Source organism: Pezoporus flaviventris, unplaced genomic scaffold, assembly GCF_033815535.1.
Source record: "Pezoporus flaviventris isolate CSIRO_AGI_PZ_B2104156 unplaced genomic scaffold, CSIRO_AGI_Pfla_v1 ptg000007l, whole genome shotgun sequence".
Classification (NCBI taxonomy): domain Eukaryota; kingdom Metazoa; phylum Chordata; class Aves; order Psittaciformes; family Psittacidae; genus Pezoporus; species Pezoporus flaviventris.
Window position 1 is genome coordinate 93,221,567 of NW_026892555.1, and position 68,854 is coordinate 93,290,420.

The following is a 68,854-nucleotide window of genomic DNA, read 5'->3' on the forward strand; positions in this document are numbered from 1 at the left end:
GCAGCTGTGGCTGGAACCACAAGGAGAACACATGCATGAGGATAAACAAGGACTGGCCAAGTTAAGGATAAAGCTGCCATGAAAACTAAATCACAAAACCAGGGGTCATCTTGTCTCCATTTCAGCAATAGCAGGATGTAAAGCTCAGCTGCTCTGTAGAATCCAGCAGACCTGAACATTTTCCCTCACAAGCGTGGAGGACCCATTCACCCAGTTTCGCATTAGACTCTGTAAGTTTGTGATGAATAATGCCAGGCAGTGACACACAGCAATTTGTTTATTCAGATCAACCTTTTAATCCCACATTGCCCTCAAAATATATTACCAAATATACCCTTCCATGAACTGTGCTCTAAGTTCTGAGGTGGTCACAGGACAAAAAATTCCCCCCAGAAAAAAAAAAAAAAAAAAAAAAAAAAAATCAACCTTTTTTTTGAAACTTGTTTTGGTTTCACTGATTTGTTTCTTCCCAAAACACTAGGATTCTGCAAAATTTTAATCTGACACAAAAATCAGGATGCAGTAAACGGCAGATTCTTTGTGCAATCACACATCAATTAAATGACCATAAAGCAATGGTCACACCAATACTTTAACAAGAGAATTGCTTCTACAAAATCCTAATAAACACATTCCTGAAAAACAGTCATTTTAAAAAATGTCTTAGTTGGTTCTGATGTGTCACAACAGCTTGTTCTATTGGGGTAAGTGTGTCTTAAAAAAATTAAGAAAACCTGCAGAATGCTGTGTCAGGGCTTATCTCGACACACAAATAAGCTCTTAGAAATTAAAGCCTCAAAACATCTCTGTAAGCCAAGGATTTACAAGCAGGGCAGCTTGCATAAACAGGCCAAGCCACATGTCGAGATCATATAAGGACTTGGTCTTGACTCTTGTGATGTTCATATGACAACACATATTTTGTAGAGAATGACTTATTATGGTTATGATAATTACTGTTCAGGTTTCAGATTAGTATTATCCTGCTGGAAAGTAACCACTCCATAAGACTGGATATTTCTGAGTAGAACAGGCTGATCCATTACAAACCTTCTCCAGAATTAACCCATAACTGCAAGCTTTAAAACACTAAACCTGCATGGCTCCCCAGTTATTTTGATACTAAAATGGAAGTGCTGCATCATGCTGAAACTGCAAAGTAAAGCTGATGTAGCAACGAGCATCAGCTGTGTCGTTAGAGAAGTACAACTCTACAGATCACAGGGCAAATGTCACTTCTTTCATTCTAGGATGGGTTTCCCCATGCCTTTTGTTTTGCTTTTATTTGGTTTTAGATTTTGGCATCAGTTGCAAGTGTTTCCCAGCACCTATTCCCCAAGGGACTTGTCTCACCTTCATTGCCAGCAGGTGTCACACTGAAGGATGTGAAATACCCCTGCTACCAAGCTCAGGCTGCAGTCCCTGCTCTGGAGATTTCCCAGGAAAGCCCTGTTCCCCCTTCTCCCTGCCAGGGCCAAAGTCAGTGCCAGCACCTTGAGCAACCCCATGTCTGTAGTTTTCTACTTGCATTATCTCTTTCCACAGCCAAGAGATGAAAAGCTTCCCCTGCTAGCTGCCCACAGCACCAGGCCATCAGGCAGCTGGTCTAACTCTTTACAAGCTGCTTCCTGTCCTCTAATCACAGGATTATTTATTGATTAATAGTTGCATATTTCTGTAAAAGAGCAAAAATGCCTCTCTGAAAAAGCTTAAATATATAAAAACACTTCATAAAAATATTTATTAAAAAAGTCAAAATGCCCAAGGAGCCTGTAAACATTGCCTGTAAAATCTCTGTTAACTGGAATAATTTGAAATGTAGTCATTCAGGCTCTTTTCTGCCCTGTCCAGTAAGATTTTAAGATAAGCAATAGAAATGCCACTTGTCTCGTAGTTTGACCCTTATCCCACCCAGTTTCCTTCTTTTTTGTTTCCAATATGACAGCTTGATTTCCCAGTGTTGGCAATTTTCCTTGTAGTCATCATTTGTCTTTTCTTTTAACAGAGTTCAGCATGGCCTGATTCTGAGCCTTTCTTATGGAGTGAGCTTGAGGTCTGATTGGCAGCAAGAGCAACACCAAGATGCTCAGAATGTGCATGTGAAAATACATAGACCTGGGAACAAAAGCAGAAAAAGAATATTACATTTTTTGCGGGTCAGAACATGAACTGTGAAACCTCAGTAAACCCATGCAGAATTTAGTGCTAAGAGAGGTGTGTGCAGAAAGTATGAACCTGACCTAGAAAGCACAAAAATACACACTTGAATTTCACACAGCTTATGTATGTAATATCTGCTGGTATCAATGAAAATGTTGCCAGGGATGTTAATGAGGTAAAGAAACAATCAGTGAACTGCAGAATCCAAAGTCTGACAGCTCAGATTAAGCCATGTAATTCAACCCCAGAACTATTCAGCCCATCTTTCTTTAAATGTTAAAGTATACAAGGCTACATTCTGAAGAAACATCCTTCATGCTTAGGACATAAAATTTCTGCAAGTTAATAAAATAAAAAAAAAAGTGTCAGAAAAAAAAAAACAAAAACTTAATACCAATTGTTGAGATTCAAAATAAATCAAAACACTCAACGTTTAACTGGGGAATGTCAGGTTCACAGAAGGGCTGTCAGAAACAGGTTTCTACTCACAGATATCTTTATCTCTGAGTAGAGATATCTGGCATCTTATTAAACATCAGGGGTTTTTATTTCAAATAATTTGGTATACACGAGATGGAATAGAAATAAAAAATATTTAAACAAATTACATGGGGCTCTGGCAGCTTGGAGAGGATGATGTTTAGGAGCAGTATGGTCCACCCCTTAAAAACAGATGCACCTTTTTATGGTCTTGTTTATGTTTCTTACCATAATTCTTAGTATCTTTGTAAAGTGCTTAAGACCACCGCTAGGTGCGCAGTTTTCCAAAAACTCATGCTGTGGGTCAAAGGCCTACAATTTCCTTGCTTAGCAGTCTTGAAGTTTAAATGTTAACTAGGAAAAAAAAAAATCTAGGAAAAAAAAATCTAGGAAAAAAAAAAATCTAGGAAAAAAAAACATTAAGGAATGAAACTAAGAAAGATCTGGAGTAATTTTTATATGGTAAGTTTTCTGTGTTGAAATCAAATGTTTTAAGAAACAGGAACAGGAAATGTCAAAATCCAACCCCCTTCAAACAGACTTACTGACATCAGCTTCTTGACTACCAGTTTTATGCCTTTTATGTTAGAGGACCAAAACCTTCTTAACCGAAACCTGTCACTCTATTTTGACAGTTCACTGTAGAATGAAAGAAAAGTAAAGCAATGTAGTCTATTCTCCCTTTGCAAATTATTTTTTCAATTTCTCTATTTCAAGTTATTTTAATCAGAGTATATTTGATATACTCTGCAACACCAGTGTTCTACTATTTTTAAGGAACCTAAGGAAGTAATCACTTCCTATGAAGTACACAAAATGAAAAGCATAATCATTTCAAGAAGTAATGCTCTGTCTGGCACCTTCTTTATCTCCTCCTGATCGATCATATCTCCTGTTCTACGCATTCAGCAGCTGGAAACCTGGTCTTTTCTCATCAAGTCCTTCCTACTGCCAACTCACATGTTTCTTAACATCTCCAACCTTGGCCACTGTTAATGGCTGAGACTCAACTGTTTTGAAAAAGGAAACTGAGATGTGAAAAGACACATAAGGACACAGAAAGGCTTAGAAGTACAGGGGAAGTGTTCTGCATTGGCATTATTATCATCTTGTTAAGTTACAGGAGTGCAAAAATCACCAAATTATTAAGCACCCTTTTTGAACTCTTTTCAAATTTGATGGACTGTCAAGTGCCTTTAAGCGTCGTTTTGGGTTATTTAATAAGAGCCTGTACCAGTCTGGAGAGTATGAGTCAAAAGAAGAAGACTTACTTGTAAAACTTAATAGTGGGCTCAACAGCCAGCATAACAAATGGTGCAACAGTATAGCACACTGCCAGTTGAGTGACAACCCAGGTGACAACATCGTAGGCTATCTTGAGAGGCACTGAAGATAAGAAGTAATGTCTAAAATTGTTTCTTATCTGCAGGTCAGGAAAAAGTAAACAGAAAAATTCATAAATTAATTTCTCAGGCAAAGTCACACAGACACATTGCAGTATATGACTCTTCATGTATCATCAGCATTAGTATTACAGAAAAGTTTATACACCAGATAGAAAGCACTGCATGTAGCAAGACAGACATGTATTGACCGGTCATCCAGAGAAGCAAACAGAGAAGTGCCCCCCAGTTTCCTCTATAGCAATCAGAGGAGCAGACTCTCATGCTGGGTATCTGGCATATCTTTGGGGAAGGGAGTTGTGATCTGATGTTTCTCCCTCCTGATTTTATTACTGGTTATCTATGGTGAAACAAAATTACTTTAAATGAACAAATACGTGTTTACCCTTGTGTGCATGTGTTGTTCCCTGAAGGTTTTAGTTTATCTTCATATCTATGAAATCCTCATAAATGAGAGTCAAAGCACATTAAGAACACATGTTCAGCAACCTGTTCTAGCCATAGCAGTTAGTATGATCACTAGTTTAATTCACCTTTAAATTGACCTGGCTGTTTATCCAGTAGTCAAACTCTCATAACAGTGGTGCTTTCCAGCCCTGTGCAACTGGCTGGTTCAGCCTGAAAGATCAGCAGTGGTAAATTGAACAACAGGGAGTCATATCTTCAACATTTTGTCTTTGGTGACTCTACCCAAGATGAGGCACATAAACACCATAAACCAGTTTACTGCACCAATCGCATCCCCATGAAAGAGTTTATGTTTGAGCTAATCCTCAACTCATAACAGCTTCTTATGAAAGACTGGGCCCAGAGCGGATTACACACAGCATATAGGTAACATGACCTAGCAGAAGTCTGGACTGTAGCATATCCTTGAATCTCAAGCTAATTTGACTATATGGACATACAGGACTGCCAACTGTAGACCCACAAGCAACATTTCCTCTGACAGCCAGGGACAGCAATATAGCATGTTCAGAACTGGTGCTAGTTATAAATGCTCAGGGTACTTTGAAATCAATACATCAATACAGAATAAAGTTTCAGTGAACTTCAAGCCTGCAAAGGCACGAGAGAGAACTCACAGCAGGGACAAGCTGCTTCACCATGTCAGGGTGGTCCCTGCAGTTGACAACTGGATAGTATCTAGCATAGCCTTAGAAGAGAACAATGAAAGGTACATACTGCTCTGGCTGCAAGCGTGATAAGGATTCCAGTGAGAAACGTAAAATAATATCCAGGATAGATACCATGCCACAGGGCAGACAGGATAAATGTTAAAGCTGTAGGGTACCAGGGAGCTCTGTCATAGCAGACACTGCAAAACAAAAACAAAACAAGAAAAGGCTGAATACAATTGAACAATTGACACTGCAGTTCAAAACCTTCTCTGTTTTTAAGGTCTTCTGTTTTCTTAATGGTCTTATCTTGCCTCTTTTGCAGACCAGGCCATGAGGCACTCTCTCTTCATTTAGGTGGAGGTTTTATCATAGAATCACAGAATCATTAGGGTTGGAAAGGACCTTAAGATCATCTAGTTCCAGTCCCCTGCAGTGGGCAGGGACACCTTACGCTAAATCATATCACCCAAGGTCTCATCCAACCTGGTCTTGAACACTGCAAGGGATGGAGCATTCACAGCCTCCCTGGGCAACCCATTCCAGTGCCTCACCACCCTAACAGGAAAGAATTTCTTTCTTATGTATTTATGCACTGAGTATAAAAAGCGTGCTTGTACAGATATTCCTGGTGCTCACAGCATTTAAATAAATAATGGGGCAAAGGGCAGGTAAAACTTCATTCACCTTTAAAACTCTATCTGGAATCATACTTTACCCTACAAGATCAAGAGTGGCTCAAAAGGCAGAGATGTGACCCCACCCTTCACTCAGGAATGAAGGTATTTTTAGGCACTGTTACCTGGCAAATGCAGGAACAACTAGGAGTGCCACAAGCTATTGCAAAGTGGGGGATTTCTGCTAACTTTAGCAGCCCAAAATCTTACTCCAAAGACGCAAGCGAATGATACCATTTCAAGAGCACACCAACTGGTCTATTTGGCTATCTGAAGTTTAACTGAAACGCTGTGTTCCAAAGAAACAAGTCAAGATAATGAAGATAATGCACTTCTTACCATGAACATCATTTGAATCATGAAAAATAGTAGACATTGAATTTTAAGATACATATATAACACCAAAAAAGTTATAACTGCAATAAATCTGTGCCTGCTTTTCAGATACCACATTGAATATATGCTGAGCTTTAATCATGCCAAAAAGTGTAACGAGTAATAAGAGACAGTTCAGTCTACAAAATTAGGACTTATGCTAGTATTTATATGTGCCTTATCGGTCACTGGTTAAAATCAGATCCTCTCAGTGCTATAAGAAGTCTGTTCTCCATATACTGGAGAAGACCAGGGACCTCCTGGCAAGCATTTTCTGGTAACTCCAAACCAGACTACATGGGGGCTCTGAACATTTTGATTTCTCTCCAGTTCTAGCTGAACTGAATCCCAGTGACACAGCAAGGCTCACCTCTGGTAGTAATACACATGGGAAATACAACATAGCAAAATGAAACAGTACAGAAAGAACAACAGAGGCAAACAGAAGCCTAAAAGATGCCATCAAAACTCTACTGCTTTTTATTATGGAAGACCTGAATAGTTCATTTATGCCTTTGCTGCTCATATATAAAATGCAGGCATTTTACATTTGCAACAGTAAAACTTTACAGCACCAAATACCCTTGTGTTCCACCAACCGTTACACACAGAGGAAACAAAGAAACAGCAAGAGGCTATACATTTGTGAGATTCACCGGTCAGGGGCTTTCCAGGCCATCTATAATTTTGGGGTCTCACAAGCCTGTCACTGATTCATTACTCTTACCGTTTTAGCCAGGCAGCTGTCTGAATGTTCCAGTTTTCAATGTACATTTTAAAACTCGTTGCAGTCTAAGAAAGAAATTCACACGGTAAGTTAGCACTGACACCTGTAAACTAATACTTGCATTTTAAATTAGAGAGGAGATAGACAGAAAATATTGATTCTAGTAGCTATGCTGCTGTGCAATAGTCCATCCTTACACTAACATGTTTTGGGAGGAACATTAATTAGGCTGATTGCTCACCACTAGCACTTGGCACTTGCTATCAAATCTCACTTTCTTTTGTAAAATTAAATGCAATGTTTGGTTATTTTTCAAATCATCGGAAATCTGAAAAGCTTTCTTGTTTTAAATGCTTGTCCTTTCCTTCAGTTCCTAAACAACATCATTTTTGGAAGAGATATCTTGCCACCCATTATGCAGTCTGGGCTTCCCTAGAGTGCTATTAAAACAAAGTGTTATAAAACCTAAAAGAAATTGATTGTTATTTGGAGAAGGCAGAAGGAAGACTGAAAAACATGCACAAAAATGTTGGGACTAAATTTAGAAGCAAATTCTCAGCCCATTGCCCAGCTTAACAAACCAGTTTGGACTCCAGGGTCCTGGGAGAACATCCTGCACCTCTTCACAGCAGCAATTCCCCCAGCTTTAGAGGGCTGCTGGACTCCATTCAGCATCAGTTCCCCTAATCCTGGTCAGTTCACCTCTGACAGTTCCACATCCCCACTCCCCCTTGTTCCTTGCCTGCTGACAGAAGCCTCTGAGGACATCACCAAGCAGGGACATGAGTCACTGACACCACATTATTTTGCCATATTAGCTGAAGGGAAAGGCACGCTGAAAAGATGGATTAACGACAAAGGCTTGCAAGGGGAATATGCAGATATTTTTGCACTCCATGCAGAATCCTGAAGGCGAGCACTTCATCCTCTGTGTTTAAGGAGTTAAAACAATTAGCAATTCCCAATGTAGTACTACCACATTTTAATTGCATTGCTGCACCAAGTGAAGCCAAGAAAAATATCACTTCTCTGCCAACTAATATTGTCATTCTCTTTTGGCCTCCTTTAAGTTCCCCTGTTACATTACCAAGAGAGAAAGTAGCCATTGGTTGTCAAAATCTGCATGCTGCCTAGGCTTTCAAGTCCTCATCACATTTTAACGCCCCCACAACTCCTACCATGTGCTTATCTTTACTACAGATCAGGTCATTTCTTAGCCACATTTGGCACTCAATTTCCCAACTTTTAAGCAATTTTACATATGCAGGTGGCTATACCTGCTGAAAACACGTTGTACAATCACACTTAAACTTCAAGTCCTGGAATTAGTATTGGCACATGAAATGATAATTCAAGGTTGACCCTAAATAATGTTTTTTGTAGCTTCTTTTTCTCATTTTGCACATGATCACATCAATCGAGAGCACTCTGTTTTATGCTCCTGGAAATAATTTCTCCATCCTGATCTCTATTGCCCTTGTGAGCAGTAAAGGAAGTTTTGAGGGGCCTACAGTTCAGTGAGTAGAGAGAATCAAAGGCTCCCATTTCCTTAATTTAGCTTGACTGAAAAGCACTGCTTGCACTTCCCTCCTTCAACCAGTAACCGCCTTGACTCATCAAGGTAGGAATCACCTTCTGCCCCAAAACTGAATCAGACAGTGATTTAAGATCTCAGAGTTGTATCTAGGGTGCTGCTGCTGTTGAGGAGTGTAAAGTATTTCTGGCTGTGTATTCTGAACCACTTAAGGAGATATGTACACTGAGGATTAATTAAGGTAAAAAAGGAGGACAGAGAAAGGATGTTGAGAAAGACAGACTGTATAATGATACTTCCAGTTTTGGCATCTTTCAATGATGAACTACAGGAACTCATTTTTGAGAAGAGCTATTACAGCACATCTGCTTAGTCACAGATCATTCAGCAGTAAAGCAGTCAACTTATTTTCGTCTGCTTTTCCTTTTAAAATCATAACTACAGAATTACAGGGGGGAAGCTCCTCTTATTTTGAAAGAAAAGAAGCCTTTAGAAAGCAGTCTCAGACACACACATTTTCACATCTCACTGGCATTCACAAAATACTTTTAGGGGCAAACAAATTACATTGTTTCTCTAATGCAAAAGACGGCCAATCATAAATAGCTCGCAAAAGATGGCCAATCATAAGTAGCTTACAAAAGACTAATGCAGTCACAAGAAACATGTGCAAGACACGTTCTAAGAAATAGCGTGGTTTGCTGAACAGAACTCTAGATCAGCGGCCATCTGAAGTTCTATATGGCCCTGCCAGTACCCATCCAGGTTCCTCAGTTTGTACCCATTATCTCTTCAACCCTTGCTCTTCACCATTTACAACAGACACTCCAAGCTTGTGCAGGGACTCAGACTTTGCAAATGTTTGTGCAATGCCTTCTCGTGGCGGCCTCTTTCACTATCACCACCCATCTCAACTGGGCTAAAAAAGTGGGAAGACTGTTAGAAGTAAACAGCATACACCACAGATGGTGGAGAATCATAGCTGTGAGCAATTTACTGACCTGCTGAACTCAGCCACAATCCACAGTAATTGACTGCTCATTTATAAAACATCTGATATAATCACTTATTAGCCCTCTATAAACTACTAAAAAACACAACCTGAATACAGAGCATGATGAAGCCTGTGTGACAGATGCTTTTTATCTGCCCAGCAGGTAAAATGCAAAACCTCTTCATGTTAAAGAGGGGTAGCCCAGTGGCACGGACTTGCTTTCCTTCTGGCAAAGCTTCTCCCCATTAGCATGGTTATTTCTCTATGATTATGCCAATGCAGCCACAGCTTTATCTCACCTCAATGTTCCAGATATTCAAATTGGACAACAGGTCCCAGCAGAAAGTGCCTCTGTCATCAACTCCACTGAATCCATAACCAGCTGCATTGTTGACTGCATCTGCTGCAATGTCAAAGCAAAACAGATCAAATCAGACTGCTGGCAGTCACGTTTTCTTACAAGTCAGTATGACACTAAACACACGTTCAAGCCAGCTTTGTAGCAATTAGCATGCTCTCTTTCAAAGAGAAGCTTCTTCCTGGCAAAGGGCACTGTTATAAGGCAACAGAAGAGTCATTTCCTCCAGAGGAAAGATTAGCTACTCCTTGGGCAGAAGAATAAATAATGAAAGAACAACAGATAGTAATCACTTTAATTTGCTTTTATTATTCAAGATAGATAGAGTTGCCATAACATGACTAAGCACTTTCCTTAAAAGGGTACCTGGATGTCACAGCGTTTTCCAGAATTAAGAACTGTAGTGTCTCAAAGACATGCTTACCATTTCTATTAAGAGCTCCAATGTGGTTGTTTAATTAAGACTTTCATTCAGACTTCCACAGAGAAAGACTTTTGCTAATCCCATTGCTCAGTGCCTCACTAAAGTATCTCACCACCTCCATATATCAAATATTGAGTAGCTTTGATTACAGACTTAACTACTTTAAGTGCAAATAAAGGCTTGGGTGTTCGTAAGCATTTCACATGCTGAACTCTTTGCCAAGGTGCCGGTCAACTACCTCCCCTTTCACCTTTGCCTGGGAACCACCTCATCACTGGGTTTCAAGATTATGCTTTCAACATGTTCCTGCCAGAAATCCTCTCTCTGGGTACTAAGAAAACAGGAGGTATCCATTATCTCTGGGTCTCCAGGTGCAGCCAACACTGGTGATTATTGGAACAAAAAGGAAAAACACAATACAGGTAAGGCTTTCCATTCTAGATCGTTTACAAAATACAAGCCTGGTTATGTTTTAGAAAAGTCAGCTTTGTAAATGCAGGCACAAAAAAAATCCTGGATTTCCTCCTCCTTGCTCCAAGGGTGGCAGGGACCACTTAATGTTTCTTTGCCAAAACCAGGAAACAAGAAGTCTTGGGACGTAATAATACAGCAGACCCATCAACCTCTTGCTTCCTGAGCTGCTGTCTGCAGAGCAAGGTGCAAAGCACAGGACCACCACAATTGCCTGCCTTTAAATTCCTCACAAGACCCCAAGCTCCACAAAGCCCAGCTGAGATTTTCCCAACTTGAACAGCTCTGGCTTATCACTTTCACAGCTCGTTGGATGCAGGAGCTCAGACCCAAATTGATTTCATCAGCAGCTGTGTTAGATTTACAGCCATGTTCCCATGACCATCCCTAATGCAGCAAGAAGCTGAATTCTCCGTCTTTACATGGATCTGGAGGAATTCAGCGGCGAGGCTTTTGAACAATAGCGTGCCTGTCCTTTTCTGAGGACAGGAAGCGCTTATCAGCCTTTTCAGCAGGCACTTTTGTGATGCCCTGGGCCATGCCACCAGGAGCTAAACTGCAAAAGGATAAAGTGTCTGCTGTTGTGCTGCCTAGATTTGAAAAGTGAATAATAGAAGCCTCGCCCTCCAGTATGCAATGCATGCTTTTGTGAACTGCCTCATTTGTAAAGAGATTTCTACAGCCTCTATGGCTTAGTCATATCACAAATCCAAGTTCAGTTTATCTCTTTGATAATGGACTTCTAGTTAATTATAATGCTAGAAAAAAATGAGGCAACATTTTAACACTGGGTTGAACAAAAATAAGATTCTGAGCAAGCAATTCTTTATCCCAAAGCCTTTCCTATCCCACACATGCCAGTCCTGGCCGCTTTCTCTCGATCTGTCAGTTTTAGTCACAGCCTTGTAATCAATTTCCCTGGCTCTTTCCTTCCCATCTCAATGACACTCTGCTCGGTTTCAGGTGTATATATTGCTGGCTGGGCTTTCAGGACCTCCTCTACACACAAAGTCTTTGTAATAACAGCAAAACAAATCCAGTCTCTCAATTTTCAGCCAGGCCTAGAAGGACTCGACTCCTCACACTTAGATGGGAAAGGTGACTTCTAAAAGAAAGAAGGTAAAATACAAAAACATTATTTTGGCCACCAGTCTACCTGGCTCCCAATAAAAGAAATTTCTTTTTTTTTTTTCTATGATGAGTTCCTCTTTCTTCTCTTCTCCTTCTCCTTCCAGAGGTTCTTTGGTCCTTTTCAACATCTCCTCTGTTCCCCACCTTCCCCACGGTCTCAAATCCTTTCTCTTTAGCTCTCAAAGCTAACATGAGCAGAGAACTGCACTGTGCCTAAATGCAAAGCCTAACTTCAGCCCCCCAGTAAGCACCACAGCTTTCTGATACATATGCATGTACTAAAGATGTCCCTAAAGGAAGAGAGAGATCTGTTTGCACTGTAACATACTGGTAAAGCGTGAGCCAGCATGACACGTTTTAACCTCCTAACCCTACTGATATATGTAAATTATAAATAAAGTATAAAAATCAAAGTTTAGAGTGGACAAACTTTCTTCCCCTCAGTAAAATTAATTTGGTACAGTTACAAAGTTTTAAGTAAGATGGAATTGACTTTACTGGCAATCACCTGAAAAGCAGATTGGATGTCAGTGGGAATTTGGCCTAGGGAATGTCACACAAGGTAGGTTTGATACATATTTTTCAAAACTTTTGGCATCTCCCCAATTAAGCAGGGTCCACTGCCTACAAGAATGCATGTACAAGAACACAAGAACCCACTTCCACAAGGACTACAGGTCTAGGAACTAATTTGGTCCCCCGCATCCCTCATGTTTCAGACCACTTCCCCCATTTATGAACTTGTTACCCACAGAAATAAGTAATGTAGCCAGACTTACCTAATGTCCATGCAAAGTAATACTTTGGTTTTGCTGCCTGTGCTACAACATACAGGTAACCAAGTCTTGACAAGAAGGGTGTTTTATCAAGAAATTCGTTATCAATAATATATGCCATAGGAAAGCTCTTGGTAAGTGTCAAGAATAAAATGAGAGATACTAGTGTGATACACAGCTTGTACATCACTGCTCCCTAAAAAACACAAACAACAATGAAGCATTCATTAGAAACATTTGCTTAAGGGGAAAGAAAAGGCAGTGCTCATGGCATACAAAACCAATGCATTTCAAGAACCAATAAAGTTAGGAGTGACAAAGCTGATAATAATTAATTTAAAGAGGTGGTAAAGAAAAGGTCACAGTCAAAGCTTTAGCTTAATTTGGTTTATTGAGCTACCTATAGATAGGTACAAAGGACAATTAGGAATCAAAATTGGTGATGAACTTCACGAGAGACTCCTAAAAATCAGTCAGTGGAGGTCCTCAAATGAGAAATTAAATAAGCAAACAAAACCCTACAATGGAAACCAGAAATCCTCCCTATAGGTATTGTCGTCTCCTCTAACTAAAGACTAGATTCCTCCTGAAAGCCAAAAGCATTCAGTACAACAGTAGGTCCTACTGTTCAGCTACCATCCAGAGGTCCAGCTGAAAATCACTTGTCCTAAAAGCATCCATCTTACCCCATGTTGTGGCAAGGTATGCATGCTGTGTATCTGCTATGCCACAGTATTTTCTATTACAGCTCTCTAGCTTTCTATATATTACTATTGACAATCATGTCAGTAGTTTGAAGCTCAGTTTCTAATACACATCAGGAGTAAACTCTTCTTAATACAGTCATAATCAAAAAGGTAAATCTAGTACTTGGGTGCCATGTAAAAATTGACTCACATTCTCAAAAGACCAATAGCAGTGCAATATGCTGTCGAAACAACAGTGTGTTTTTTGATCCCAAGTAGTCTTTATATATTCTCCATATTCTGGAATAAACCGATGTGCGGTTACCTTTAATGCTAATTTTAATGTTTTCTGCTAACTCGCATCTAAAACCATATAGGTCTTATTCTGACTAATGTAAATCAGAATTAGCACCACTAAAGTCAGTAGAAATAGAAGAGTGTGCAACAGGCATCAGATATGCATAGGCACATACTCAACTTCTGAGGAGGCGTTCTGCACACACTCACAAAACTATACATTCAGTGTCACCTTAAGATAAGGGAGAGGAATTTGGTTCTTGTGCTACATTACCCTGCCTTACAAGGTCACTTTCTAAGAAGGTTTTAGTATTATTTTAAATATATAGAATAAAATTTGTGTTAATAGTATGTGAAAAATGACCTCTACGTCATCTTACAGCTTGAGAGTCTCTTACAAAGAAGAAACTAGCTGGAGAAGCTCGTTTCTGATTAGACGTGATTCATGTACTTCTAACATCTCTTGCACTGTGGGTGAGATTTGACTTGCATTCCTCTTCTGTCTGAAGCTGAACAGCAACTTGTCATTGTCAGATTCTGCAGACCATTCCCATTGCTACACAAAGGACATGCATTAACCAATGACCCGTTTTGTAAGCCAAATGCATTTGGGAATTCAAGAGAAAGACACTAGCCCATTCACCCCTGACCCTAAGATAAAAACAGGGGCCACTTCACAGGAAAAAAATCACTAATGTTTACTGGGAAGATATTCCAAAAATAGATTTTCTTCTTAATTTTTAATTACGAGATTCATCCTCAAAGTTGTACTCTCCCGGCCTTTGCAATACGTCTTTGCCATTTTAAAACTTACAGTTGGAGAAGGATCAGGAAGTCTGTCATAACCCTTCTGCTTCCAGTTCACTTCTAAGAGTTTCATGTGCACATGCCTCCCTTCAATGAAGGCTATATAATCCTTGTAATTGCTGCAAGGCCCAGCTATGATGCTCATAAAATTGAGGAGATAGCTTAAATACTCCAGTAAAGAAGGTCTTGACCTGTGAAAATCATCCACATACAACAAAACAAAACAAGGTAAAACACAGCAAGGGCTTTTACCAATGCTTTTTGTTGTACTGTTTGCCTCAGCCTCCAGCTCTCTCCTACCACCCTCCCCTCAGCTGAAAGCTCACTAAATCTGTTTTGGAGAATATGAAGCACAGCCTCTCTTATATCCCAGTGATGTCTGGCAGATGGCAGTCACAACAAGGGTATCGTGGAAGTGCTTAAGCTACAGGTGAGCAAATGCTACTGATTTGAGTAGTTGTCATCTTATTGCTTAGAAACATACCCACTCTCAAACAAATCGACTTGCACATTTTGAACAGGCCAGCAGTATCAGGAGTGAGAAGCTGGTAATTGTCTTTGAACATCTGTCCAGTATGTCAGGGACCAGTAACAGCTGGTAAACTGCAAGCTGAGCTACACTGGTCTCACCAAGCTGTGCCATGCAGTACCTTGCCTTCTCATGAAGACCACAGGGCATGGAGCATTTAAGACCAGGACTCCCAGGCCTGAAAGGAGCTCTCATGCACCCTTCAGTTCAGCCTTTTGAAGAATGGGAAGTGTGATGTGAGACATAGAGGAAGAGGATGAAGAGGCACTCTGTTCTACTGTGCAAATGAAGGAAGTAATTGACTGTATTGTACCACAAACAGGAAAAGGAACTGATTGGGAAAAAAAACCACCATAAATTAAAAGACACTTGAAGCTGAAAGTCAAAGAAAATTCATCATGTTCATTATTTCCATTTTGCAAATTCCCACAAGTTCCTTTGGGGTTTTATATTAGATGTAAAATGAAGAAGATCCATTGCCCTTACTATGGATCAGTGGCATGGAAAAGAAAGATGCACAGGCCTCTCACCACTAGTGCAATTTGTAAATTGTTGGGCTTGTTTTATTGATGTGGCGGAAAACACCAACATCCAAATTCTACAGAAATACGCAGTGCTCTCCACTAACATCCTAATAGCCGCTCTCCAAATAAACAAGGATGAGTATAGAAACTAGAGCACAGTGGTTCAGGGCTCTCCTATCCAAGAAACAGATGAACACTCATAGACCAAAACCCACTTAAAATTCCTTCAGAACAAACCAATTTTCTAGCAGGAAAACTAAGCAACAGTTAAACATTTGCTGTTGCCTACTTTTATTCTGATGCGGAATTAGCTTGAAAAAACAGTTAGCTTAGCCAGGATTTTCTGCATTCATGCTGCTGGTTATTGTAGATGTTAGTGCCTAAATGGTATGTTCTCTGGTGAAAGCATTTCACAGAATGATGCAGCAAACAACTGGGGTAAGGCTCATCTTTCTGTTCTGCAAAATCAGGTCGATAATTTGGGCTTCTGAGCTCTACAGTAAGATTAAAAATAAAGTCATTAGTTTCAGCTTAGATTCTGCACATGGTTGGGTGGGGAGACATGAGCAATGCATGAAGGAATGTACAGAGGATGAGTGAGAAACAAAAACAGACCAAGAACAGGAGGGAAGACAAAAGGCTGTATTACCAAAGGGGATTTAAAACTCTTCAGTTGTGACTTGTCTGCCACCAGCACTTGAGTTACTGGCATGTACTTTTCTGTTATGAGCTCATCTACTGTACAAGAAAGAAAAAAAAAGGCCTGTTTGGTGAGAATTTGACTAGAATTAGTCATATTGTAACAAGGGCCCAGTACAGCTAAAATTATGCTGTGAGCTATAAAAATAGACACAAAGCTATTGGTCTTACAAAAAGTTAAACAAGTCTCCCTACAGGATTTCTGCTTTTCAAGAAATTACTCCCTCCTTACTTTTAGAGGCTCATCAGCAGATTTTCTGATGGCTGAATCTTCTGCCTTGGAAATGAAGGAAATCATTTCCTCAGCCTTGAACGTTTCATGGTGAATAGTAGCTATGGTTCTAAGACTAATTCAGTAACACTAATTCTTCAAGAAAAAAAGAAGAAATAAATAAAAAAAAAAAAAAATCACCTGTATCCTGCACGTGTATTGAGAGATAAATTAGGGAAAAAAAGGTGCTCAAAGATACGACAAACATGCAGTTTCTCTCCAAAACCTGAGAGGACAAGTCACACAACACGATGGACTAGGAGTGTTAACATTACAGAGGGAGCTAGGAAAAATAAAATTTCAGAATCCAAGAAGTATAGCAAAGAAAAGCAGTACTTGAAGTGGCAGAGTCAAACCAAAACAGATTTTTACTACCACAGTGGTTTGCTGACAGAGGAGAAGTATGCTGCTTGGAAAAACAACATATCAAAAGTAAGACGAAGACAACACCCAAAAGTCTATACAGTACAGTCTTGGCTTGAATATAAACGAGTTGATTCAGCAAAGACTAATTTTGTTGCATGTGGAGTCTATATTTAAGTCAACGAGATGTTGCCAAGTACTTCACTGCTTTACTGACCAGCACAGGGTGATAAAGACAGGAGGCTTAGACTAAAGAAATAAGAAATAAAGCAGAGAGTATATATTTGTGTAAGGAGAGTACTGACAGCAGCATTACAAACTAAAACTGCTCAAGATGACAGAAAAAAAAAACAGGTAGGACTTTTGTCTTATCATGGGCTGGAAAGAAAAAGGGAACATTTTAATGACCATGTCATTAAGCAACCTAAACCCTAAACTTCTTTGGATGAAATTAAACACAAATCACTAGAAACATTACATTCTTACTTTACAGCAAGCCGATTCTGCTCAGCAGTGAGTTCCTCAGCTTGTCGCCCTATTCCTAGAGAGAAACAAAAGCCACATTAGATCTTTCCAAAAGCCAGACAGTGAAAGCTATCCCTAAAGCCTTATATTTGTATCCCACAGATAACTTTCTTTAGCCATAAACTTTAAGATTTTGTCACAGCAGTTGTAATACAGCTCAATTCCTAACTTTCAGATCAAGTATACTCATGTTCTACTCCACCTCTTCACTCAGTTCCTTACCTCTTTCCCCGTTTTGCACCCGTGCTGCTCTTTCAGAGAAAGCAGCCATAGTATTTCCCACACATAATGCAACTCTCAGTGCCATTAGCTGGCATCAACCAGCCTCTACTAACAGTCCTGGCCTGGAAAAACCTCTGCTGCCAGAAGGCAGTGGCTCATTTAAGCACAAGGCTCCCACTGGCTTCCTGGTGAGAAATGGAGCATTTCACAGCAGGAGGAGTGGACAATGGAAGAGAAACGGACTCTTTAGTGAGCAGGAGCTCCTCTGGTGTGAACGAGCAGCCAGGCTGCCAGCTGCTGGAGCAAGCCTAAACACACATATCAGTAACAATCTGGAATTGTCCAGACTGGAAGGGCGACCTCCTGTTGAGTCCACAAGACCTTTGGGGCCAGAGCACAGACTCGCTGCCCAGGAAAACTACAGAAAGGTCTTTTATAATGGCCTTCATCATACTTTTCACAGCTCATAGCAAATATCTCAAAACCTTCACTCTGAAGCTGAAGTTGCACATACTGTGAGGAACCCCGCTGGCTTCAGCAGAACAACTCACCAGGGTATGAGTCACAGCACTGGAAGCTGAGCATGCACATACACGGCTTCACAAGATCGGGGGCTTGGCATCAATTAACACAACTGTTCTAAACGTTGTGGCCATAATTACCAATACACACAAATACAAGACCCATTTCCTAAAAAGACTGCGGATAAACTGCTCATTTCCATTCTCTCTCCATTCTTTCAGTTTGCAAATACTGGGAGGGTCTGAGTTCCAGGGAAACAATTAAGCACTTAATTACTGAAGGGGCTGCCTATTTTGTTTGTCTGTTTCCATTTATGGACAGCTGCGTTCCATTTTTACAAATAGATATTTGTCACTGATGTTTGAACCACAAGCTGCCTCAACTGCGCTATGTATGGAGGTCCACAATGTAATGAGCCTCTTCCACCGTCATTAATCTGGAGGATTTCTGGTTTTCTTAAAAGGCTCCTGTATCTGCTGTTATCTTTTCATTCTGTTCATTTACCTGAAATATTTCAGGTGTGCATCTAGGTGCATCTCCTAAATTTTACATCATAGCAACTCTATAGCACAGCTTATAATGCAATGGGTCTCAGACCATCAGAAATTCACATCACAATGATGATGATTGACGTTTCTAGCCTTACAGCTGTACTAGACACAGACATTTTACTGGGAAATAATAGTGCTCTTTGTCACAGCGCAGCACAAGACTGAAGACAATGTTATTTTGCTTGCAACTGTGATTCTCCCTGCACTGGGAGAAAAGCTGTTGAATTCCATCTCATAACCCATGGAGTACATTAACACTGTATATATCAATGATAGCATATTTTTGCTGCATTAATGTTATTGACTGAACCTACGTATCAAACACAGCTCTTGATTTTTGAGAATCAGGAACACCTTCAGAGAGCTTAATGGAGGTGCACAGTAGCATCTAAATAGCACATACCAATACTAGCTAAAATCCAAATAAGACCCCCCCAGGGAGCACCTAAGGGGGAAACCGGTTGTCTTTGTTACTGCAAAGACAGTTCAATCCTAGAGAAGCGATCAAAACCTGAAGTTTCTAATTTTCAACCGCAAAAACATTTTTCTTCTTTATTTGGAGCAGCTCGCTGAACTATTTCATCCACTCTGTAACTCAACCACAGAATGCACTGGAATAAAAAGACTGTCTTCAAAACATGGGAAGAAATTGCTTTTCTTACCATCGTGTAACTGGCATGCAAGTGTTGTGATCTTCTGTGTAATTATCATCAGAGGACTATAACAAAGAAAAACAATAGTCACATGCCTTGTAATACGGATTATTCCCAACTTTCTTACTGAATAACTTTATCCCTTTAAAAGGCATAACTGTACTTGCAACAAGTGGAAAACATCCAATTAAAACTGAAGGAGGCACTCAGGCATAAGACAATTGCCTGGGTTCAAAACAACCTCACAGTAGCTTGCACTGGAATTCTTAATTGCTAAATGTGCACAAAGGCTTATTTTATTTCTCCCCATCCCGCAGCAGTGCAAACTGTAATTCAGGAGGAATTGCACCACTAGGAAATACCAGCTTCTGCAATCAACTAGCTTGCTTTTCAAGCGAAGACCAAATTTAAGCCCCATATGACACAACACTAGAATACAGCAATACTGCTGTAACATAATTCTATCTCTTCTTACTGTCTTCTTCCTATTGTCTGTCTCCTCAGTGTCCTAAAAAGTTGTCGAGCTTATTTCCCCTCATAAATAGTCCTATCAATTAATTAGGACTGCGTGCAAATAACAGAATAGCTGTCAGCACAGCAGTTTCCCCACTCTCTCCTTGGACAAGCAACTTGTGGATAGCCTGTCCAAGATGTACCACCCAACTGGGAATGTCTGGGCATGTGTGGTCTGGTGCCTCCCAAAAACATGAGCTAGTTGTAGCTGAGCCGCGCTTTCAGGCTACAACCACCCAGCAGTTTTGGTGTCAACCAGACAAGCAGTGTAGGAATAGCCACTACGTTCAATAGGACCGTGTATACTTCCTATATGCAGTCTTATAGAGCTTCTTAGCGTTGTGGGAAATGTGAGCTGCTGCAGGGGAAAAAAAAAAAAAAATATGGAGAAAAAAAAGAGCAAAACTCAGCTTGGTGCATCAGTAGCTGGTCCCCATGAGGGTAAAGGATGCAGCCAGGAGTATTCAAAAGAATAAGAAGAAAGACGAGTGGAAAACATTGGGGACAGCTAACTAGTCCCTCATAGGCAGAGGTTCCAAGGCTAATTGTGAATCACATACAGCTTCTGAGGGCTGTGGAGCCCTAAACACAAAACCCGATCTGGAAGGACACTGCCTTTGAGACGTTCACAACCACGGGCATCAGGAGGTTGTAATGGGTGACAAGGATACGTCATTATTTAGAAGCGTTAATTGTGATATGTAAAACCAGTTCCACAGAAGAGATTTGTCTGTGCTGAGGATTAATGCAATGGATTGTGATAAATTTTCAACAGAAACCATACAGAGGTTTCTTCTTGAACACAAATGACATCTTCAACATGGAAATTAAACCCCAAGTTTGTGTACATGATGTTTACAGAGTTTGACCATTATATGGAACTTTTTAAAGAGAAAGAGACATAGATGATTACTCCAAATATTATGGCTATCCAGTTCAAATATTGTAGTAGAGTGAAAATTACCATCAATGATAAATCTATCTAAAAAAAACAAATTTTCATGTTCTGCAGAGATTTTTGAGATTCCGTATCATCCTTGACTAGATCAATCTACTGGTTACAAACAAATGTAAACTCAGTGTCTAAGATAAACAGTTTGCAAACCAATTATCCCACTATGATAAACCAAACTGATTATCAAGGTAATTCATATGCTAAGCATGGCAAACGCAATAATATTGGAAAAAAGACATTGTTTCTTCATAAGTGGGTTTGGTTTTGTTTTGGTTTTTTTTAGTACTAATTATGGCTGACCTTTTTCAGGAGTCCACATGTAATTTGCATTTCCTACCCAAAACCAGAGAACATGCAGTATCAGCCAATTTCTCAATCAGAAACTATTTTTATCACTTCAGAAGTCCCTACTTGAAATGTCAGTTAAAAAAGTTTGCTCATAAAACCCAAAACATCCTTAAATATACACAGATCTGGAATACAACTCTAACACAAGGGTTTATACACCAGCTGTCTTTGGGTTATCTAGACTGCTATGGCAGCTAAGGAATGGAAGAATATAGCAATGACTTTCACCTAAGCAACTCCAATATTATGAAAAAGTCATTCTAATTTTTATTCCAACTCATCTTTCAAGAAAAAATATTTATAAGCTGTTTTCACCATTATCTTCAACATCCTATTTCTCAAAGTAGATTTTCCCATTCAGACAAAATTTAGCTTTCCTTTCAAAGATAAATAAATCCAGATTCTTTAAGCATATGAAAAAGCAGATTTTTTTTTAATCCTTAAGAGAGAGAGAGGCTGTCAGCGATGCAGCAGTTCTACTGCAGTAAACACAGATTTTTATTTCATCAGTGCCTGACCTATTAGCTTTGTGGGTCAACACTAACACTTGCTCCAAATTGGTTAAATTTGTTGCGTATGTTTCTTACAGTAAGCACTTTATGCCAATATTGAAGTGGGTAACATTCAACCTCAGGCTTGGAGCCAAAACTGTATGCCTTTAAGTGCCTAAATTTAGACACTTGTCTTAGAAAAATTGGGCCCCCCACTGTAAGCCAGAGAACCAAAATGCAAACAATCTTGATATGCTGATTAACTGAGGGGAGCAAAGCGCAGCCTGCACTAAAGTCACACAACGTATAAACAGAGAAGAGAGAGGTTCTCTTCGTCTATATTAGGAATTCATCGCCTAATTGACAGCACATTGAAACCTAGCAGAACAAGTCAGCCTTTCCTGCACTTTAATCAGAGAAGACAAAGTCTGCCTGCCTCAAGTCCCCACTCCAGAGGAGGCATGCAAGCACAAAAGTGGTGCTGCTGCCACTGTGGGTGAGAGGGAGATCCACAAAGAACATCTGAGATACCTTCAGCTCTCTCTCCTGCCATCACTGTATTATACATCTGTGTATCTTTTCTATAATCCAATCGGGAAGGTGGAAACCAGCTGTACAGTGGCAATAGGATGACACCCTCTAAATCTTCATTTAAAGGTATCAGGTACCTTTAAATGCTTCACACAAAGGGTAAGCAAGGTTTCAAGTAAACAGGGAGCATCTTCCTTCTCCCTCACCCATATACCATTCCCCCACTGACTTGATTCCAATGGGGAACCAAGCCTTCACTGCAGGTAAGGTCAGAGCACAACAAAACAATGGCAGTACTGGAACTCGCCCCTCTTCTGGCACTCCTTTGAGTTGTGGATGCCCCCCTTCTGCACACTTACACCCATCCCACTTCTCCCTGGGGATTCACCAATCTATCCTCATCTCACACATGCACAGAGCAAGTCTAGGACTGTTTATTTTTCCAGAAGGAAGTGCACAGCAATGCATGAGAATGCAAGTCTTGAAGCAGTATTAAAAATTAGATAAGAAAAATACATTTAGTATAGGGTGGAATTAGTACCATCATTTCCTAAATAGACATGTGGGGTTTGATTTAAAACTTGGCCATAGCATTGAATTATCATTTTTATTCAGCCTTTTAAGCAAGCTCTAATTTTAAAAAGCAATAAAATGTTGCATAAGTCAATAGATAAAATATTGCATTATATCACATATAGTCACCTGTTTCCTACATGATAATATTTTAAACCTTAGACTCTACTGGAAAAAGACTGCAGTGTTGCAAACAAGAAGAGGAGCTCACATACCTATAAAACTTCCAACCACCTTGAAAAATTGTCCCAGGGAATCAGTATGAAATAGTAAACTTCAACAAATAATAATAAAGTAGTAAACCAACCAACCAACCAAAACTGTCTTTACCTTATGTTAAATACTAAAAAATAACCTTAAAAAGGAAGACAAAATTCTAACAGTTTACAGAGAGCACTCCACAGTGGGTTTTACCCCCCCAATTAAACCTTCCAACTGAAAACATACCAGCTAATGTAATTTTTAAACATGGCTTCCCTCAATGTAATAAATGCACCCAGAAGCACAGACCAGTGGAAACAAAGGGTCAGCATCAGTTGTGGACTGTTGTGGGGACCCTCCCCATATCACAGGCTGGCTTCTACACTGAGCAAGCTTCAATGCTTATGAGAGAAAAGACGTTTACCAAGCAGTCTGCCTGACCTTAGGTAATCCCGTTGAGGAGTCTGGCACATGCTTGCTAGAAATAGTTTCCACTGACCTGATTTCACTAAGAGAGGAGGTGGAGTCAAAAGGCTCATTGCAGACAGGACTCTAAACCAGCAAACATGTATTTCACTTTTATCTCTTTAGCCCTGAAGCCACAATGAGATGTTCACACAGTCACACTCTGCTACAACACAAACTGTGCTGCCGGAGGGATAGCCAAGCCAGAGATGCCACAACAGCTTTACCAGCAGTGGGCTCTTACTTCTGCTTTCGAAAGCAAAATGAAGAAGTGCTGAAGGAAAAATACTTTACTAAACACACTCATGCGTCCAGAGCAACTTACAGTTTGGTTCATGTGGGTTTTTTGGTGAAAGCTCGCATAGAAGCATTTTACTTGAAAGAGCATTTACTTCTGGGGAAGCGTCCTGGAATACACTAGCTGTGCAGAGCTCTCTAGTAGTGACTGCCTGCTTGAATTTTGGCTAATTCCCACATTGCAGCTCTTGCAGGGCTTCTGTGTAATCACTGGTAAGTGATAAATCATAGAATCATAGAATGGTTTGGGTTGGAAAGCACTTTAAGATCATCTAGTTCCAGCCCCACTGCCATGGGCAGGGACACCTCTCACTAAACCATGCTCTCAGTGCAGTTTCAAGTGGACAAATGCCCAGAGGAGCAACCAAGCAGTGAGCAGGCATGGAAAACAGATTGACACCCCCCACCCCCCCCCTTATTCGCCCTGTACCTGTGCTGCTGTACTCCCCCTAGGGACTTGCTGCGACCAGAGTTACTGAGAGCTGTCAAATATGCCCTGCAACAACACACTGCACTTCACACATTTAAAAGACAAAATAAAAAGAACAAACTAAAATCGCAGGACCAGTCGGTATTTCTGCACTGTGTTCTGACATGGTAACAGAAAATATCTGTGTTTGTTTCCTTCTGCAAATGTATTTCCTTCATAGAAAACAGGCTGTTGTATTTTTGTTTCTTTCTTTTGTGGCTGATACTAAGCCACTGAGAGGGAAAAAAAAACCAGCAAGAAAGCACTAACCACCCAACAAAAATTCACTGCCTGAAGTGATGTTTGTTGGTGAAGTATCTGCTTACAAGACTTTTTGAGAGGGCTTTTTCAATGACTATCCCTTTCTAAGCAGTTTGCTGAGAATGCTGCTGCTGTTCTGTATTTGGGATATAGCGAGCACAAAGAGATGTCCACTCCTTCTGGAAAGTGATGTCCACCAAATTGTTCACGTAAGAGCAAGAGTTGACATCTGCAGGGAAGTCTCCCTGATGGTTCTCTCTAAGACCAACAGAATATTGAAAGCAATGCCAGTGTGTGGCGATTTTCACAAACTGATATTTTCTGTAAGGAATGGCAAGAAACTCGCATATGCACAATCATTCCCTCATGGTCACCAGATGAGCTGCAGTATTAGGAAATTTTGCTTAGACACTGGAAGAATTCAAAGAGGAAACAAAAAAAAATTCATGGTCTTAATCAAGCAAAGGATTAAAGCAGATACAACTTCCACATGGATGAGGAGCTCCTCTGAATTCTGTCCAGATGATCACATGCATATTCTATTTGTTCATGTAGCTTGCTAGATTGAAACCATGTTTACTACTAGTTTCCAAAAATCCCAATCAAGATCCCTTGATTTATTTTAAACTAATTTACCTCTAAAGCCATAATATTACTGTACTCAGTCTGAGCCTGTGATACAAAGAAAAATCCCACCAAACTGTGTGCTAGTATTATCATTTTTATAAAGTTGTATAGAAACCAGGCAACTTACCAGCATAATCCTCTTAGCATAAAGAAGAAGAAATAAGAGAGAGAAAGAGAGAGAGTTAGGATTTAGTTTTCCTAGGTACAACGTATAAATGCCACAGCAAACCAAGCAAAATAAATTATGCATGTTTCAAAGATTGATTTGAATTAAAGGAGAAGCACAGCATTCAGTTATTCTACAATTAGTGTTCAAAAATTAAGTTTTCTTTAAGAAAGTAGTCAAGAGAAAATTGCTACACTATGTCACTGAAACAAAAATTTGGTAAAATAGAATCATAGAACAGTTAGGGTTGGAAAGGACCTTAAGATCATCTCGTTCCAACCCCCCTGCCATGGGCAAGGACACCTCACACTAAACCATGTCACCCAAGGTTCTGCCCAACCTGGCCTTGAACACTGTCAGGGATGGAGCATTCAGAACTTCCCTGGGCAACCCATTCCAGTGCCTCACCACCCTTACAGGAAAGAATTTCTTCCTTATATCCAATCTAAACTTCCCCTGTTTATGTTTTAACCCATTACCCCTTGTCCCTAATGAAGAGTCCCTCCCCAGCATCCCTATAGGCCCCCTTCAGATACTGGAAGGCTGCTATGAGGTCTCCACGCAGCCTTCTCTTCTCCAGGCGGAACAGCCCCAACTTTCTCAGCCTGTCTTCATATGGGAGGTGCTCCAGTCCCCTGATCATTCTCTTGGCCGTCCTCTGGATTTGTTCCAACATATACAATTTTTAAAAACTAATTGAAATTCAGGTGTAGCAAACTGGAACTGGTTTCCATTGAAACCTGGCACATAGTTAAAAAAATAAAAGAATGGAGTTTTCATGAAAGTACTACCAGATACATGAAAACCTCTTAAATCAAAAAATTGCTGCAAGCAGCTCGAGTACAGTTTTGACTGTGGGAATCAGTGACCAGGCCTACCCTTTGTGTGGGCTGCAAGAATTAACGAGTCATTAGAAGTGAACAAGTTTCCTTCTTAACTTTGAAGTGATGAGTCACAGTTTGATACTCCATTTTCCAGTTTACTTAAAACATGACTCAAAAGTTACACTGTTCTACCAAACTTTACCTGCATTTTACAAGCTGTGTTCCCAAAATGGGGGACTCCAAACAAACAGCACAACCAGCTGTTACTAAAGAACCTCCCCTTCCACCCCCACCCCCCCCCCAGTAATCCATCTGCAAGCACACATCAAAAGGATTATACATGCAAGCTGTTAAGTGCACAAAGCAGGTCAAGAGAACAAACGAGGTATGACAGCTTTCAGCACCAACACCGTGAAACACTCCTTTAGCATCTAGCTCATCACTTTTGGGAACTGACATTGCAAAGCTGATAGCACTAGAACTGGTCACATGCCTATTTGATGTGGATTAAAACTTCCCCCCTTGCAATTAGGTATCGGACTTACAGGATACTGAGGACTCAAACACAAGTCAGTAGGTAAGAGGCCCTTTGTTCCCTTTTAAAGATTCCCTTAAATAGAGTGCTTTGCCCTCTCAAAGTATGTCCCCAGCTACTTCACCCAAAAGGGTGTGAGGCTGTATGGAAATAGGCATTGCTCCATGGATCCTGTCTCAGTTTCTTCTGAAGTCCTAAGGGAGAGCTTGAAAGCCATCCTTTCAGCCAGGAGTCTGTTTGAATGCTCCCCTATTACCACATGCAACAGATGTGGAACCATAAAACATGGGAGAATGAGCAAGAAGGGGTTAAGTTGTTGCTCATACATGGTAAAACTGTGGTCAGGGAGTATATTTTGTTTGTCTGGGTCATCACATCTGTTTAGGTATGTGCATAAAGTTTCAGTGAGCACATAAAATTTACAGCTCAAGAAAACCAGTTGTAAGACAGATTTATGAGATTGACCTTTGTTTCAGCACTTTGGATTGCAAGTTTTTACTGATACCACTGCAGTATTTTTATTTTGTCTTAGTTTTCAAAATACACCATGAATATGTAGCCCATATCCATACTACATTTTCCAGTTGTTTACTACTTGGCAGCTTTATATTTGACTGAAGTTTAGGAATTGGTTTATATCTTGAAGCATCAGGACAAAATCAAATAACAGAGTAAGTTCAGTACCCTTACTATCCTCAAGCTCATCACTAAAGAAGAGTAGCTCTATTTTCATCAAGAAAGCAGAAACTGCTATAAACAGGCACCATTCCCGTTCTTCCACCCCCAGTCTCAGCTGGATCTTTATTAAATGTTTTCAGCAGCAGGCAATTAATACATCTCACAGTGCATTTCTGAACACACTGCTCAGAAAAGCATGCTTTCTTGCATTTCTCTGTCTCATACACACACACAGCTACAGCATTCCAATCTCATTTGTAGGCTTCTTGGTATGTCATGCTCTTTCAGGACATGCCTTTGTACAGTAAAAGAACTGCAGAAAAATATAGAACTAAATTTCTCTAAATGCACGAGTTACCATTTCTGCCCCCTCCTCTAATTAAAAAAACAAAACCAAAACCCAAATTAAACCTCAAAAGTTTTAGAGAAACTTTGCCCCTACTCCCTGAAATGCAATTAAAACCTTAAATCCACCACCCACACAGACAGCGAAAACCTTTGGTTTCCTTCTCTATGCCTATAAGAAGACAGAGGCTTGGAAAAGGCATCAACCTACTTGTGCCAGCTTACAGAAGCTTTTCATAGTATGTTACTAATTACTCTGTATTCAGACATTCAATTAAACAAGTGGAATACAGATTAGCGCATTGTTTTCAAATCATGCAAGAGCATACTTTCCTCTTGTAAACAATGTACAGGGTTAGCTGTGTTTTTGCAAAGCATCCTCTACTGCTTCAGCTAAATCAGAGACCACACCATACATGAAGAACACTGTTCCACAGAAATGCATGCCATATAAAAAGCTGTACTATTCAAACATCAGCCACAATCCACCTCTGTGAGATAACCCGCAAACCCAGCACCAGCAGCGAAAGATGATTCTGTTTGTCTGTCTGCTTGGGTTACCCAGCCACCGAACCTCCCAGCTCCTCCGTTGCTCACCCCCTGCTCAAGTCTTGTCCTCCCACCCACTGGAGTGCCTGGGGTGGGAAACACCTTCCCAGTGGGGGCATCAAGATAAATCAGAACACAGCAAAGAATGACCCAGAGTGATGGCAGTGCCTAGGAAGGTGGAGGAGAGCAGCTCACCCCACCTCTCAGGGCAGACTATCAGGGACCAGAGAACCAGCTGTGCCGCTCATCTCCAGCAAGCCACTGTGCAGATTTATTCCACCTAGAGCAGTTTAGGAGAAGTCTAGCTAATCAAGGTCTACTTTCCTAACTAGAGAGTGCTTAGCATGAAAACAGCAGAAACAATGAATCAGTGCAAAAAATCACAGTGTTTATTCCTTCCTTCCTAAAAACAAATAAACGGAAAAACAATCCAAAAACCACAAAACCAAAACGCAACAACAAAAAAAACACCAAATAACCAACAAGAAAAAGCCTTTAAAAAAGCTTAATAGAAACTAAATTGCAGGCGCTCCACAGATAACATAAAAATTATTCTTGAAACACACTGAATTCAACTAATGCTAATTGACACAGGACCCAGCTCGCAGACTCACTCACCCGGAAAAATCTGTAGTGAGAATACCGTAATGAAATATGTATATTCGGCTTATGTGGCACAACGTGAGGTATCCCATAGCTACAACAAAGGAGTACCTAAAAACATAACATACAGAATACACAGTTACCAACACAAGTACCAACATGAGCTAGAATCACTCAAATAGATCTGGGGCTTGTTTAGAAGCAGAGTTTGACTTTTGCAAATTAGGTTTTTAAGAAGTCTGAAGCCATGTTACAAGGTCTGGCAGAAACTGTCAAAGAGGACTGATAGTTTTGTGTACCCAACTCAAACATTACAGAGGTGTTTCCTCACACTGGGGGTGGGAAATGGAAGAAATAAGAACACTTCGAGTCAGGCATTTAAATTTTAGAGTTCCAGCCTCACGTATTATTTTGAAATGTCTGACCCAAGTATTTGAAACCAGGCGCTACCATACACGTATCACTGAAGTTATCTCCTGCCTTTTTTGTCTGTAAATGTTCTTTATTCACAGGTACAACTCTTCCTCAGATGTACCAGAAACTAATATTTCAAGTTCAAGATATTTTCTCTTTCCCGATTTTGTATCAAGGCAAATAATGACACAGCCTAATCTTTTCAGCTCTGCATGCTGAAATATGCCATCTTCCAGAAGAATCGTAGAATCATTTAGGTTGGAAAGGACCATTAAGATCGTTGTGGCCAACTGAAGAAGCATTCCTTAAGTGGAGTGTGGCAAATTCACTCTGGTTTTTGAGATGATCCTAAAATTATGTCAGGCAGGACAGTAGCACCACTGTCTCTTATTTAAGAGTTGAATGGACTGAGAGCTGGAAGTGTTGCAGTATCTAGCGGGGGCAGATACAGCCATTCATACAGCTAACTTCTCCCTGTATTTAACCGAGCAAGAAAGAGGATAGTGGAAAGGTAAGAAGTGAATGGATACTTGGAAATAGACTGATACATGAAGCAAACTAGACAGTTCAATGGAGAGCTGGGACACCAGAACTGCGTCACATGGACAGGCATCAGATCCTCAGACAGCCCAGGACCTGAAGACAAGTGAAGAAAGGGTTTCCATTCCCCAGCTTAAACTGATGTGGATGTGAGCATTCAGCAGCAGTTACAGAAACAGCCACACAGCATAGAGACAGAAATCACCTGTAAAACACCCAAACCACAGTATTAACTGCATGCTGTTAGGGGGGCCAGTGCAAAAGTAAAGACATTGGATGAACTGCCAGCTCATCCTTCTAGCCTGCTATAAAGTAGCAGTTTTACAAATAGAAGTCTTTATTTGTGCAGATGAATGGGAAGCAAATGACTCCACCTGCACAATTTTAAAAATTCTCATGTGCTGAACTCTTAACAGAGAGTATGGTACCCACATGAGAAGGCTCAATGATGAGCAGAGTTCTTCCACATGGACTTCCTCTTAGTAAGTGAAAGAAGCAGGTATGACTAAGATGTAGTTTTTATTTCCATATGAAAGCACTTTTTGCCTTCGGGCCAGGAAGACAGTCATTTCATAAAGCACTTCAGGAGTCTTAAAGTGTCTTTCTTCCTCTCAGACTTTCGTATAGGGAAAAGAAAGATCCCATGGTGGTGAACTCCTCATGATGATGCTGTAAGGCTCTGCTTCAAAGCAATGACATTTCTGTACTTTCTACTTCTCAAACTCAAAGCCCAGTATCAAATGCAAGACTTAATTTCATAGATCACTAACTTAAGCTGCCACAGTGACCTTATTTGAACTACCTAACTCAAGAATAAGTGGAAAATACCTAAAGGCCAAACAGCAAGGGGAAAACACATTAAAAAGGATTATCAAAAGCAATCCTCAAGACACAAGACCAAGGAGAATATGACTTCATTATGTTTAAGAAACCAGAGGTTTGGGCATAAATTATTAAGCCTGCAAAAGCCAACTTTTGAGGCCAGCAGTTTCGTAGGGAGATGCAATATATCAATGCAAAAACCACAAATTGAAATTACAGCTGCTTCTGTAGCAGAATGAGCAAAGCTCCTGCAAGTAACTGGGAAATAAAGTCTCTAGACTTATAGCCACATTAGCTCACCTGTGGATGTTGGGAATACTTGCCATATTCATAATGCCATAGTTCATCATCACCAGGACAAAAAGATGAATGGAATACCTTGAAGACAACAAAGTGAGTATTTAGATAATTTCTACGTGACCTGGAAGGGCTGGCAGTTCAGAGTGAGGAAATATTTTTCCATGCAAATGACATAAATGGAATTTCATATCAGGGTATCAGTAAACATGGATTATCACAATGACATCTTTATAGCCTGGCTATCTATCAGAAGTTAATATTTATGCCAAGATGTATTGTCAGTATATTTCATTGAAAGAAAGACCAGCCTGACTCAAAGTGCATATTCAAACTTAATACATCTTTTCCAAAAGAGGCATCTTTGCAGCGGACTGGTGTGGCTTTAACTTCCAGAATAAACACCACAGATTAAACACTTCACTCAAATACTTCCACAGCTCATTTTACTTTGAGGGTTTGGGAATTGTTTAGAATAACACAGAAAGTGCCTTAAGACTAAAACGATGTAATCCAGAAAAGCCTACATGAAGTTTAAAAATACTTTTAACCCAAGCCTTCTCTACATGGTGACTAAATACTCACCACCCAAAGCAGAAGACAGCAAAGTATATCCCAAAGAGGGTGGCAAATGCATGGCGAACAGCAGAGCTGGCATGACTGGGACCCAAGTAAATACGAAACCAAAATGCAGCCAGAAGTGCAAAGAGTTGACAGGCTACAAAATTGATCTGTGAAAGACAAACAGACAAAAAATGGTTGTGATTCTTGCAGGATGAGGGGCAGGAGTTTCTCCATCCACAGAACAATAGAAAGTAGAGCCAGGAAAAGGAGGGCGAAAAGGGAGAGCAACAACTCTTGTTTCTTAGCATTCCGACTTGTGAGCCCAAGTGATAACTTTGCTAGGCCAACGACAAAAGGGATTAAACAAGCACATAGAAACCCAAAAACTCAGACAAGGGGGCAAGCAGGTTCCAGTTACCCAAGGTACGGGCAGGCTCCAGGCTGTTCTCACTCTCCCCAGGGCAGGGCTCTGCTCTGCTGCCAGCAGCACTGGCGTGCCAGCACAAGCCACGTTCAGGTGACATCAACCCCTCTCTGTCATGTTAGGAAGCAGAGGCCAGGAAGCAGACCAGGACTCTGAAGCGTTGTCCCAGTGCCCAGCCTTCTGCACAAACCCCAAAACAAGGGCAAAACCAACAATCCTGGTGTGATGCTGTTTCACAAACAATAACTGGAAAGCCTTCTTAGCAGAAATCCTCCACTCCACAGCATCCTCCAAGCTGGCCTTTCAACTTACCATTTTTTTGAGGTTCAAGAGTGCAAAGAAAACAACTTTTCTCTACTATCACACAGACAGCTAAGGAAAAATGCTTCTCAATCATTCTTTGGCTACTGTATGTCTCTATAGAGCACAGGAAAGCAGCCTGGCCCCATTATAAGGGGGTGCCAATTGCAATGGGAACACAAGACAGGTATATTCGGAGAGCAGGCAGTCCTTGACTAGAGGCTACTCTTATCAGACAAAAGGACAAGCCACAGCTTCAGTATCCGCAGAAGAAAACCAATACCAAACTGCCTTCTTGAAGTCACCTTCTCTCTGACAGCCTCAGCAAATATCTCACAAGTCAAAGGAACAACAGAGCTCAGGAGCTGTCTCTAACAGTGGAATATAGCATCAGGATACATCCCGAAGTCCAGCCTGGACCCCAGATAGTGGGAGTTAAATCTATTTATGTGGCTGCCATCTTTTTTTTTTTTTAAAAAAAAGAAAAGACTGCAACCAATAAATTAATTTTAAGGAAAAAACAAACAAGCAAACAAACCAAACCAAAAAACCACCCTTGAGGATTCCCCAACAGCAAGTCATCCTGGAATGAGCAAAACTAAATAGGTTGCAACATTTAAGCAATCACTTGGATTAGAGGATTATCCAAAGCTGTCAGCCCAGGACAACATGATATATCTCACTTGGAAATGCTCTGACATGTTGGCTGTCCAGAGGTGGTTGGATTTGGGCAGGCTTCTTGTCAAAAACGTTTACAATGTGTTTAACAAGATACTACAGCCCCAACTGCTTTCATTCTCATGGACTATATCCAGCACAGCACTGTACAAGCAAATGTTTTTATTGAAGGTTTGCTGGGTATGTTGCTGCAGTTCTTTTATTTCAGTGGTGCAGACAGCCATGCAACAGAATAATGCAGCGATTTAAATACTTGGATATGCTGAATTTTAGTTCTCCAGAGCAAAGACAATATCAATTTATTTCTTGGTCATGTAACTAACCAGCATTTATTATGGATGGTATCATAGAGCTAGACTTAAATGCAAGCAATTCTTATTTTCCATGCAAGATTTAAAAAGTAAGAGAACAAAATTATACTGGTCTCACAAAGCCCAAATGCTGCAATACAAACCCCAAACTCTCATCTGGTCTATTACCATACAGCTCCACTCAGAACACTAACTCCTCTCCCCCCTCCTTCCACAGCCATAGGTGCCACAGAAATGACTGAAGAGAGTACATGCCTTACAGGGCTGCTCTGATTACATCCTTTCTAAGCAAGCTGCTAACACTGATGGATGCCAGTTCACCAATGACAACTCAGTGAATCTTAATACCACTTTAGCCTAATGCATACTCTTACATCCAATGCAGCAGCTCAATTTTGTGCCATGCAGAGCTCCTTTGATTCACTATAAAGAAGGAAAGTGCAGAGACTCCAAGAAAATTGATCATATCAGAATACTAGTGTACATTTTTTGTAATGAATTAAGCTAGAAAGTTCCTTACAGAAGAATGATTGCAACACACCTTTAGAAGTTACAGATATGATTCAAAACCCCCGTTTTCTTCAGGATCCATAAATGACAGAGGCAGTGTCAGAGGTACCAACACAAACCAGGATTCCTCAGTGTCATATGAGCATTACGTGACTTATCACAATAACATCGAGAAAGCTGCACCCAATGCATTGCTTGGGCGATAGACTTTCAGATACAAAAAAAAATGCAGTCTGAAATGCAGAAAGATAAGACTTTTGCTCACTGGCTGAGAACATTCATGCCTTTGCCCTTCCTTCTGAACCGCAGCCACCTTAACTCTTCGGCAGCTTGCCAGGTTCCTCTCCTCCATGACCTTGTTCTCCTGACAGGCAGCACTGCTGCACTGAGGTTTTCAGGTTCAGGGTTTTTTTGTGTATATCTACATATACACATTACAAACAACATAATCAGTTTCAAAGATTCATCAGCAGAAGGACTGGGAGAAAGATACCAATGAACAAGGAAACCAAGTAAATACAAAAGTTACTGATAAAACCTTCCTGTCATCCATGACATATTTGGTACCTGTTGGACAAGAACATTGGGAAATAGTGTTGGAGAATACTTCTTTTACCTGTCCACCTATAAACCTGCGCTTAGAATCTGAATGCACCAAGATGACCTCTGCTTTCCGTGAGGGTCAGTATGAAGAGCAAACTTATCTGAGCAGAGCTCACTGCAAGGTCTAGCATGCAGTTTGCTACAAGATTGACTTTTAGAGGTGTTGAGTAATTGGAGAATACTTCTTCAGATCACAGAATTACAAAATCATTGGGGTTGGAAGGGACCTCTGGAGATCATCCATTCCAATCCCCTTGTCCAAGGCAGTACTACCTAAAGCAGGTTACACAGGAAAGTGTGCAGGCAGGTTTTGAACATCTCCAGAGAGGGAGACTCCACAACCTGTCTGAGCAGCCCATTCTAGAGCTCTGCCACTCTCAATGTAAAGTTGTTCTTTTGCATGTTGAGGTGAAACTTCTCGCGTCTTAGTTTATGGCCATTGTTCCTTATCCTGTTGCTGGGCACCACTGAAAGGAGTCTGGCACCAACCTCCTGGCACCCATCTTTGAGATATTTATATGCATTAATAAAGTCTTCTCTCAGTCTTCTGTTCTCTAGACTTAAACAGCCCAGCAATCTCTCCTCATAAGAAAGATGTTCCAGGACCCCTGATCATCTTTATGGCCCTTCACTGGATCCTTTCCAGTAGCTCCTTGTCTTTCTTGTACTGATAAGTCCAGAACGGGACACAATACTCCAGATGTGGCCTCACTAGGGTCGAGTAGAGGGGGAGGATCATTCCCTCTGAGTTTACCCGAGCCAAGCTGAAATCTTGGATAAAAAGGCCAAATCTTTTTTTAACTATAACCCATCACAAAGAGGGGGGGGGGAAAGTTGGTTGCTTCTTGGGTATGAGGAATATAGCACAAATGTCCGGTAGAACTGGGGTGCTCCTTTCCATATGCTAGGAAAAATTCAGTCTGCCTGGCAGGCTGAACTCCGTATTTAAAACTGAACACCAGCTCTGGTAGCAGGCCAATCAAGGGATGTGGTAGCTTTTTGTATGACTACTGCCTTTTATTTAATTAGTTACATGTAACTTTTTAAACACACCCAGCATTCACATATGTACAAAGACTGCCAGTTCATCTGATAGTGATTTTACTGCATTCCATTTACCATGGAATTAATTTTATTTAACATGCATTAATTTTATGCTCTACTCCAAGTATTTAAGGTACATAAGTAAATAGATCCCAGGGATTTCAAGTAATGTTGTACCGCATAACAAGTGAAGTAAGTCACACTTTTCTCCCCCTTTCCCTTCCCAAAGAGAAAAGGCTTCATATTATTCCTTTTTGGTTATTTCCACTGTTGCTAAAAAGATTTTGTAAACAGTAAATTGTGGGCTTCTGAACATTGATAGATTGTGTCCACAGAAAAACAACATGGAAATAGAAAAGAAATTATGAGAACTAACCCTTCTCCTTGCAACTCACCCTTATAAACTATTTAACTCCTGGTTTTAGCTAGGCATATTTATTCAGTGTTGCCATCAAATTTTTGTACATGTGGTTTCAACTTTACCAGCAGAAAAGAAACACTTTAGTTTTTTATCGTCATTTTCTTCTATGCTCTAGTAAGCAAGATGTAATAGAAGTAGGAATAGGAGCATATGATATGTTGCCAAAACAAGATACTATATTCCTTTCATTTTCCATGATTAAATATCGGAAAGCAGAAAGGCAGTCTCATCACAGTATCCTGGAACACCATCTGGAAGACTTGTATCTGAGTCACAGCCAGCTGAAGACAGCCTTGCAATGCAGGAACAAGATATCTGCACTTTTGGAGACAGGGAAAATTTGGAACAGCTCCAGCCAACTGGGTTGATCATTATTGTTGTCTGGTTAAGAAGTTCTTTAATAGCTAATAGTCTCGACTTTAAAAGACCAGATGGGTCCAGAACATGTAAAAACCAGGTACAAACAATGAGAAAAAAACCCAAAAATGTAGTTCGTCCCTTTATCTGTTCAAATTCTATAGCTGCAATCTCTCAAAGTGGCATTTAGACTGCAAATCTGAGTTTTATACAAAACTAGCAATCAGGTCAAACCAACCAAGCAAGCACCTATGATGTTGACACTAGAACAATCAAACACAACAGTTTCAAGATCCCCCTATGTTAAAATATCAATATCCCCCTTATGTTAAAATCAAAGCCCTCAAAGTACATAAAAGGTTAGTTCCATCTGTCTCAAGCCTTTGCATCTTCTCCATTTCTAATGGGGTGAAACCAACTTGGCAAATGTTGGACTGGTACTGTAGGAAGGGGAAACACTAACTCCTAGGGACCTGGAGCCACCTTTTCACTTATCTGCATCAACAGGCAGGGCATATTACATGGAGAAGTCATCTCTTCTACCTCCTAACCATTCTCAGAGGAAAACCATAAGACTTTCTACTCTATCTTTCATTAGGTCTCATGAACCATCTGCAGGTGGGCATTGTCAAAGGCAAAAGCCAGTTGACAAGTCACAGAAGTCCCAAATACCTAGCATTAAATACCTGTGTCTTGAAATCTCAGTATTTGGAGGACATGGAGCCATAGAACATTTCCAAAGGAGACTGGCAAATATGTTGTTTGGTACACCAAAAAGTGACTGAAAAAAAAACCATGAAACTCTTACAAGGAGAAACTGAAAAGTTATTTTCCCTGTTAAAAATTCTTGAGATGGGGAACAGAAAATACTATAGGAGGCAAAGCCTGGCTTTATACTTTTCCACCAAACCATCACAAATAGCCTTGGTCACTGCTTACCATAGCTCAGGGTAAGCTGCTAATCACCCACTTCAGGAAGCTTCAATTCCCCTGAGCCATGCATCCTCAAATATTCCTATTATAAAAAGTGGTAACAGACATTTGAAGGTAACTAGATCACTCTCTAGGAAGAAATAAGTAAGTTTAAGCACATTATTAAATAACAGACATATGTCTGTTATTTTAGTGCTTTTAACATTTTCCTTGTAGTTTAGTATCAGGAAGAAAATTCCTGCATTCTATCTTGACCACAAAAATACTTTGCTTTTCCTTTACTAGTTTATTCCTCCCTTACACTAGCAGAAAAACTGATCTCATTTTCCAAAAATCTAGGAGGATATAAAAATTGACCACACAGTTCTCTCCAAACTCCAAATGGCAATTAAGCCCATTACCCAAATGGGACAGCCCTCTGCAAGCAAAATTCCTGTTAATGCTATAATTCATTAACTATGAAAATCACTATAAGAAATCACACTGCTAACTTGCTATTTGTTGGATGACAAGGTGCTTATGTGTCCCCCACAGCACTCAAATTCTGGACACAAAAAAGGCATGCTGTACATTCACACATGTTCACAGAGGCACAAGTGTGTTACAGCACAGTCAGGATGCCAGAATATTCCCGGCCAGCATTCAGGTCCGTGCTCACTTCAGTGTGCAGCAGATGATGCAAACTGTCCTCACATTATAGGTATCACAGAAGATAACTACCAGGTCTTGTGCTTACCAGCTAAACAAGAGAATAAGGCATTAAATCTGCATTTCATCTGCTGAACAATATAAAGTGTATGAGTAGAGGCCTCCTGTGGTGACTGACTATAAAGATGGAGTTGTATCCCATGGTTAAGATAACTGTATTTGCTGCTATATGCTAACAACCTACTGTGCATTAGTTTAGAGGCTGCTACAAGGTTTTTATCTGGTAAATTAGAAAGTCTCTTCTATTCACAAACTTACAATAGATCACCAAACAGCTGTTTTCAGTATTTGGAAAAGCATAAGTAACCATGTTAATAGAGACTACTGACAGCAACATCAATTTCTTCTCAAGTCAAACCACTGCCTGTGGAGTCCAGCAGCGCTTGGGTAGTATTTTGGGAAGGGGACGCCATAAAGCATTCCACTTCGCCAGATATCAGCCCCATCTTCCAGGATGATGTCTTTCTTCCAAAGAATAAAACAAGAAGTACGGAAGTGTGATAACTTGTTTTCTCTGTTTAAAAGACTATTTTGCACATACAACAAAAGACATTCAGCAAAAAACATGTTTAACTTCACTTTGCTGGAGAGATTTCTACTTCGATGTTGAAAAACAGACCTGCCCTTATGATAGCGTTTCATAACATCCAAATTGTGATATTTTAAATGGGTGTGTTAAGAATGAGAGGTGGAATATTCTTTAATCAGATCATCTCATAGATATCTGATACTTACCGAAATTTTTCAAAATATTTTGATCTTCCAGACTGTTTTTATGAACCATAAGGACAAACATTCTCTGCAGAGATCATTTAGCTCTATGCAGGGAGGGCACAAACACCCCAAAATAGTAAAATGCCATCACAGAAGCAGCATCAGATTTCCCACTGCTAGAATTTTGACTTAAGCTTCCATGAAGGAAAAGGATTCATGTAACATCATCTGCGCAGCTCCCCTTATTGTCCACAATAGCATTGCTCTGCATAGAACTCAGTGCGCCAAGAGCCAGCACAAACAGGCATTTGTGAAAAAATCAGAATTGACTACCACTTGCAAGATGTTGTATTTTCTGTCTAAAGCCAGGCACTGTGAATTGCAAACAGCATGGATCAGAGGAGACAAATTAATTTACACTGGGGAAATACTGATACAACCACTGAAAAGTCACATCTCTGATATTATACTGAAACAACTCATTTCTCTGACTTCGTGTCGGTAGGCATCCTGTAGAAGGCTCTGTGGGGGGGCAGAAGCAAAGGTTTGAAAATAGAATTTCTCTCAGGGGAGGGAACAGAGAGAGAGAGAATGTAATGCATGACTAATTAAAGATTATTGTTCCTCTTGAAAAGCAGCAGTAAATTCTCATAGCCCTGGCTTTTCTGTTTCTATCACATATGGAATATGGAGTTGTTAAAGCAGAATATTGCTTTAATTGACAGTATTTTGGCCTGTTGCGCTGTTTTCCTGGGTAAATTCTGCTGCTTTCCTACTTATGGGTCAAATATCCTTCCATGATTTAGACTATAAACTTGAAACAGATGTTCTTTCTGGATTACCTCTATGAAGCCACTAGCACAATAATCACTACCAGGACATACAAACACAGCTATAGAACAGATTAAACCCTGAGTCATCAGAAATTTTAAAGGAAAAACATTTAAATCAAAAGTGAGCTTGAGAAGTCAAATCTACATCATAATGCTGTCACACCCCTGTACATTTACCTTTGATGACTGATACATTTAACGTGTGGACATGATCCAAAGACAGCTTTAGCTTGCTGTCAGCAGCTCATACACTGAACTGTAATGATCCTATATGTTGGACAGAACTCTAAGTAGTGATCATTTATGCACAGCGGTTCTGCCACTACTCAGTAATTACTGCTCTCTCAGTGAGTAATACCAAAATAGAGCATGATGAAATTTTGTGGTACCCAAGATATCCAGCAACAATTCCCATTCGTACCTGTGATAGCCAGCACCAATTCCTACTTGTAATAGAAGCATCGATACAATTAAACCAGCTGGAGCCCTTTTTTAAACCAGAATGCCTTTAGATTGTTAGGAGAGCTGCCTCATTTCTTCAGACTACTCAGCAGTGAGGTAGAACACTAATTACAGTACCTTTAACTCCAAAAGAGTTCTTTTAAGAGAATAGTTTGACATACCTCTGTGCAAAGATAGTATCACATGGTATAATATTGCAGACATGTCTAAAAGCAGAACTACAGCCAGCAGGTCAGAGCATGAAGGATATTTGAATGAGAAAAGGAAAAAGAGGAGGTAAATGTCGTTATCTAAAAGGGAATTCTGACAGGAGCAAAAAGCCCAAATAAACAAAAAACCCACCACCAAAAGCAAAAACACCAAGCCAAGACTACCAGCCTTGATTTTCCAAAAGCTTTCACAGGAAGTAGGAAGTCACTGAGATCTTGAAATTCTCCTAGGAAATATGTGCTGCCTACCCTTCTTTCTTATGCATAGATTCATACTGATGCAGCAGGAACAGCCTGATCTTATCCCATTACTCTATCACTCAAGCTCTTCTCACAGGGTCCATTTGGAAGACCTGCTTTAAGCATATGCAAAGTTAGGAGAAAGATGCTGAAGTGAAAATGAACAAGAAAACAACAACTCCAGGGAGTAAAATACAGCAAAGCAGAGACCTGAGTGTTTGCAAAGCCTCCTCTGAAAGTCCCTAGAGCTCTAGGAACCTCCTGTGGTGGGAACATCACAGCACTGCTTCCACCCTTTCTCTGCCACCTGTAGGGCTCTGGCAGCTGAATGAGCTTGGACCCTTAGTTTTCATGATCATTAGTTAAATACATCAGTTACCCATCTTTTTTCTCAGAAATGAAATCTTGAATAATAGATACTGTTGCCAACTGGTCTTTTCAGGCCTGATGATTACCCCCAAACCACAAACAATTATTTTCACACAACCTCTCAGGAGCCTTGCCTAGCCCCTGGTCTACATCACCATCACCCTCATCCACCACAGACAGGGGTTTCTTTTCCTGCAACAAAGAAAGAAACAGGACTGACACAGGTATCAGAAGACATGATTCAGCTCAACTTCATCAGCCTCAAGCTCTAACAGCTCCGATTTTAGTCCAGTTTCTTTCTTTCTAGTCTTAGGCACATAAGTAGCAGTGCTAAGAGTAGCATCAACACAGATCTACTTTTTTCCCCCTGATTTAAAGGTTTAGTTTTGTAAAACTTAAAATACAGCACAGCAAGTCAAACACCTTTTCACGTTGTCTATGTAACCAACAGAACTATATAGCTGACTTATTCAAAATGCAAGGAAGGAAGATAATACAGACATATATGTGTATACCCAGTTACCCTACTAGCACGTATTTTAGGGGCTTCAATGTAAATTATTTTCTCCAAATACCAATAGGAGTTGCATGAATGTAGGGATGGCAGGATCTCTATAGCAATGTTTCTAAAGTCCCAGTTCATAAATACGCTGAAATTTCAGGCCTTGCACCTGCACATATTCACCAATTTAAGAATAAAACAGGAGACTTAAAGTGCAATCCTTCACTAGAATGGGAACTGGCACTCTAAAATAACTTGCCCCATTATTGCTGTTGCAATGTCTGTGCAATTCTATTTTCAGTTCCTTTTCTATAGAAAAATATGTCAGTGGTCTTTAAAAATAGACACCAATACAAACAGAGCAGTTTTGTTCATGTTATCCCAATCATATCCCAGTAAGTGCACACAACAGAAAGAAACAAACATTAGTGAGGCAAAAAAGTACCAACTTTACAAGAAATTCTAAACCAAAAGGAAGTTGGACTTCTTTTTACCCGCTGTAGACATTGTCAGCACTGTGTTAAATTTAGGCACATTATCTTTGGAATTAAGAGGCTTGATCAAAGACTGGACCTTTCAGACATAGCAATGGTATTATATAAAAATTTAATAGGACCTTACACATCGAAAATCTGGAACATCCTGTACTTAAACACTCAATCATGCTCATACCAACTTTAAAAAAAGGCACGGTAAAACTTAGCATATTAGGACATACTTTAAAAATTTATGCAAGGACTTCGATAGAGGAAGGGGTAGAATTTATCTGTTCTAACACTGATGTCGATACCTGAGCTAGTCCACCTAAATTTCTTTTCTTTTCAGTGGGGAAAGAAGGCAATTCTAGGTTGCAATTCACCTAATCCGAAAACACGAGTCTAAAACAGGTACTTCTACTATAAAAGTGATCTAGATGAGTAAGTTTAGATGTAGAAATATACAATGCAGACTTCCAAAGGCAAACGGTAGCCATATTACATACATTAACTTTACAGAAGCAAAAAGAAATATCTGGACTGCAAAATGGGACTTCCATTTGTAAGAAATCGAGTTTTCAAAACTGACCCACTGTCCCTGGTGCTTTATTTTTTGGTTTGCCACTTAATGACACCATAAAATGGTAGGGTATTCCAGAACCTGGTACTCCGCAGTAAACGAAGCCTACTTCAAGTGCCTGAAAAAGAGCTGGGGAAAAGGGGGGAAGGAGGGGAGGAGTGCCAATCAGAAGGCACTACTCAGAAAAAAAATAATTGCTTTAAGATATATCTACTGCCAGACAGGCATGGAAGAGTTTGAGAGTAACAATGCTCCTACATGATGTGTGAAGTCAAATGCACCCAGTTTCCTGCTTCTGTAAGCAGGTGCTGCAAACCTCAGTTCTTCCTGTCCTATACTTTGTCTAAGCAGTTTTGTATCTCTGAAACACCCAGCAACAGCACTTGAAGGAAGGAGGGAGAACCTTTGTGAACAACAAAGAAAATGCTTCCAGTTGAGCTTAAAAACATCACTCCAGAGTACATCAAAACGGAGAGGTGAAGAGCTGTGTTTTTCTGCCCATGCTCCAACCTCTCAAAATAAGGGGCACAGATCTCAGGGTGCTACCATGCCCTTTGCAACACTGCAGAGCCACATAATTTGGTAAAAGAGGTACGGAAAATATTCCCCGCTGCCTTTCAACATGGAACTCCCTTGCAGATAGAAAAGAATATGCAAAGATTTTGGGAAGCCATCGTTAAGGGACAGGGAAAATCTGCAGTAATCTGCTCAGGCTTTTTTAGTTTGTAGAGATAATAACAGTCAACTCAACATGTGCAGATGCCCAATTAGGAGTTTTTTCACAAGAGAAAAAAAAGCAGCAAGCCACAAGGGGCGGGAATATGCACAGAATCACCTATTCTTAGTAGTAAACTTTAGTCAGAGCCATTTATTTGGCTGGGAAAATCAGTTCATATTTTGGCAATCATCTTTGCAAACATAACAGTCAGTAACTCACTTTCTTTGTTTCCATAAGCAATGAAAACCTCATATTCTGCAGTCGCTTGCAGAGTCCCCCATTTACATCATGGCCTTCAATTCTGCTGGCAAGCAGATTTTCTAGATAGCTGTTTTCTTTATATCTTAGCTTATTTGCAAAGAGCTGTGTGTGGGTTGTTTTGGGGTTTTTGTTTGTTTATTTTCGACTCAAGCACAATTATCTTTTTTATTCCTTTGCTGTAACAGTGACTGTGTAGAATTAGCAACCCTCCATAACTGCCAATTTCACATACTCACTTTCTCAATCATGAGATTTCAGAGTCATAAAATACTGCTTTTGCCTATTTTTCTACAGTTTAAAAGTAAAATGATTGCTCTTTGCTGTTCAATAGAAGATGGGTTTATCCAGCCCTCATTCATGTGGGCTGCAGACTTATTTTTAATCCCTTCAGAACTGTGGCAGGAAGAGAAGCCACCAATAAAACATGTACAGTGACAATATCCTGTTATGGCTAGTTTTTCCTTCCTTATTTCTACTCAGAATCTGCAGCACGCTCAGTTCATGCTCATTTATTTTGGATCTTGAACCATACAAGAAGGCAAGAACATAATCCCAGCTGTTCAGTTATGCCTGTGTTATAAGCATCTTACATCTACAGCAAATATCTCTGGAAGCTGAACTTTGGAGCATGTCTAATTTTAGGCATTCAACTTCAGACGCTCTTGAAAACAACTTGGAGATGACAAACACTTGGGAGTCGGCGCAAGTCAAACATCACTAAAATATCTGGAAATCATTAATACCTTTCCTAAAAGGTCATGTTCTGAATTAATTCCAGGGGCTATCACCTCCAAAATAAAATAAAAAAAAATATTAAAAAAAAAATCCTATTTTTCAAACTTAGCAACCAAATCAAAACAAAAACTAACAGGAAAACAGCATGAGCAAGTGTCAATTGGTGAATAAAGACATGCATAATAAACAGTTAAAAAAGAAGACATACTTGGATTTTGTTATTAATTTGCACTGTACTATCTCTGAAGAAAAAAATATTTCATTTCCTTGCCTCATTACAGTCATGCTGCCTTCTTTATATATCCCCCACTAGTGTTCAATACTTCTATTTGCACACAGCACAGCAGAACTTTGGGTTGTAACACTGATATTTTCCAAAGATAACTGCCATATCAGAAGGACAAAAACCCACCCACATCTATTACTTAACCACAGCATTATATTTTCCTCCAGTATTCTTGCCATGCTATGAGTCAGCAATAGCAGAAACTTAACTTTATTTCCTTTACAAAAGACAGCAATCATTGGGCAACAGGAATAAGTCTCATATTTTTTTCCCTTTTAACAGCTTGGAAAAAAAAGAAAAGAATGCTTTTACATTTTAGAATTATTACAGTGATATTCCTACTATGAAGTGACAGGCAACTTATTGTCCAAGAAACAAAGTACAGCAACAAAATTCCATAAACTCCAAGTGAGCTCTTCTCAAAATACCCTACTAACTTGAACACAGCCAGGGAAAAGAAATTCAGCAATCCTTTAAGTTGCATAAATAATTATAACTTCCCTTTCAAACAAGCCCTTCACACCTAAAGCCTAAAAAAATCCCATGCTTTAAAAGAACTAGGACATTGCACGATCCACACAGCTGGCTTGCAAAATTTATTTCCATCTTCTATCTCAAGGTTTTATACCACTAACATCTGGCTATCTCAGAGGCACTTTGAGAAAGCATTTCAGGTTTGATTTTCAGCAAACTTAGGGTATCTCAAAACACACATAGATTTTTTTTCCCCACTTACTGTAGCACTAGGGTGCAGAGTGTGGTAGTATGTTAGCTTCGCTGATGCTGGAAGGTGCCTGAGCAATGATCAGCATGTACTTTACATGGGACTAGAGAAAGGAGACACAGAAGGGGGTGACCAGAAACATGGGTCTCCACTGGGTGCTCAAAGTCTCTCCAGTCACAACCCGGTACTCTTACCTGCCACCAAGTAAATGAGGCCACTGACACCTGCCATTTAGGGTCTTCTAAAGTGATCTGGTACATTGCCCTTGTTAGTGACTATGCTCAAAACCTGAAGTGTCAGAGAGAAAGGAAAAAGAAGAGGCAGATACAGAATCAGTTTTCTCCTAATAATCATTTAAACCCTAACAACTCTATCAAAAAAAAAACAAAAACAAAAACAAACCCAACAAAACAAAAAACAAAAAACAAAACAAAACAAACACACACACAAAAAAAAAAAATCCAGGAAGCCTGAAATAGTTAGGCAAATGAGGTAATGGCACACAAAATGTGTGACTGATTATTGTTAGATAAGAGAGTACTCTCAGAACCCAAAGGATGCTGGCAGACTACACCTCCTGGTGTAGTCTCTTCAAAGAGAACATGCAGATCACAATACCTCCAAATACAGGTTTAAGGATATGCAGCATGAACTGAAGAGAGAGGAAATGCTCACCCTATGCCCAAAAAAAAGGACCCCAAAAACCCAACAGTTAAAAATCAGGACAAGGAAGAAGATAACCAAGAAGGAAACACATTGCAGAGCATATAAGGGGTCAGTTGCTTTCTGTATAAGCTAATAGCAGGCCAGCTGTAGCTTGGGCACCTTGAAAGCGTGATGTTGGAGAAGTGACATCTCTTGGGCATTGGCTGATCTTTCCTACAGAGATCTGCTGCTTCCTGCTATAACACCATGTAAAAAATAACCTCAAGTAATAAATCCAGGGTTGAGTCAAGCCCTGGGAAGGGATGGCAATTAGCAGACCCACTCACCCATAATGGGAGCAGCAGCCTTGCTTGGGACTGCCAGCAGCAACACTAGTGGCAGAGCTGCCAGAAACCGATGCCTGCAGAAGGGACAGGCCTTCAAAAGAGCCAGCAAAAGAACACGTACTTCCAAAAGCTTTCCCTGTTAAGCTATTAAGTATCTTACTCTAGATATACATGCTCTTTCATATAAACATCCAAGTCCATGCTGGCTCTGGCGAAGTTCTTGGCCTTAGCAGCATCCTGTTGAAATGGTTTTTACAGTCCAGTTCTGGGCTGCATGAAAAAGACCTTAATTTTAATCACCACTGAATCTGCAGCCTTTCAATGTTATCACAGTTTTCTCTTCACATGGAGAAATACTGGGATGCAAAAGGAAGGAAATCCTAGATCTATTAGATCCATCTTATTTATGCCGCTCATGTATGCTTTCACTATGATGCCTCTTAACAGACACACTTCTAAAACATACAACCCAGTTCTTAAACATGCAAAAGAGAAATGAAGGAAGTCTACCCTGGACTTTCTTTTCTTGTACATTGTTCACATTTTCATTCCGGTTTCATGGCAAAGAACAGCTACAGTCATCTTTTGATTGACAAGAGCAACTACAACAGGACAGAAACATAATTATATCACCCATTTCCCTCTGCCTTGTACCATTCCTTGTTCTAATCCTCACTTTAGTTACCAGTTAGCATCAGCAGAACAACTCTAAACCTTCGTTTTTCCAAACTGCTGAGCCCATTTTCCTCCCTGCCATGTTACATTTGCAACTGGGAACGGAAGCCCTAGCAGATAAGTAGCCATAAAGGTAACAAAGTTACATTCTCTAAATAAAAAAATCCAAACAAATGTTTTCTCTCTCAAGAGGCTATCCTGTTTCACAATGTACCACAGCAATATGCCTACACTTTCAACATACTTGTATGAAGTAGGAAAAACCCACCCATACACTGAGTGCAGTGTTTTTGTTGCTGTAGCAACTACAGACCACAGTTTTTTGCCTCAAGAGAATTAGCATGAACACAAACATACATACAAAAGCATAAACAGCTGTGGGTGCTAACGGTGCCTACAACTCACTGTGGATGTGTAATGCTGCCATCAAAAACTGGATTTAATTCAAAACGTAAGTCTTTTGGCTTCCCATTTGCTGTCTACAATTTGTCTCTATTTGTCTACACTTGCTCTTCACCTTCAGCACAGCATAGCTGGCAAAACACCCTGAGAAACCCTGCCACATAAGAAGTTTAAACGTAAAACAGCTTAAACTCTGCTTGTGAATGAACAAAGTCGTTCTAAAACTCTCTCTCAAACAGATAAATGACTGATCTAGCAGCTGGAATTTGCTGGTAAAAATGCTTACAGCAAAACGTAGGAGTCAGTGATTTGAACTTGCCCTCTGTGTGTGTGCACATGAGATAAATAAAGTCAATACTGCACTACTCCCCTACTTTAACACTCCCTTGCGCTGGTAACAGGAGAAAACCTACTTTCAGTAGTTTATAAGGTCATTTAAGCTGCGTGGAAGAGTTAATAATTAAATCTTTTTTACTCAGCAGTCCTTAAAACAAGAAAGTTTAAAATAAAACTGATAATGGAGCATGAAAACAAGCATGGAAGCTATCCAAGAAATGTCAGGAGCCAGGGAATTCTCAAATGTCTCATTTTTTGCCTTGTCATTTTGCCTTTCCCATTCCTGCCCTATCTGCATACCAGTTACCAGTGCCAAAGAGGACTTCAGCAAGAAACCACAAATGAAGAAATTGCTCACGTCCAATTAGAGCTTTATCACAAGACCAGGACCCATAGAAGCAGCAAATGCTCACCCTGTGCATGACAGTGAGCAGCTGAAGCTTATTTCTTGGCCTGTTTTTTAGTTTTTTAGTATTCTGCATGCAATCCAAAAGACTGATCTAAAGGAGTGTTTTGTCACCTCTTCCCCCCCCCAGCATCCCCACCTGATGCACTCACTGAACTTGGAGACTGTGGAACATAGTCTCACACTGATCAATAATTTTTAAAGCTGCTGTTCCATAGGACTGACAGATTTTTATCTGGGATTTGCCAGGCAGATAGACACACTCAGGTCTATCTGCCCTTTGCATAAATCATCTAGGACTGTAACTCACATGCTTTCAGGCAACATCCGACTCTCTATGCTGTAGTGTCACCTGAGGATACAGGCAAAATTCCCATTATCCAGGCACCTAATCACCTGGGAACACCAGGTAAATGTTCAGAGTCCTCAAATCCCCTGTGGAGAAAGCATCCAGATAGAGGAAATCCAAGAATGAAGTATTGTTCTAATATTTAGTATTTGTTTTGTCTAAGACCAGGTAGCATGTCAGCAGTCATGCTATAGGCTGATTGACTAACTTTCTTACTTTCTTAATAGTCTTCCTAGTAATATAATGACTACACCCCTCCAGAAGGAAAACCAACAAAAAAAAAAAAACAACAAAAAAAACCCAAAACAAAACAAAACAAAAACAAGATGCTAAAGCTGTCTAGTTAATATTCTGAATTTTGGTTTAAAAATATTTTTATTCAGGTACTTTACTAAAACTTACAGGAATGCCTGAGAACAAACTTTTTGGGAATTTGTAAATGTGTCAATTTATTTGAGTCAAAAATGTGTTTACTGGGCTTTTTTTTTTTTTCCCCTTTCACGTTATTGAGCTTGCTTTATTTTTAAGCCTGAATTTTTCTTATCCTGAGGGAAGCCCTAAACACGGTAGAAAAAGTATTTCCCACCCAAAATCCAGTTAAGGATGCAGCATACTCTAAGTAGCCCCCAAACAAAGTTCTAAGAAAACATTTATGTCAGAAACTATTGCTTATGTTTTTGGTTTTGCTTTTGTGTTCACCTACAATTTTGCAAAAGCTGTTTAAAATGCCTTAAGCCAGGGAAAAAAAGGACTGGTGAAAAAAAACCAAAACAGTTCCAATCAAGACTGGAAGATGGGAGAATGATCAAATCCCACCTCACCCTGGGGAAGGACCACCCGAAGAGCCTCTCCTGGGCTGTTTTTCTCCACATACCGTTCTCCCCATTGGCAGAAGCAGGACAGGCTGACCCAGCTGGGCCCCGTATAAAACAGGCTGGATTCCACATTGTCAGAAGTGACCAAACAAGCCTAACCAGTGCCATGCTCTGAAGAAATCGCCAGATGGAGGTCAGAGATTTTCCCCTATGCTTGTCTTCGCAAACCCTGTGGTACTGCAGAAGTGGGTCTGAAGAGCAAAGCAGCTGAGGATGAGGACTCCTTTTTCCTATGACTTGCTGTCTGGAGGGTCTCACTTCAGAGAAGGTGAGCTGTGGTGCTGCCGGCTGTTCAGCAGCAGAAGTACTGCAGACTCTTGGGGGACATCCTTCAGCTTCACATTCTCAGAGAACAGCACTGTGTAGATGCTCTGAGGCCACTTCACATACAAAGCATGCAAAGTCAAGTTTAATTCTCAAAGAGCACTCCTGATCCAAACTTGTTAACATAAACACACCCACTATTAGTAAAGGACAGTAGGAATCTAAGTTTGGGCTATGTTTTCATGAGCAAGCCTGAATTTCCAGAAGCTCTCCATAAGTACCCTCACTAGACTCCCCGAGCATCCAAGAGCTGAGGATTGGTACCCGCAAGGTGACCTGTAATTACTAGATTACCTACAGAGGGTTGGTTTTTTTTCCAATCCAAAGAGAAACACACCCCATTGACATCTCATTTTTTATTTGGTTTTGGACAAGTGCAAAAGCCTGGATTCACCTCCGCACTGATGACAAGCCAACACTGCAGCCTCCCCTGCCCGGCAATTACCAGCACCACTTGCAGTCTGGCAAGTCTTCCTCAGGAGCTGCCCATTCTCATGAACAGTAACAGGAGCCAAGGAGCAGCCAGGGCATTAAATACTGTGCCAAGCTGGCCAATGCATAGTAAATCCTAAGCATCAGGGGCTCCCCTGAAAGCACAGAGCCAGCTCTGTGCTCAGTGCCTAGACCCCTAGGCTGGAGCTCAAGAACCTTTGTCACTACTTCATATTGTCTCAAAATGGTTGCAGAGCACCATAAATCAGTGCTGGTGAGATTAATGTGCAGAAAAGGTTTTGGAAAACTTTATGCAGCACTTCAATGTTTATTTTTCCAGATCTCATTTAACACAAATGAGAAGGAAAGTGCTTAAAAGGGGGAAAATTGCAAGTGGCCAATTCCAGTTGCACTTTTGTCCCTTGCCAAATAAAAAAACTTAATAGAACAGACTTTGTTTTCAAGGCATGAAGGATGTGGAAATATTTACACCCATAATATCAACATATCAGCCATAAGGTTCAAGACTGCAGTGCCGAACTGAGTAAGAACACATTGAAGAAGGCAGCATGTGTTCCCACGTCAGAGGAAAATTTGTATTATTGCAATTGTCAGTAATAGCTGACCTGAACAGAAGCAAATATTTTAGATACAGCCTTACTCCTTAGGAAGCACTATACATCTGTCTCAGGGCTCTCTCAGGAACATACAGAATTTGGGCCCTACACAAGCACGTACACCAGGTTAGAGTGGATTTGCTCTAAATACACAGAAAAGCCACGCAGCCCACCAGCGCTGTGAACAGCCCTGCTTGCAGGCACCTCTTTAACTAGAGACCCAGTTAAACAAGGTCAGCAAGACTATGCCTCTGTTCTTTAAATCCAATGCCATGTCCTTCATGGCATTACAACAAAAAGATCTCTTTTAAGGAAAAAAAAAAAATCTGAGTACTCAAAAATCAGAAAATATCAAAATTAAAGTTGGTTTTGGCAACCTAAGTAATAGCTTTCTATAAATGCATTTTGAGATGTTGATTTCAAATTTCATTTTTCTTACTGTTTCTCAAATAACTAAAAGTCACACAGCTTTACTTTTTTGCAGTTGAGGTTGTCAGGCAGGTAAGCTCTAAATCTGCTGCAACTCAAAATGAAAACATTGAATTTCCAATTGCAAAATGGCTGGCATTAGGAAATTAAACCATAGAATAGTTCATACCAAACATGGACAGTTGTTGCTGTTGCCTTAGAGTAGCTTTTTTCAAGTAAAAATCAGATACTAGCCCCACTTATGTCTTGAATGAACTTCTATCTTTGGTTATCTTGCTCCAATCTACAACAGATTACCTGTTTTCCTCAGCATTACATTTTCTAATGCTTCTATTGACAGCCATTAGAGGAACCTCAAAATCCCCAGCTTAGTGGAGTCCCTAGAAAGGTAATTTTTTTATTTGGCTTTTCACTGCCCCCCCCCAAATTATTAGTAAAGTCATGTAAACAGGTTTGGAACTAACACATCTGCTGACTAACTAAACCAGAAAGCATAGAAGTAAAACTGAAGTCGGACAACAAGAGAGCTGGAAAATGTGAAATTTAAGAACACAAGCCCTGATTTGGGGAACAGAAGTCATGGTGATTTTTGTAAAATGAGATTTAAACTAATTCAACAGCATGTTTTTGGCAGAGAGCTATTCAAACTCAGGGAACAGTGGGAAGACATCACTCATACTTCAACTATCTCAAGACTCGAAGGCATGTCGCACAGTCCCTCCCCAGAGTTAGTGCTTTATTTAAACTGCTGCCAAAATATAAACATGCAGACCAGCTCCAATGAAAGAATTAAAATGCAAAATAAGACATACAACCAGAAGGAAAAGCAGCAAAAATAAGAGTTTAAATGGTTATTTTTTTTCCCTTGGAGGAACATGGTGGGCCTCATCAATGAAAATACTGAAGTTAAAAGCTCTCCAGTAGAAACATCAGAAGATGCCCACATATTTTTTTTTGAGAGAGTCTCCTTAAATACAGCACATATTTCCCTGAAAGTCGACAGAGTTGGTACTGTCTGGCACAGGTCAGGGTAATGCCTGTTAAAATGTAAGGTCTATTGTATGGTAGTTGACCGTCTACATTTGAGCTGCTACTTCTAAGCAATAGGTAACCTGGGTTATCAGGGGTACTGCAAAAGAACCTTGAGAAGTGAAACTTTTAAATAGTATGGCTTAACCCTTTGAATGTGAATTACTTCTAGAGATGCCTGGAGCTTAGGATGTCATGGTAAAACTCCACATAGATAAACAGTGCCATTAAACTTACTTTTAGTATACCTTTAAATAATAGCACATTTATTTCTTTGCTCTGTTTATGCACACATACTCTGTTTACAGGGAGTACACTATTGAAAGTTTAATGTTTAAATTCCCGTATCTCACTGATCTATGGTAGAGAATAATGTTCCAGAATTGGTGATTTAGGGCATGTGACAAAAGAAGTATACACACCTTGGAAAATATTATTGTATACTGGAGGGATGACATTCCAGAATCGGTGATTTAGAGTGTACATGATAAGGAGGTTAAAAAACACAACCAAAACTTTTTTCCCAATGCTGCCAGAGGTGTGTCATTGACCTAGCCAGATATTTTTAGAACACAATTCAGCTAAACTTCAAAGTCTGCTTTCCTGGGATATGAGGATGAATTGAACACAGAATCTTTTCATCCTTTTTCAAGCTCATTAATCTTGTTACTGAATATAGCGCTTCTCAAAAAAAAATAGTATTTCAATGCTAAATTCAAAGATAAATCATCCATTAAAGAGACATGCAAATATGCACTGGAATGACAGGATTATTTTAACACCTAAAGCAGAAAATATTGCTATGTTCTCATGCAGTACACCATTTACTAAATAAAACGTGAACAGTCTGCCAGGGACACAACACAGATAGGAACTGCACCCTCTTGTAATTCTGTGCTGGTTTTAAACCTAAATTGTAAATTTTTAAAATAACAAAAGCCACCAATGTGAAAGATGACATTTTCATATTCATCCACGCTTCACATAAAGAGTGAGACAATAGCTGGTTATTTGATGGCAAAACATCTTCCATGACCATCACTATAGCTTTTCTGCCCCTGCTATGAAAGGGTAATGATTATGACTTTAGTTTTTCAGACATTCAGCACAACTTTTTTTCTCATCCTTCTCATAGACTGAAATCCCTCTCATGGCTCAGACCTCACGGGAAATTATCTCTAGAAAGAAGAGACAAGTCCTCTCTGTGCTTACCATAGAAGGCAGACACACACAGCTTTCACATACCACAGTGATCCGGAGGGTCTAAGCTCCACCTGTGCGCCTTTGCCTCTTGCTCTCTGGGCACTTCTCTGCATTTCTGGAGGCTCAGGGCCAGCCGCAGGGAACTGCCAGCCCCATGGACCAGAGGGCTGCTACCATTCAACAGGCCAAGCACGAGGACACTGATGTACAGTGACAAACCAGAGATTACCTCCCCCGCCACAGCCTAGCCACTGAGTGGAAGGCACAGAGAACCTGCTGGCACTGAAATAAGGAACTCATTTAAAAACCATGTGGGATTCATATCCAGCAAATTAGTCTTTCGTATGCAGAGCTCCGAGTGAGTGAACTTTTGCCCCTCAGCAAAAGACCTGTCTCATTCAAATGAGCAAAGTAACCACCCACCTGGCAGAAGAGCCCTGTGAAAGTCTTTTTATTTTGTTTCCAAGGGCATTAGCACTGCAGGTCAGGGTTGAAACTCCTGTCACTTGAGGAGACAGCAGTGACACAACACTTGCAAGCAGCAATATGGGTATTTCCCACTTCAGGGCAGCAGGAATCCCTGATGCTCGGTATGGTCCAGCACATTGCAGTGGGGCAAGAGGAGTGGGGAAGACTTTTTTAAATTATTGATAACATCCTCTCATAGGGATAATTAAGTAGGGGTGGGTGGGGAAAGGGATTTCCATGTGAGGAAAGCTGCATTTCAGCACAGTTGTGCTGCAGTTCTGCAACAAACCCTAGCAAGGGGGTCAAGTCCATCAAATCTTCATAGTTTGGTGACCCAGGCAGCCTAACACTGTACGTACACCATGGCATCACAAATAAGCTGGAACAGAAAACGTTTGCTATTCCTGGTTTGTTTAGTGTTCCTGTATTTATCAATCATGGCACGGAATACCTCAAAAAAGAAGCTATTGCTAATCACATACCTTCTAAATTAATAGCTTATAAATAATTATAGGCCTTTACTATTTGACTGGTTTAACATGGAGCAATAGACCTCTTTTTAGCATCAAAACCTGTTTTCTGTTTTAAAAGAAGCAACTGGCACAGTTAGATGTAGGGTTTAATCTAGGAAATGATATATTTCTTACTCAACTTCAAAACCAAACAGTAGTAAAAACTGACACACAGCACCAGCCACTCTGCAAACAGAGGAAGGCAGTTAAATCTCAACCTTCTGTTGGCTTTTACCAGCACGTCTCAGTTGCCCTGGTTTACTTATAGCACAGCTCAACCTCCCAGTAGTTTGTTGGAGACAACTTCTGGTCAGCATGAACTTCCAGACCCGACTTCCTCGTTGTTGAAAGAATGCAGGAGGGCAGCAGGCTCATGCCAGCTAGAGAGACAATGAAGGGGGGGAGCAACGTTTTCTGCCTGTGTGAGATCAGCTTAACAAGACTACGAACAACCTGACAACACCACAGCCAAAAATATGTTGTCCTGTTAAGCACTTCATGCAAACTTGCTTGCCCACCCGCTCGTGTGTTTTGCGTACCTCCATGCAGGCACTTTGCAATTTCACCGGGCACCTGCACTAGGTTGAGACTTCTGTGCCTCCTTCACAAATCTGCAGCCTGAAACTGACGATGTCCTACCAGACCCCATACACCCACCGCGGTACCCCAGAGGCGGACGAGCATCGCGACTATTTAAACTCTTCAAACTTAGCCACAACTCGCTCAACGCCGTCCCTTAACAGCATCCAGCAGCAGCGACTTCTTGTAAGAGCACAGAAAGAGGAAAGCATTGCCGGGGAAAATAAAGAGCTCTCAGTGCAGCAACGAGCAGCCCGCCCGGCTCAGCTGCACTGCTCACCCCAGCCCGGCCCCCACCTTGCCCCGCTCTGCGCCGCTCGCCTCCGGAACGCGGTCCTACCCCGGGGTCTTCCGCGGTGGACGGCGCCTCCGCGCTGCCCCAGAGCTCCTTTGCAGATGCGAGGAGTGACAGCCGCGCCGCGCCTGGAGACCCCCGCCGCTCCCGGCACCGCACGGCACGGCAAACAGCCTCACCTGGTCCAGCGGGATGCCCAGCAGCCCGCTCAGCGGGTGCAGCAAGGTGGAGCCGGTGGTACGGTGCGGCGCGCCGAGCAGCTCGGCCATGCTGCATAGCCCCGCACCCGAACCGAACAGGCTCACCGCCTCCGCGCACACCTGCGCGCCCCTCCGCGCCCAGCTCCGCACCGCTCCGCCACCGCCGGCCGCCGCCCCGCCGCGCCACCCGCCGGGCAGCAGGGGGCGCTCGCCGAGGCGGGGCCGCCGGTAACTGGCGGGGCGGGGCTGGCGCTGTAGGGCCCCGTCGGGCTGGGATGGGGGATCCCCCGGTATCCCCGGGGCGTTTACTGTCTTCTTCCATCACCCCCGTGGGAAGGGGGGATCTAGGATTAGGCTGCCGAGCCCGCTCCTAGGGGGGTCCGTTATAAGGGCGGTTTGCCCCCGCCGGATTCGAAGTTGAAAGGCAACGGCTCTGCCCTGAGGGAGCCCGCATCCCCTCACTGCGGCGTCGCGGTGCTTACGGGAAGTCAAAAACATCCCGAGCATGGGGAGGAGAGAGGGGAGCGCGCCCGGGGCGACGGGACGTGCAGTGACAGCGGCGGGCCTGGTTCGGGTGCGCGCACCCGCTCTCTGCGGTAGCGGCAGTACCGCGGGGGTTCGGTTCCCCCCGGTACGCGCCAGCAGCCACAACTAGAAGTGGTTTCCCTGAGCCGTCTCCGCCAGAAGCATTTAACTTCCCTGGCACCTGCGCGGCCAAAGTGCCAGCTCGCAACTGTCCCGAGCAGAGGCGAGCTGGAGTTTCACAACCAAAGCAGCTGTAAAATGGGTTTAGTATGTATGTTTTAACACAGAGGTGGGTTTTTTCAGCCATTGCTTTCAGAAGTAGTGATGCTTTTAATGGAGAATCACCAAGCATTCAGCCTACAGTTCACGTTGCTGGAAACTCAGATGCATGTGATCTGGGGAAACAGTGACTTTTCTTTGATAGGGGAAGAAAAAGGAGTAGGAGTTCTAAGTGAACTGTTTATCTTGTAAGTGCAATACGCCGTTCAAAAGGTATTCTGCCAAGACCGTATCTCTGCAAAAGGAGTATCCTTGCACTTGCCCTGGACAATGCTGTGTTGTATTGCAAGGAGTGCTTGGGCAACGTTGTGAAGCTTTCTGTTCAGCTTGTGCTGCTGACATGCTTAAAACCTGAAATGCCCCAAAGAGTCTTTGTGGGCTAGGTTTTGGGCTCTTTAATAGGCACATCATTGTCTCTTCTTCAAATAATTGTCAACTGTGTTAGCTGAAACTGTAGTAGTGGCTAAAAAAGGGTAGTATTCCATCTTTAAAGTGTCCTGCTTATACTGTGCTAGAAACCCCAGGCAAAAATTGTTTGGTGGGGAAGGAGTTAACAGCAACAACATTTTCTAAATAGTATTGTTTTAGTGTGCCAGTTTGAAAATATATATATATATATGTGTGTGTACATACATGCATGCACATACTCACTTTAAGTAGGGAAACTAAACAGTTTGGAAGGACTGGGTAGCCATGCATAAGGGTTCCTAATATTTTCCATTAGAAGGCCCTCTTTCCAGTTTAAAATTTGCCAGCCTGAATCTGTCTGCATGGAACTTTCCACAGGCTGTGTCTACCACAGGCAGGCTGCTTGCTGAGCTTGGGCTAAAACCACTGACCTGCTTTTGGGAACAGAATAAAAGTGATTTATTAAACGCACGAGCTACAAATATTCTCAAAGTGTTTTCACTGTGGAAATCTAGTACCTCTGGGATGGTGACTTCAAGCGTAGGTGTGGTAGTTGTCCTGGAATTGAGGAAATGCCTTTCAATGTCTTTGTGAAACTACTTATGAGTGACCAACTGCCAGAGTTCTGGGGAAAAAGCCACACATAACCCATGTGGACACTCAGGGGTCAGCATATAACATCTCTGAAGACCATAAGCATTTTTCGGCCTTTTGCATTTCCTCCGTATGACTGGACTCACATCTATTTCTGCCACTACATGAGTGGAATATCACATGGCTCCAGGCACAGGAACTGAGAAGAGCATGCATGTGTCTCTGTCAGTACTTGGCCATCTGGGTTTTGTACAGCAGTGGAAACAGCTGCTCTGGAAAGCAGCTGGAAAGAGAAAAGGACAGATGGAGAAAGCCAGGAGCAAGAGCACAAGAAGGAGAAAGGTGGCAGTTTTGAAGTGAGTTAGCACAAGAAGCTTGGTGAAGGGAACTAGAGCAAAGTTGGTTACAGGAACAGAAGCAAAGGGAGCTATGGTAAGGAGGACAGAATTGGTGGTGGAAGCATATCAGCAAGAACAAGGTGGGACAAAAGAGAAGAAAGGCAAGATAGTATCAAGATGAAAACACTGGGCAGATGGGCAGGAGAAGCTGAGTCGCAGCAGGGGAGGAAAGAACGCTGTAATTATTATGAGGAAGACTATCACTGTTGAAAACAATTCCTCAATTCCAGTGCTCCTTTTCTTGTTTAGCTAGTAGCTTTAACTCACATAAGCAAAATACTATCAGCTCTACAGCTTATAGACGTGGAAGGCTGGTACAATCCCAAAAGAAGGTAGATTTCACCTCCACACCCAAGCTATCAGCAAGAAAGCTTGGTTTGATGGCTCCTCAGCACAGTCTTTGTTGCACCTCCTTCTTTAGGAGCTTTACTAGTTTGATTACAGGGTAGTACAGATGTAGGGAGCCGGAAGCGTGGGGTGTTATGCAGAGTCTGTGCCCCTGGAAAGGGAAGCCCTGCTATAAAAGACACTTAAACTGGCACTTCATGGAGCCAAGGGACATTAGACAGGGCTAAATGCAACTGAAAACATGCTCCTGGACCCAAACTGGCTCAGGAAAGGTGCATTCACTGTATGCTGCACCTAGATGAGAAAGTTCTCCTAAACTCTGCCATGCTTGAATGTATCACTGCTGTATTTGATTCATAAACTAATTTGCACATAAAAATTGTAAGTCACTGTCTGTTGCCCCCTTGTCTACCTAGGGCAGGACCACCTACAAGGTGTAAAAGTAGTCATAACTTGTCAGACCAAAAGGTTATTTAGGTCTCTTGTCTCTGACAGTGACAACTGTGGATGCTTAGGCAAGGTGTACAAGAAATGCAGCAAACACAGCACAATACTTCTACTTTGCCCTCTCCGAGCTTATAGTAGTCGGGACTTCCCAAAATGAAATTTCATCTGGAATATAATATTTAATAGCCACTGATGGGCTATGTTACATGTCTAATATTTTTCAGATTTACTTATATTTTTGACCTCCACAATATCCCATGAGTTCCACTATTTAATTATGTGCTGTATGATATAGTACTTCCTTTAGTTTGTTTTAAAGCAGCTGCCTCGTAATTTCATTGGGTGCTGCCTTGTTCTTGTGCTGTGAGAAATAAGTGAGTAATCATTGCTTAATCACCTCCCTGATGCTATTTATAACTTCATATACCCTAAGTTGTCTCTTGACCTCACTGAGGCGCCTAGTTAATCTCTCGTTATGTGGAAGTTACTGGTATCTTTGTTCTACCTTTTCATCTTAGATTTCTGTTTCTGTTTTTGAAAGGGAAAGACTATAGATTTACATAGTAACATAATGTTGTGTTCTCTATTTCTTTACCAAGAATTCCTACTATCATCTCCAGTAAATTCAAAGTCAAAGGTAATAGGTAATTTACAGCCTAATGCTTTTCCCTGTTTGCATTTATCAGTGTTAAATGTTAGCAGTCTTTAAATTGCCCCACAATACAACACTAAGAAATGTGTTATAGTGTTATAATGAAGCTTTGATCATCTTGAATTATTTCATATCCTTGCTAATTTTGTCTTCTCATCTCATTTTCCAAAAACTTAATGTGTTCTGTTTCCGTCATATTAATTTCCAACTCAATATTTATTCTCATCCTTTATTTCTTTCATTTTAAACAGCTATTAATGCAGAAGACAGCATTCCCTACTATTCTGTGACTATTTAATTTCTGTGGGTACAAAACCTTACCCCCACTAATCTGGAAACCCTCTGGACAGGATCACCCTTAGTCTTCAGAGAACTCTAATGGATTTGTGATGTGTAACTTCTGTACAATGGCTGTGGTTTCCCCCTTATATCATAGTTACCTGTGTGTCTGCTAACTTAATCGTTTGCTGTAGAGTTTCTACCAGTTTGCATACAGAAGTGAGTGCTACTCTGTGATTCTCTGACCATGCATGATTGATACAGTTCCATATGGTTAGCATTACTCTTCAGTGGAAGGTTTTGGTTCATGGTTTAAACAGTAGAAGACAATTCACCAGATGATGTGGAGAAATCACAGTCATTTAATAGTTAGGAAATGCAGGAATGAAGGTTGCCAGTGTAGCACCCAAGCACAGTGTAGCAATGTTGTAAGACGTCTAGAATGATCTCATCAGTAGAAATGTTAGTCTGCCACTAAAAAGACCCTTTTATCTTTGCACTGGTATTTTAAATTCTGGCTTTGCTAACAGTAATTTTTGAAGAATCCAGAAAGGATTATTCAAAATCTGGAAAATGGGGGGGGGGAGAAACCATGCAGTTAAGGAAATAATGGTGTGAACGTGCCAATAAGGTATCCTGCATGTGTGAATGAAACCCCCCAGAGATGAGCTAGAAATTATTCCTGTGCTCCTTTTGTTTCAGAATGAAGGAGAATGTGTTTCTTTTCAAATCCTGATTTCTTTTGACATTGAAAACTCAGGCCTATGGACCATGGCGGCCTGTGGATGAACTGCAGGTCTAGAAGATACACAGAACTGCAAGAAACAAAGCTGAGCAACTGAGGGAGAAAGTGGGTATTTTTTTTTCTAGGTAGCATCCACACATCCGTATGGCTATAAAGTCATAGCACTGATGGCCTTCACCATTATTGAAAGGGAATGTTACCTGCTAAAGAAGGTTTCAGAGACCATTGAATACTGATGTTTAATATTTTCAAATAATAGTGAATTAGGATCTATCGATGCAAAATTAAAGACAATAGAAGACAGTGAACAGAGGTTAACGTATACTTTATGGCTTGTGATTCATTCTACCAACATGAGGCCCTCTGTGTCTAGACTTGAGATAATTTTGCAGCCTGGTTTCTTTTCCTGCTGCTGAGAGGGAACTTTAATAAAACCAGCAGTCATAAGGCCACGTAAATACACATAAATATAGAAGGATTATTTTTTTCCATTTACTAGTGAATTAAAAAGAAGATCATTTATATCAGATCTTCTTGTGAGCTCTACTATTCTTGATTCAGGAACATTTTGGGATTTAAAGTCTCTCTACAGAAACTAAAAACCTGGAAGGAAATTTTGTGATTTAAAAAATCAGAAATTTCAAAAATTAAAGTTTAAAAAGAGTTACTCATAACTAATCTGAAAAAGGTAGATGTTCATGGAAATCATTCAAGATCCAGGCAATAACACTGGACATGCAGACATTTCAGTTCAACTATGTTTAAGGGAATCAAGAGAAGGATTTTATAAAGAAAACAGAAGATGTCCAAAAGTACTGAACTAATGTTTTATATTAAGAAATAAAAAAAAAATAATTATTTTTGTATTCTTAAGAAAGTATTTGCAGAACAGACAAGGCAAATCATATTTCATGGAAGTTTTTGATAGCAACATTCCTTCAAAATTCCAAGTTTAAATTTACTAGGAGCCATCAGCGAATACAGCTTAACTCTTCTTACCTATGTCAAATGAAAACAAAACAAAGGTAATTTAATATACAATGACTTTTCAGCTTCTTTGCATTGTACTTCGCAGGTTTTCGCTAGTATGCGCCCAGCCTTCACAATGCAAGTACCTTAGAGTTTGTTCTCTGCTACCATCTAGAGGGGAAACCGTGCAACACAGAGAAAAGTCGTTTTAGCTTTGCCGGGAAGTTAGAGAAATAGTTCCAAAACCTTATAGCATAATTGTTTTCTAGAAATCCTTCTTGCAGTAAATGAAATAGGTGGTAAAAAAGATGTTGAAACCAGACAAGAGTTACAGTTAGCAGAAAGCAGTTCTAGTGTTTTTAAAGTACTTTAAAAAGTAGATGTAATACTACCATTTTCTACAAGGAAAAATCAAAATTGTATAAGCAAACAAGCCTTTTCAATTGTAGTTAAAAGTCTCATGGAAAAGGTTAAACTACATTGCAGAAATCATTCAGTACTCGTGCATGGATTTAGAGAGCCAAGATCTGCACAGTTTTTTGTCTGCTAATGCTATCAGGTAACAGCTAGCTAAATCCACTGCTCTGCAGCATGTAGAGTCTGAATAAGATATCTAGTAACAGTAATGCTAACTGGACACTTTGTCCTACAGTACACTGTTAAAGAGTAAATTGTATGTACTACTGTTCTAGTTGTGGATAGTCATGACATTCAAATAATGTGCAAAGAAAAGAAAAAAAAGAGGGATGAGTATGATTTGAAGCTCAAGAGTGTTATTTAAGATGACCAAGATATTAATTATGTAACTACAAGAAATTCTGGTTGTAAAGTTTTTCCAATCTGTTTGTTTCATAGAAATTGCCTTTTTCTACTTTAAAGTTGTACTTCATTACTCTGTTTGAGTGAATACCTGTAAAGATATAGTCAACACATGCTCAGCTAAAATCTCAGCCAGGCTCCTATTGTCTCATCTTTTGATTACTGAAACATTTTTTTCCTGCAGCATTGGTAAATTTACCCTTGCCCAATCAGAACGTTACTGCAAAGTCTATTTCCCAAATACACTTCTTTGAATATATCACTCCTCTTTTTGCATAATCTGTTTTTCTCTGCTTGTGTCATTCTTCCTTTTCTAGGTTCCCATTGTCTATCCATCCACTGTAAGACAAACCTTAGCCATTATGTTAGATTTTCAAACAAGCACTCCTGGGTTTTCTTCTGAACTTGCCCTTCTCCAGTTACAAGTTGACCTCAATAAACATGCAAGATTAATATACCTCTTTTTAGTTAATTCTTAAAACTTCTTGAGCCTTTTCCTTTTTTTTTTTTTTTTTTTTTCTTTTTTTTGGAGAGGGGGGAGGGAGGGAACACACGCTTTTCTACTGAAAGCTTGTCAACAGAGAGTTGTTATGCTGAGATCACAGCATATTCACCGATTAGTGCTGTTTTATTGTTTCCTCAGCCTCTTATGCCAGCTGGTCTATATCCAGCTTTCAATCCTGCCTCCTACTTAGATCATTAGCCCCTTTAGCCAGGGCTGCTTGCTTTATGCTGGGCTTGTGTATCATTCAGAAAAACAGGGTCCTCCCCCATGAATACAGCTGCTTGGCATGGTGATAATGAACATAATAAATATATTACTGCTGTGACTGTTATTATGAGTGTAATACTCATATGCATGGGGAAACGGACTGAATTCAAGGCCCAGTAAGAGCCACCAGAAAGAAGTTGACCCAGTTAACAATCAGACCTTTAGGTGTATTTTCATCGCTGGCAAAGGCAGGACCCCTGCTGGCTGATCTTTAAAACGTTAATGATGTTTGTTTAATGGCAGCCACTTATTAGACCCTCCGGGGTGGATCAGTTCGTGTCCTCAAGATCAGATCTTGCCTCAAGCCAGGATCATCAAACAATGGTTGTGGATTCTACAAGGAAGAGAAACTGAGACCTTCACCTTCAAAGTCTCCTGTCGGTCACATCTGTCAACAGATACTTTATAAACTTACTGTGGATATTGGCACACCTTCTGGCAGTTCCGTAAGTGCGGGGCTACCTACTTCTGTAAAAAAAGCAGACCTGATTGAAGAAAACAACTTAAATGAAGTCGAGCATTGTCTGCTTTAGCAGCTGCTCAGAGAGAGTACCATGCCTATGGTATTAAGTGACTGTATGTGAGCAAATTTCAGGCTTCTTAGGAATGTAGGAAAATAAAAAGAAACGACTGCCCTACTGTAAAGCTGTGTGTTCAAATAAGTGTTTAGTTTTATCAGTACCCCAACTAGGCCAATCTCATAATACAGCACTTCTTACAAGGCTAAGATGGTGCAAAAACGTAGAAAAAATGGTCCTCCAAGTGCCATCAAAATGGAGCAACAGAAGAGTACACTCAGCCTTCCAAAAATCAGCTCCCTTACCACTAGCAACAAGCCCTTTGCCCAAGCTGGCAAAAATGGGATGAGCTTGTCTTTGCTGGATGTTTTCCCTGTGTATTTTACAGGTTAATCTGAGAAATGTATTGTTTGGCAGTGTTGCATACAGTCTAGATTAAGTTTCAGCAACTATTGTCTTGTTCAAGTGATGACTCTGTTACATACTTTGAACGGTTTAAAGTCTAGTGTGAAAGAAGTGATAGAAACGGCAGATGTAACTGAAAGTTCCACTCGCACATTTCTGGCAGTGAGGATACCCTGGCTATAAGGCCAGAAGTGACCCTAGTGGTCACAAAGTCTGAACTACTAGCAGAGTACAATGTATGAAACTTCAGTGTAGAAGGATTTGACTTTCCTTTTGTCTTCCTATTTTAGCTTGCTTTCCGCTAAACCAGGTTTGGACTTCACTCAGAGGATATGTATCTGGTTTTGGTGCTTAATCTCTAAGCTGTAAGTTGCTTCCCTTAAATTTGAGGTTTCTCAGTTTGTTTTACGTATTTTCCATACATCTGTGTCAGTGAGAGGCTGTTGAGTTTCACTGCAAAATGCTCTCACCTGACTTTGTACTGCAGAGGTGGCCGAGACATCATGGACACCTAAACTCCCAGAAACTTATTCTGTACACATGGTAATGGAGGTTGTCTCAGAAGAGAAAATTAAAAGGATCAGTGGTTAAAGATTGAAAAAAAAAAAATCCATTCTGGTGAGGTAACATAAGCTGTTTGTAACAATTATTTCTTGTTCAGATTAGAGCCTAACTTTATGAAAAACAAGTACTCTAGCTCTTAAAATTGCTAGGGATAGAGAAGAGTTATAATCCTAGCAAAGTTATTCTAATAGATAATTGCCCTGAGAGACAAAGAGAGAAAAGAAAATACTCTACATGATGTAGAGAAAGGCCTCATTCTCTGTCACAAACAGGTAAAATAGGCGTTATAACTTCTTAATTTTGTAACCAAATACTTGATTATCTTTAAATCAGAAACCAACTCTGTTATTAACTCATATTAAAAAAGAAATTCCAAATTAAAATTGACAACCTAAAATGTTAAAATACACTAATACCTTCTCAGTATCATTTTTTTTTCACATGGGTAGTGCCTGGGTACAGAAGGGTGCTGAAGATGGTGATCTGCAGCTCTGGACAGGAAGAGAGCTTGCCCCAGGAGCCCTCTCTTTAGGTAGGTTACGTTCCCCTCTGTAATGATAACTTGCAGAACTTTTTTCCTTGTTTTCCTTCAGCATCATTTCTGAGGTGCAATTAGATCTATTCCAGAGCCTCAGTTCGACGCCTAATGGGGGTCTGCTGTTTCCATTTAGTTCCATAGGAATACTTTCTTTCCCCTATCCCACTGTTAGAATCCCTGGTCCGATACAGGCTTTCTCCATATGAGGTCATTGCTTCTGTCACTACATGGGCAAAACAGAGTCTTTTGAAGTGAATGACCCAATTACTGTGGGTAATTACATGGGCCAGGGTAGACTGCACTTGCCAGCTGACTGCTTGCAAACATGTTTTTAAATGGATATCATCATGATTTGCTACACAGGAACTGACAAATTGCATTCCACTTGGCAGAGCATGATATGGATCTACTGTAATGGCAGCTTCCTATACTGTTAAAAAAAAGATCTCCTCTTCCACTCCATGCATAGCCAAAGTTGACAAAAAGGGTCATTGCCATCACCTAGTTATTGAATTTCTGAGTTTCCATCTAAATCTTCTGCTTGTCTGAGTTATCCCTATAAGGAAGTATTTAGTCTTCTGATCTAACCTGGATTTATCTTCTCTAGCTAGGCTGCTGGTACATCTTACAGGTTACTGCTATAGATCATTGCTGAATGCCACTATGGGTAGCATATACTGCAGCCTGAGATTTCTGGGAGGGCTCCCTCATGTCTTGCAGACAAGCAGTCTAATGATTTTGGTTTCAATCTGATGATCTTAAGGTCCTTTCCAACCCTAACAATTCTATGATTCTATGATTCTATGATCTGGATTCAAACCGCAGAGGTTTGCAGTTTATGTCTACCATGTAAACGCAGGGATGCAGCCAAGTGGGTTTCATCCTAAAAAGATGAAGTGTTGTTGCAGCTCCACTGCATCTACCAGCAGGAAGCAACTTAGAATCATAGAATAATTAGGGTTGGAAAGGACCTTAAGATCATCCAGGCTGTGGGACCAGTGAAATGAAGAGGTAGTGGGACAGTGTCTGAAAAAAAAGCAATACTCAGGACTCCAGTCCCAAACCCCCAGGTACACAAGGCAAAGCCCCCTCTCAACCATTGCAGAGTCACCTGTCACAGAGTCACAGGCTGTGCTGTCCTGGCTTAACTCTCTCCACAAGGCACTTTGACTCCTGCTACATGCAGAAGAAAACAATAGGGTATAAAAGAGAATTAATACTGCAGAAAGTATATTAACTCTGAGTGTCCCTGCTCAGCAGTCCCTGCTTTCCTTTTCCATTGAATTTGCCAACTTTTCCACATGGCCCTACACCGTACATTTGATGCTGGGGAAGGGAAGGAAAAACAAGGCTATTTGTTCTCTCCACAATGACAAACCACAGCTTTGCACAGCAATTTTTCTTCCCATGAGGTTTTTCTGGGCATGGGAGTTGAAGGACAGGTTGCTAACAGCATCCCACAGTTTGACATTAGACTTTTGGAAGGCTAAAACTAGCCTGTGCTATACAGGATGGTAAAACATGACACAGTGTTGCAACTTCCTTTCTAATTTGCCTCTGCCTAATTCAACTGAGGTTGGGTGTGCAGATAATTAAGAGCTGCCTGCTTGTTCAAGCTGTTCCTTTGGCTTCTCACATTTTGGTATCATGAAATAAAAAAATTCCATCCCAAATTCCAAATTTGTTGCTTTAAGATCCCTGCAGATACAGCATACATCTTAATTTTGGGGTATGGGGAAGAGTGCAGAACACATAGATAATCCTAATGTTCCCAAAGAATGCAGTGGAAAGAAAACAAGAGGACCACTAAATGATTAAAAGATTTGTTACAGCATAAAATTACTCCAGCTCACTAAGCCTTCTGAACAAGTTGTGGATCCAAAAATCACACTGTTCCTAAAAGTGGGGTCCTTTCAGTCGGTACTGCCTCTCTGTTGCATAGCATACTCATTACCATTTGCAAATTGCAATAGTTTTACTGACAGGAATATTCCTTGTAGATAAACAAACCATCCTTTACTTCTGCAGGGTATGCCTGAGGCTGTCCCATGCATGATGCATGTCTCATGCATGCAAAATGAATAGCTTTCAAGTTTCTGGCACCATCTTTGGCATTCTTCAGCATGAGAGAGCTGAGCACAAGGAAAGCCCAGCTACTGATTTGTACTTGTAACGCTAGCAATTATTTCCTAAGTATGTGATTATACTTGAAGATTGTGTTTGGCTCACATTTTATACAGTGCAAAGTTCTGTAACTTAAGAGATAGGCTAAATCTCTGAAAAGTAAAACTGCACAGCTTCTAGCACTTTATTTCTGAATTCAAGACTGAACAGGAAAAGAAAGAAACTATAGACTTGAAAATACTTATTACTCTAAGCAAGTATTTCCAGAGCTAAAGTGTGAAAAGTTACTCTAAATAGGTGGAAGTGAACGTTATATTATACATGGTCAGGACTATAATAGTAGAAAGTTTTGGATTATTAGCAGGCATGCTGTGAAACACGTAGCTGACCAGATGGGCTAATAACAAATAGAAATGGATTAGGCGCATTTTGAAAGCTGTTTGCTTATTTCAAAAGCTAATAGTTTATTTTGACTCCGTAAACTATGTGTATGTCTTTGGCCTAAGGAAACTTGAAAAGTTTTAGCTTCATGAAGGGCTCTGTTCTGTAATGTGTCATAACAGATGAAGGTGAAAGTTTTAACTTTTACTTTACTCCAGAATTACAATCAGACTTTACTCCAGATTTACAACCAGTCATATTCATCAACTGCCCCTTCGGTTAAATTGTTGTTGGTTTGTTTTTCTCTCTAATACATTGGTTTTTAGAATTAGATGGATCCTTTATAAAAGACTTTGATGAGGATGCAGAATTGGCCAGGCGAAAGCCTGTCCACAATACTACCTATATTTTCAAATTCTATTTTCATTGCCAGATGATAGTGCCATTTTGACATTGTTTACAGTGAAATTGGCTCAGGACATTCCCTTATTTAAAGCATTTTTAGTCTTGAAAAACAACTCCATACTAAGAGAAATCTGTCCTAGAGAACATGATGCTGAAGACTGAATGGTGTCACTAAACATGTGATTTGTAGCAGCTCCTTAAATATATGCTGAATTATTCCTTTTTTTAAAAATTAAAACATTCCATATTAACAACAAAATGGTCACTATTCAAAGAAATATTTAATAAAGGGAAACTGAGGGAAGAGATAGCAACCCAGTGTAGAACAAAAATTAAATAAAGTTAAAAAAATTGAAATAAAGGTCAATGAATGCTGCTGACACAAAGATGGTTTTGCAGGGCTTTGTTAGTGTGACATCTTTATTATATTTGTGGATATTATTAAATGAAGATAGTAAAATTGTTTCAAGGCTGTAAGTATCACTTCCCAAAACATCTGTGGAAACACAGATGTGCATGATTAGAGTTACTTGAGTGGACAGGGCACTGGTACAGAGCGATCTGAGTCATTCTGGGATGACCAGGACCTTTACAAACAAACTGTAGCCAACCATACAACTGCAGAAGGAAACCAAGGCTCTGCCTGCAGCATCAGGAGCTGGACAGCAGTGACTCTGTGAGGAACTGAAGGAGACAAGCTGAACGAACTCTCCAAGCACAATGCTCAGCATCAGCATGGCTTGGAAAATAAAGCAGAGAGAAGTAGTAGGGAGGAAGGAGCTGAGAACTAAGACTAGAATATAACTGCATTAGCTATCCTTATTGAAAAGAATGTTGAACATGGGTGTTGATACACAAGAGAGCAGCAGTATTTATTACAGAGCTGTAGAAAATGCCTTAGGGACAAAGACCTGAAAAACACAATCTGTTATAAAAATCAGTTTGCTTACAGCATATAAGTATCTTCTGAAGCAGGAAGCACTGAATGATCATAGGCCAACAGAAGAAAAGTAAAATAAAGTAACAATCAGTGACTGGAAATTGGAGTCATGTACTTTGAAGCAGACAGGAAGCTCAAATGATTAGGAGGAATACATTCACATAAGAAGTGGAGAACGTTCCATCTCTTTTGGTATCAAAATCCAGTTTTAATTTCTTTCCAGTAACTGCAGTTTAATATTCTAATAAAAAACAAGTAATTGTGTGAGCTAGTAGGATATGTCATTGAAATTTTGGAACCCATAAGATCATCTAAAACAGGGTGGCCACATTCCAAGTGGTTTACCAGGAACGGTCTTGGGCCAGAACTGGCCTGGGAGAATGGTAGTTTGTCTGGACCGAAACCATGCCAGCAATGGCTCTAATAATTTAAAAGATTAAAAAATAAAAAATAAAATCCAGTTCCAGAAGTGTTTTAAATTTTTAGTTACACATAAATGTCTGGACAGATAACTTCATCTGAGATTTTGCTTCTAGGTTTCTTTGCTTATTTCTCTCTTTGTTATAGAAAAAGGCACAAATTGGGCCATTTTTAACATTCAGGCCTAGAGGAATTAAGGTTCAACACCACGTGATTCAGTAGCACACAAAAATTAAGCTCTTCCTTGGCAAAAATATGTTAGACAAAAATCAGAGGAAAGAGTTACTTGGCAGAACAGTTTATGAGAATAGAACACTGAATTAGTCCCTGCACACACCTTCTTCCACCTTCTTTGGGCCCACCTCCAGCCAACTGTTCTTCCAGAGGGAAAGGGAAGAGGGAAGAGGAAGAGGAAGGGGATGGGGAAGGGAAAAGGGAAGGGAGGGGAAGGGAAGGAG

General features: G+C 40.5%; 1 protein-coding gene across 5 annotated transcripts; it reads right to left on the reverse strand.

Annotated features, from left to right (window-relative positions):
- Window positions 1–1,709: 1,709 nt before the first annotated feature.
- On the reverse strand, window positions 1,710–55,365 carry MBOAT1 (membrane bound O-acyltransferase domain containing 1). 5 transcript variants are annotated; one of them, XM_061449572.1, is made up of 13 exons: window positions 54,846–55,045; window positions 31,367–31,512; window positions 30,785–30,862; window positions 28,724–28,819; window positions 19,287–19,342; window positions 17,291–17,345; window positions 14,426–14,609; window positions 12,632–12,824; window positions 9,768–9,871; window positions 6,941–7,005; window positions 5,229–5,361; window positions 3,912–4,063; window positions 1,710–2,115 (listed from the first exon to the last, which is right to left on the reverse strand). In XM_061449572.1, the coding sequence occupies exons 1-13, from the start codon at window positions 54,933–54,935 to the stop codon at window positions 1,983–1,985; spliced, it is 1,485 nt and encodes a 494-aa protein (XP_061305556.1). In that variant the 5' UTR covers window positions 54,936–55,045; the 3' UTR covers window positions 1,710–1,982. The 5 variants fall into 5 exon arrangements, with proteins under 5 accessions (XP_061305556.1, XP_061305558.1, XP_061305559.1 ...); XM_061449574.1 differs by lacking the exon at window positions 54,846–55,045 and adding an exon at window positions 54,450–54,638; XM_061449575.1 differs by lacking the exon at window positions 28,724–28,819.
- Window positions 55,366–68,854: the final 13,489 nt, after the last annotated feature.

Coding starts and splice junctions, on each gene's coding strand:
- MBOAT1 (XM_061449572.1), bottom strand. CDS start 54,935: ATGGCCGAGCTGCTCGGCGCGCCGCACCGTACCACCGGCTCCACCTTG. Junction 30,863..31,366: donor GCTGTCTTCTGCTTTGGGTG/GTGAGTATTTAG, acceptor GTTGTCTTCAAG/GTATTCCATTCATCTTTTTG. Junction 9,872..12,631: donor TTACTTTGCATGGACATTAG/GTAAGTCTGGCT, acceptor TTGACATTGCAG/CAGATGCAGTCAACAATGCA.